Source organism: Anopheles nili, chromosome 3 (genome assembly GCF_943737925.1).
Source record: "Anopheles nili chromosome 3, idAnoNiliSN_F5_01, whole genome shotgun sequence".
In the NCBI taxonomy this organism is placed as follows: domain Eukaryota; kingdom Metazoa; phylum Arthropoda; class Insecta; order Diptera; family Culicidae; genus Anopheles; species Anopheles nili.
Genome location: NC_071292.1, coordinates 20,064,837 through 20,128,100, shown reverse-complemented (window position 1 = coordinate 20,128,100; position 63,264 = coordinate 20,064,837). Strand labels below are relative to the sequence as shown.

Below are 63,264 nucleotides of genomic sequence, written 5' to 3'. Positions count from 1 at the left end.
AGGGAGGCCGCATGGAAGATCAACGTGCCACCGTTCCGTTGAACAACAACTTGAACCGCAGCGCCGCCAGTGGTCAGCAGCCGAACCACGCCAGCAGCAATGGTAATGGGAACAGCCACAATGGCGCTAGTGGAGGAAACGGACCGAACAACAGCACTGCCAGCAATAGCAATGTGACGAATGGAAACAACCCGGCCCCGAGTGCCGGAACGGCCACCGGTGGTGGCGTTAATCCGAGCGTTGGGAAAGGCTTGAAATGATTTTACTCGTTCGATCGTTAGTGCCGTAACGGGCACTAGCGGTTGCGAATTCAACCCACCACCACCACCAGTCCGAACGTCGTCGTGGCCAGGACTTTCGTTCCGGGGGCATGTTTGTGTTACTGCTCGCTAGCATGAAGCCAGTCGGATAGCAAACTGCAGCTGCCGAAGGAGCGACGCGTTTTGTAGTGGATTAGGTTTAGTCGTGATTTATTTTTTTGACGTAGAGCAATTGTCCCTGGATTTCATATCATGCAATATTGGACGCGAGTTTCCCGATAAGGCTGAGACGCAGCGATTGACTATATTTTAACACAATGTTTATTGTACAGCTGTAGCGTAGATGTTCCGTATCGCTTCCCGATTGCTAACTTCGTTGAGATCTTGAACGTTTTTTGTTACTGAAAAGAGGGCTTTATTTAAATAGCGACTTCCCAGCGGCTGAATTTATCCCGTCCATGCACTCCCAAACATCTGCTTTCCTTTGCGAACAAACTCAACTAACTAACTGGTTGATTCATTTTTTTGGTGCGAAATGATGTATCACTTTCTTGTTTGTAGCTAGAATCGTATTCAACCTAACAAATGTAACGGTCGCTGGGATTTCACATTCCTTGCGTTGTAGAAGTGGAAGGGTTTTTTTTCTTGCATGTTTTTTAATTCATTCTGCGTGACCAATTTTAAGCAGGAGTTAGACATGATCGACACTAAAAAATAGCGAATAAAGCGTCATGCGTAAGCTGTGTCCCTCTGAAGACAACAGCAGGAAAGGTAACTCTCAACGAGGAGCGACCTTAGTTCTAGTGCAACTGCATTATCAAAGCCCTTCGGTCGTTCGGGACAAGCCGTACAAATACCAGCCGATAATAATGTGATCTTCCCTTTACTAACTAGTGTCTCGTCGGGCGAGAGGTTCATTCACTAAAACTGATATCAAGCAGAGGAGAAGAAGGAGGGTACTGTGTAAGTTTTGCATTCTTTCCACTCGGTAGTAGCTGCCGCATCATCGGGGATCTTGAAGCACATGTACACGTGGTAGTTTTTTTTTCTCGCACCGTTTCGTAATTCGCTCATCGATAGTTGTTGTCCCTTGGATGAGACCGCGCCTAGTAAAAGCGGTAGGATAAAAAACCGAATGCCATTGGTAGAAAGTAAGAGTTAACAGGTAGAGGCGTTTAGGAAGCTAAGTGAAGCAGCCGCACCTATTTTAATTGTAATGTTCGGCGCATAACCCTACTAGGTAGAAGGTTGGCTCCACGCGGGAAGCTTTTCCCTATTTTCGAATGCAGGGCGCAATGGCCGCAAAGGATCGAATATTGTACGTCGTATGTAGTGGGTTTGTGTGTGATGGAACGTTCTCGTCTAGCCCAAGCGTGTTGAGCCTTGCACGACACGGTGAAACCCTTACAAAAGCTTCCATCCCCGTTTCCTATTGGAAATTAAAGTAGAATCGCACACCCAACCTAGAGCCTCGTGGAAGCAGAGGAACCCTCCGGTATTGCTACCTCCGGTTCCGAATAGGTAGAATTAAATGATATATTATCATTCCGCTGACCATGGACCCCGCAGGATCAGTACGCAGGTGGACAGGGGGCGGTGATTTAGTGAGAGTGACTCTTCTAGTATAATGCGGTCATGGTACAGCTTCCAACGTAGCAGAACGAGTCGAGAAGGATAGGGGATCGGTTGAGCATTGCTATGAATCAGGTATTTCTTAAAGCAACATCTCTTAACGCATCTTTTTGAAAATCGACATCCCTCCCAATGCAGCGGAGTACGCGATGCATCTAATGATAATATATATATTTACATATACATATATTCGAGATTTATACATATAACGTACCATTTATACAACACTACCAATCCTGCGCGATATCTCATAGGCGGCTTAATGGCGTATCCTTCGCTTTAGGAGCCCTAGGGAAAGGAAAGTTAGGACAAAAAGCGTGACAGCAAGGTTGAAGGAAAGGATGCTGAAAAGAGGGTGCTTCGCGTCGTTCACACATTTGTCAAATTCCATTCGTGAGTCTGCGTTTTCTATTAAGTAGAATCGGAATTATGTGATAGTCGGCCATGTGTTTTGGATAGAGCATCGTTTTGTTTGTTTATTCTGCGGACGATCCTTGCAACGATCCTTGGCAAAAAACAAGGATACATGCACAGTGGCAAGCAAAATACGATCGCTCTCATATCATGCGAAGGCTGGAGGTTCCTTTTTCATCATTCTCGATCGAAACGAAACGACTGTTTTACACTTACTTCAACATCGAAACTGTTCCGTTGTAAACGTTCCGTGATTGTAAACTGACGTCGAAACAATCAAACGCTAAATTGATATTCAGTAACCTATTATTACTCTTGACGGCGGCGGGGTTTGTTGATTGTGTTTTTTTTTCTTCGCAAAGTCGAGACGGCGTTCACATGTTGGTTAATTGTGGTGCACCCGGGTAGCAGCGTTGGGAAATGCACTCCAGAGGGGGAGCGTGGGCGGTAGGCTAGAAAAGAGACATCCATTTGCTATGATAAGACGGTTTATAACTAAACTAAACGAATCTAATCGATACCAATCAGAGCCCTATTTCTATTATATCGACACACATTACACGAGCTGCTAATGGAATAACGATAATAAAGTATCTACAATTTTCCAAATCCGTAACACTGTGTTTTATTTATTGGAGTTTTTTTATACATCATCGTTCGTTTCTTTTTTTTACAGCATTTTGTAATTGATTCCGTCAATAAATGTGTAAATCAAAGCCATTGGTTTGAATTGTTGTTTCTTTCTAAAACTACATTTATTTGGAAGAATTATAATATCTTATCGAACTACGTTAATAAAGTGTCTACAAATATCTAAATTCGTAATCAAGTGTTTTATTTTTAATAGACTTTATTGTTCAAACATCGCTCGTTCGTCTTCTACAGCATTTACAGACGGTGGTTTCATCAATAAATATAAATATCAGACCGTAATCGATCGTTTTCAAGTGTTTTTCCTTTCTAAAAGTACGTATATTTTGTCACAAATTAAAATAAATATTCCTGAATTATCAATTTTAATCATTTTTAACAATATTCCTCCAAATTACTGTCCAAATATATAGGAAGAATTGTGCTCCCACATTGCTTCAACGCCGCGCAGTGGCCGCGAGAAGAAACAAATTGTTTTCGCGACGAATCGTCGAAAATCGTTTCCCGGCTTGAACGGGGTTTGCAGACCATACCAGCAGCGCTGGTAACAGGAGTACATGGTTTTGGGAGGTTGCTAGCGATCGTGCTTATTCACCCACAGGCACACGTTTCGAACCACACTAAGCCACCCAATTAACCCTTTGCGCTGGAGTGATGTCATTAAAGCCCCTGGCCAATACCACGCACTATCTGCTGCATCGTCCCAAAACGGGGCACAATCAGCTTTATGGTTTACTTTACCCCGGTGAAAATTTATCATATGCTAGTTTATGGCATATATTAGATGGATTATGACAGGTTTTGAAATATATTTTACATATTTTCCTAATTTAGCAGTGCTTATTTTGAGTTGGGGGTTCGTGCGAACGAAATTCTCTTCTAGCGCAAAGGGTTAATTACTCCCACATGTGTGGACATAGCGCACCGATGGTCTCTTTTTCGCATCCATAACCATCGCATGCCACTTACGCATGCCGGTGCGAGGCGTTTTCTCTCACTCTCGCCTTGCAACGAGCGGCCATCGATCTCGCTCGTTTACGTGGGCGACGGATTAATAGTGTGTCATTGCTCCTTCCCGCAACCGGCGATGAATGGCAATTAGAAGCACGTCAACAGGTGCGAGTGAGATCACTATGGCAACAAAACACCAGCATGCTACGAGTATCCTGCGACCCTGTTACTTATCCCCAAATACCGTTGCGTTTTCGAAGCGGATTTTTCTCCCAAAAAACGTCGTCGTCGTGTTCTGCTAATCCGCACGCGTTCGATTCGCTTCGCCTGGCAGCATATCATGCTGCTGCATGCCTTCTCCTTTTTTTTTGTTTGCAGGTGGGATGCAAACACCACCCCATATCATTCCCACCCAATGCCATCGCGCGCGCGCGCGCGCGAATAAATCTCACGCTGGTGAATGGGGAATTTTCCGCCTGATTTATGCGTCAATTACATTTCCAATCCCCGGGACCCGGGTGCGTGGTTTAAAAGCAAACAATAAACCGAACGCCACGCAGCTAAACGGCACGGGACCCTGAAGCGATCCTCTACGCGATCCACTACCTGCCAGCCGTGGTGGGAAACTGCACTCCGTGAGGTGTCCGCAAGATGAATGCAGACCGCCCCCGGGGCAGATCGGCCGGGTAGTTGGCTCTGCTCGCAGCAAAAAAAAAAAGGACACGCGGCCCTGAAAGGGTGCAGCGTTTGATGCATTGCGCTTATCACCTTCGCGAAGGTGGAAGGTGAAAATCAAAGTAAACCAACCGAGAATCGATACGTCACCGTGGTTGGCGGAGGATTCACAATATGTTTTCCCCCCACCCCCCCACTCGGACTGTTTCACATCCCCCAAACCCCTAACCGCCACCCCAACACCCTCACGGCGCTCGCGGGTTGGCGAAAGCGCCCGAATGGGATAAAACAATTTACACGTATTCGAGTGGTAATATCAATATATTATTCTAAAACACCCCCTGGAACGGAACGCACCCCCTTCGGGTATCCCCTTTTTCCATCTTCCTCGCCACCCACCACCCACCCTCTTATCCCTCTTTACCCTCATTCGTGTGCGTTGCGTTTTTTTTGTTGTACGTTGCAAAATCGGTTTCATTTCGAGCGCCAATGTGCCCACCCGTCGACGGTTGGTGGCGAGATGGGAAAGGTAAAATAAATAATAAAATCGAAACGAACCCACAGGGATCCCTCCTCCCTCTCTCTCTCTCTCTCTCCTTCCCATCCCACCACTAAGGTGTGTTTCCGCCTGGGGTTTGGCGAAAAGAAAGACGGCCCCCGCCGAATGTTTGGCCGCGCGCTGTCGACCGAACCCCGGGGCGGATCTGTCCGGTTGTGGATTATTTATCCATTTCAATTTTGTTCTCATAATCGAAGCGCTTCTCCGCTAGCGCTTTGGAGCGCGATCGGGCGAGGTGATATTTGCAGATCGCGTTACGTTTCCGGGCGCACGTGGAGCGGTGAGTTTGTTTAGCTTGTTTGTTCTGTGGCTGATTTGTGGTGTAAAATTGACGGCAAGAATTGGTTTCAAATGCAAATTTCGATGCTTAGAAAGTGTGTGCCGTGGGAAACAATTCCGTTCACATAGTTTACTACAGCAACTCAGCTTAATAAATTTTTTTACAATTTACTGTTTCGTGAATATGATCAACCGGCAAGAAACGATCCGATTTATTTAAAAAAAAGTTGTGTATTACCTTGGTTTAATGGGGCACATAAGAACAATCTCTTTGGTTTTATGGAATGCTCTATTTATCAAAAGCTCATAAAGGTATTTGGTTCAATAAATTCACGATAAATGGCATACCTTTCTAGAGAAAATAATACACAGGACTGCTTATCGATTAATAGATGCTGGTGTGGTGGAAAATTTGCCTTCCCAGCCCATGCACCCTCCCTCTAGGGGTGTAGAGAAATCGCAACGCAAAAGCGCCATTCACACATTTCCTCGTGCCACGCTGCAGGTTGCAGCAAACCGAAGGGGCAAAAAAAAAAACAAATTACAACCGCATCGATCCCGTTCGAGCATTCGATCGAGTGAACGGCCGCAAACGCACCAAGTGATCATAAATTTCCCTGGGTGAAATTCATTTCGCTCCAACACCACCTCCGGAAGGGTGCTGGCTGTGGCTTTTGGACACGATTTACGATCTGTTATCGATAAATAACACCTCAATTTTCAATAAACTAGCGGACGCACATCAGCGCCCTCGCGTGATGAATGTGTTTGCAAACATGCGACCCCCGGGGTGGTGGAATTTTTTTTATTTTTCGCTGTTTTCCATCGTCTTAGCCTCCCTTTCGGCGTTAGACGCCCTTTAGGCGTTGACCTTGCACGGGGGTCCTGTAGAGGGTCGCTGTCTAGGAGCGGCGGGAGATTCTCCACGCGTCCATTGGCCTCACGGATGCTGTGGTCGAGCGCTTCGTCACGGTGCTGTTTCATTGTCTTAATTTGTAGAATTATGCCCAACCCAACTGGGGGGTTCTGCTGGTGCCTCCTTCTTTTTTCGTGGCCCCGGAACCTATGGGGTAGAGAATTTTGGACACCTCGAAATTACTCGCGCGTGTGTGTGTGTGCTGTATTTTATTGTACGTTGCTAGTTTTTTTTATTCTTCCCTCTACTTCTCCAACATTCTATACTCTTCTAATTCTCGTCTCGTGCGTGTGTGTTTTTTTCTTCACCCTCTCAAACCCTCATCTCGTGAGCGCACCCACGACTAGCAGGCACTATAATTTTCTTATTGTGTAATTTCACTTGTCCGAGCGAGAAAAACCCTCTCCCCCTCCGGTGGGGGCGAATTAATTGAATAATCGACATAATAACGATGTGAAACAATGATTGGTTCGCGCGAGCGCGTTCCTTTTGCCAGAACGCTGACGCTAAACGCTGACTCAGCACCATGACGGTTTGGGTCTGTCTGGATATAGATTTTTTTCTGTTTCGTGGGCGGACCGAACCAAACGGAAGCCCTCGCTGATGGCCACCGTACTGGCATGCGGTTGCGGCCGTTCCTCAAGTCACCGAAGGAAGCAAAAAGTCCGAGCGACCGGAAGTACCCGCGTCCAGGGTAAATACTTCCTTGACCGCGGCCATTAATTACAGGGCTGCTGGGCGGAGGCACGCCGAAGGTCCGGCGGCGCCTCCTTGCGGCCAGGTTCCCACCGGTGGCGTGGATTTTCCCGCTAATTAGGATCCCGCGGGAGTTTGAACCTTTTTTTTGTTTGGCCGGGAATGTCGGTCCACGCAAAACCCCTCCCGAAAAAGGAAAAAAAACCTCACTCTCCATGCCATTTTTGCGGGACATTTTTGCGCGGTTCCAATTTCACGGAACTCCAGAAGGTTTGGGGATCCGCGTTGGTGTTCTTTTCTGGCCTTTTTGCTCGTGTGGGCCTCCGGAGATGCTTCGCTCAAGGTGCCGTGAGATAGGAATGTCCAGCAGCCCGTAGAGGAGGTTAAGCTATTTTCGGTAGCATCTTTAGGCGCAAGATAAGCATCTCGGAAATGATGTACGGGTCGTTTCCTCTTCAACCCGCAGCGTGTGTGTGAGAGTTTGTGGGGTTTTAGGCCGGTAGCGGTGCGGTGAGATATAAATTAAGAAATCGATTTCTACCTGACCCCCGGGTCCGGGTTCCCGATCCACACCAGATCCTGGAAGATGCTCGAGAGAGCGGGAAATGATAAACGACCTGTGTTTGCGACGACAAAACCAGAAGCGTTCGGCGTGTCATGAGCCACCGCGGGCGAGTCCGTGAGAAGGTTTCAGGTTCGATAACAGCAACCCGTTCGCTGCCTGGGGTTAGTCTAATTTGGGCTCTAGGTTTCTAGGATCTTCGTCGTTTTGTCGCACGGGAATGGCGAACGTATTGAGCTGTTGGCTTGTTCGTGTCGAGAGCGACGATTTATAGGAACCGGCTGCCGGTAGATTTATGGGCCATCGAAAGGCAAACAAACGGGCGGTTTATTAGAAATAAATAATATGTTTGTTTTTTTTTGTGTGTGGCGTGTTTTGTGCGTTAGAATGGAGCTTTTAGAAGGTACAAACAGGAACGAGTGGGTCTTTTGTATCGGCGATTAACGAGCAGATGATATTCATTAGCTTATGAGAATGAACGAGAGCAGATCAGACAGAGAAGTGATTTAAATTATATCTCCATAAACGGTACGATACATGGAATTTGTTTTCTTGTGTAATTTATATCGATAGTTTCACGTTGAGAGTAATACAGTTTGGTTTGAATTTATTTAAGATCATTCCATTGTGGATATTTTCGAGCATGAAAAAATGCTGATAACATAGAAAAATGGTAGATTTATCAATCTAGTTAAATGCTTAAATGAATATATTTTTACAGATTTCTAAGAATCTGATAAAAACAATAAATAAAAATTTAATAGAACTTAAATCCTTAGTGTGCCATGAGTTTTAAATCTACGATCATGGTAGCTTTGAACCAAGAGATCAAGCAACTTGCAGCTTTCCCTTTGCTTAATACATATTATTAAAATTAAGTAGATCAGCAGCCCCATTTTATACAATAATATATTCACGATTGTTCTATTATAAAGTAGCAAAAGAAGCGTGATACAAAAAGGGACTCTTTTTCCCCAGTCGGTTTGCATATTTGTTTCCTTTTCTAGTGGATAGGAAAATAAACCATCACATAACGGCTGAATCCTTGCCGCACCCAATTAACGAACACCAAAACTCTGCCACGCTTCGCGGCTAGCCACATCTTTTCCCGACCGACCGGTGCCACAAAAGGACAGGAACGATTTTTCCATCCCCGATGGATGCGATCGGCTTCCGGCCCTCTCGATCGATGGCGGCACCAAATAAGCCGGCATCATCGGTGCGCGTCGGCATGCACTTTGTGACGTCTGTGACGAGGCGAAAATCCTTCCCGTTCGATCCCGATCGTGATGCTTGTGGCCACGAGCCACCAGGGAAGGGAAAACACGTCCCACACGGTCTGGCGGGCTGGCACCGGAAAGTGGTGCGTGTATTAATTTTCCATCCCGCACGCGGTCACAATGAAAAATTGTCCACCATCGCACCACCTAAAAGGAAGTAATCAAATTTGTTCAATTTTAAATATTTCCACCGTACAACTTAATGTCCCCAACCCCAAAGGCCGTTCGTAAGCCCGTAAATGGAAACCCAAGCCGTGGTTTGAGCCAAATCGCGGACTTCGAGGCTTCCCGTGGCATTCGGTGGGCCACGGAATTTGTTTGGTTTCTTTCTGTTTTCCCGTTTCGTTTGTTCGCTTCTCTCGCTCGATCGCCGGTGCTATTGGTGCCTTAACGGGCTTCCCGGAATGCCTTAATTGCGTCAAATCAGGTCGCCATAATTTGTCATAATTTTGGGCTTCCGTTCGTCGCCGGGACAAGCGTCGGCCTCGGTGGCAGCGTGAGGGATGATATCCTGATTCCGGTCCGGCGGGAAGAGCGTGTTTGAGTGAACGCAGACACCGGCAGGGATCATCCAGGAGCCACACGATCGGTTGTGGGTTTTTTTCTAGTGCTTGTTTCTTTAAAAAAAAACGCTTCAGCTTCGTCCCGACCATGACATACCGGGGGCCAGGGTTCGATCAGAATTTATGTTCCCCCGGATGATTTAGCTCTATGGGAGCCACTGGTCAGGGCCGGGTTTTATGTTATGGTTCTGTTCCCCACGGTCGCGTTTTCGCTAGCCTTCACCACGCCGGGGTGAAACATTTACGTGAAATTGAATTATTCGGTATTTCGCTAATTGGTCTGGTTCTGCTTTGTTCGGTAGTGATTTTTTCGACAGATTTCATGCATGCATGTTCACCATTTGCTTTTGCCGAACGGTTGCCTACCGGTGTTGGGTTGATTGAAAAGCGCCGAGCATGTGAGGATCGAGTGATCGTGCGGTAGTACGAGTAAAATTATGTTTATACGTTTTGTTTTTTTATTAAAAGCTTTACTGGGATAATAAAGCTTGAAAAATCGAATGTCCATAGAATTTTCGGACATAACCACCATTTGTATCTTTTTCCTTCCATCTTCAGCTTTTTATTACATTGTTAGTCAAGAAGAATAACTTTTCACTGTGAACACCGGTTCGGATATCATGAATAAAGCATGCAAAATAAAAAATTTATAAAACTTAAGCTCCCTGAGATATGTGAATCCTTGTATCTGTAACTTGCTACCGAAATGAATACAATAGTAACCCATTTATTCGTTCTTGCTGCTCAAAACATAAACCGAGCATAACTTTTCTCACCACCCAACTGTTCCACCGTCGATTCGATCAACCGATCGACGAGTGAAACTCCATTTTGCACGTCCGCTTCCGCAGGCTCTCAATTCGCGCATCCTTGCCTTCCTCGCAGACTTGGCGTTCCCTTTTGGTTCGCTTTATATACCAGCGTCTAGATTGTTTTGGCAATTATGTAAATAGTCGAAAAATGCACATGGGAAGCGGAAAGGCGAATCCAAAAACCCGCGCGCGCATAGAAGCGCATGCAACACCGCACGCAAAAGCGCGAGGAACTGGGACGAGCAATAAACAACCGCAAAAGAGGACCGCAAAGAGAAGGTGAGCGAAACTAAACAAAAAATCAAAAAAAGAATACAAATAAAATAAGCTAAAACAAAAAAAAGGGGCTACCAGCAACCGAAAAGCGGTTTCCAAAACAAAAGCCAACGAGCGAACGTTGCAAATCGGACGTGAAACGGCAAAATGAAGATAAAAAAAAGCACAAACACACACACACACGAGCTTCTCTTCGTGAGGAAATGGCGTTGAGTTGCGGAACAGATCGGAACAGTGGAGGCCACAGAACGGCCACCGTATCCTGGGCGGACAATCCCGGGAATCCCGTGTGTAATCTTCATTTGTTCGGTTTCATATTTTTTGCGCTCCCGCGGTTTGGGCGTGCATTTTTCGCAACCGTTTCCGTTTAGGGGGCCCCGTTTTGTTTTCTGGCTTTTGTTTGCTCCTTCGCTTTCGCACGTCCTTTCGAGGTTCCATTCGTGCTCGTTCGTGCCCGGAGGAATGGTACCATAATCCGGTCGATTGGCTTTCCGCGTAGGTGGGTGCCCTTTGCTCGGTCGGGAGGGAAAATATTTCCTCTCGAACCTCAAAAGATCGTCCACGGACGTGCTTCTCACACGGAAGCGCTACTTCGGCGTGGTGGTGACCTCGCCATAATTCTCTATTGTTTCGCGTCCCGCCACCGGGCACGATCAACGCTGGCCTACCGGGAATCGAACCGCGAACACGAGCGGGAAAATAGACGGAAGCAAAGGGAAAAAGTATTCCTTAATTGGATGCAAATTCCATATTGAATTTTTACCAGCGATCGCGCGCGGATCGCCGGCTGCTTCGGGGCGTTGCATTAGGTCCTACCGAGAGGCGGTTCACGGATTTATGTAGCCCGATAACGGCGTTTCCCGGGGGGCGGGCGCGAAAGCATGCGCGAGTGGACGAAATTTCGGGCTTCGAAATATTTGTAATACACCTTCGGGTACCACACCTTTTTGCCTGGATTATCGTGCCCGGTGCATCTCGCGCCTCGTCCTTGTTTTTGTTATGCTTTGTGCGCGGAACTCGCTGCAAACACGGACAAGTTTTCTTCTCTCAAAAAATATAATACAATAAATAACACGCACCAACCAAGCGATTACATCGGACTGTCATCAGCAACAAGGCATCAGGGTACAACAAGGGTGAGTATTTTCGCAAAGCTTCTTAGATTTGCCTTTTCACAGGGATGTATATATTATTGGCTACCAAAATGTACAATTCTACACAGCTACTGGGGTGTGTGCGTTCGTCGGACGTACCGGCGTTTTCCACAGCTGAGGTGAAACGGAAAAATGCGCCATCGTCTGACTTTTGATTTCTTTTCGGCACCCCATTTTCCTACCAGCACGGTGTGCCTGTGTTTTCACGTTGCTACATACAATCACATAAATATTCACATTTAACACTACGCTAAGTAAATTTTGCACTACTGTTTTCTCTTACTTTTCTAGCCTCTCTTGGCCTTGTTCTCTCATTCTACTTCTGCATGCTATCTACAAATCAACGCTTAATGCTTGGTGGTTTTGTTTCACAGTTTTGTGTGATTTTTTCTTCTTTTTGGTTAGTTACGCGGCCCTCTAGCGGCCACCAGGTGCACTATGGGGTTTATCACGCGAAGCCTACTACGATGCCGAGGTTCCACTTCCATTTTGCATTTCCCGTTTTCCCCCATGAAGCAAAGTAACTATTCGCTCGACGTGTTAATGCCATCCATTCGCCCGTCTCGCAAAAGGCGCACAAATTCCAACCGAACGCGTGTCCCGGCTACCGCGGCTACCGGCCGATTAACGGTGACGGGCGCATGTCCTCGCGAGCCTCTCGATTATCCCCTTCACCACCGTATCCCACCCGAACCTGGCGCCCGGAATCCCAGGTACACGAATTAAACGGACGGCTGTGATGGCGAGCCTTTATCGTTTGGCGTGCCGCTACCGACGGTGGCATAAATGAGCCATTCCGGGTCGGAAAACTATTCGCAACAGGTCCCCCGGGAGCTTCTCGGGGTAGCCAATATCCTCGAAAGCCCAGCTGAATGGCACACGCGCGCGAATGGCTCCCTCGGTGGTGAATTTCCATTAACAAGCTTTAATTTGCGCGGTTTTATTCGAGAAATGTTAATGCAATGGGCTGCATTTGTTTGACACGAAAATCGGCTACCGAGCGGCAGTGGGACAGCAGCCAGGCAGGGGAGGAATTTACATGAAATTACATACAATCAGCGATAATTACCATCGTTATGGAAAATGATGACAGTGATGATGGTGGGTTTTTTAGTGGTCCACGCGAGGGATTAGCTTTTGCCGTCGGGATAGCTTTGCCGATTCAACTCTATGCCTGTAGCTTCTCGTTAACAACATCGTTAACATCGAAATAAATGCCAATTGACCATATATTTTTTCCTTTTTCCTTGAAAAAGATCACCAAATGATCAGTTGCTTCCTGGGTTTGCAATTGAATGCATCAACGTAATCAGGCAATGATCGTGATCACGCTGGTGTAAAAATGTGTTTATTTGCCCTATTGCCACTTAGTGTCGGTAAATCCGATCGTACCGGAGGACATACGTTTTGCCCTTCTAACTCGATCGTTAATCATGCTGTCTTGCTTTCCAGGGAAAGCGCACCAGCGAAAATTGTCCCCCCCACCCTTCTCAATCGTTTATAGCACCTGTCGGTGCTCGAGCTCCAGCACAACAATCCAACCCGAGACTCCGTCACTGTCAGCGAGATTTTGCATCTCAATCCCCAACCCAGAGACGACATTATTCACACCGTCACCATCCTGCGGCCAACGCGACCGTCGCTTGTCGCCGATAATTGGTCTTTAATTGGACAATCCGATCGGTATCTGGCCGCGGTGGCACCGGCAAAACGAAAACGAAACCCCGCGCGATCATGTCCAATCATGTACGGCTCAGTGGCACACGCCAACCGCGAAACCTAGCGTCTCGTCTCGGCCACGGCGTAATGAATATCATTAATACACATTTCAAATCTGTGTGCCACCGCAAACCGGCTGCCCCTTAACCATCAGATCCATCCGGATCCGGAGGCCTGCCGGCTTCAGCCGTGTAGCAATTCATTAATGCTGCTGCGGCACCGTCGAGTCCTGCTGCGATCGTAGCACCACTGGAAGCAGGAGCGAGTGCATCGGTGCAAAATAATTAACCCCACTACCGTGGCCGAAGCCCCGGCGGTAGCTCTGTCCCGGGGTTTCCAAGCCACACACCGGTACCGAATGCGCATTGTAATTGGCGCAAGAAGGCCTGCGCGACGACCACCATCGGTGCTGCGGTGGAAGGATACCGTTAACGAACCGTTTTGTGCGCAGTCGGTTAAGCAAATATTGTTTACTTAAACCCCTCCACGTTCTGCTCGATCGCAAAAGGTCGATCGAACGTTTCAGAGAGCGCCGTTTGGTTTGGCGCGTTTTTTGCCCTCCGTTCGGTCGTAAATTAATTTGTACCACCAATTTGTACCACCGGGCTGAGGTGCTTTCCAAGGGCCTCTACGGGAGGGCATTTGTCACTGGCGCGCGACCTGGGGCCCTATTTGAGCCCAGAGATCGATTAAACGATCAGCCAAGGGGAGAATCATCGGAGAGAGGGAGGCGCAAAGGGCACTCTCGATCGTAAAATTGTAGGTCGTTCGGAAGGTTCGTCGCTTGCGCACCATCGTTGAAGTCTTTTGTTCCGTGTCACTAGACGCGGTGATGTGGCTCCCGAAAATTAGCCAAAATTATGCTTTTTTATGTCGCTGGTGTGTGTGTGTTTGATTCCTCACGCCCGTTACAACCTTTTCCTGGCCAGCTTCTTCCCTCGGTCGCTCTTGATGGTGCCACAAAATAGCAGTTTTGCACCCAATTAATTCACTCTCTCTCTTTCTCTCTCTCTCTCTCCACCGGATGGCACCCTACACTGCGTCTATGTGTGCTGCCAATTAGCGATAAACGAAAGCGCGTTCGATGTTTTGCGCACCCGCTTTGCCTTTCACCCTTCATGGGCTCGACATCAAAATTGACCTTCACGGAGTGCATCATCGAGGTGTGGCGCTGTTTTGGCGCTCCAAGTACACGTGTTTGTTCTACGTGCTGTGCGCCACCAAAAAGCCTACCATTAAATCAATTACCGCCGCAACGGCAACGTTGTTTGCACGTTTGCTTCCTTTCGTTTGCCCATGCCACCATCACATCGTCAGTTTTGCTGCTTCGCTTCCTCGGTGCGCAATTTTTAATTCACCGCACCACACTCGAATTCACACTTTCGCTACTAATCGCTTGTTTGTTTGTTTATCGCATTAATTAATTATGGGCTGCAGCTCGCGAAAAGGCAGCACAGAGGGGTGGTATTGTGCAGCCATCTCGTCGATCGCAAGGTCCGTTCCATCCCGAAGAGGGGTGCGATATAAAACCATCGCTTTTTTTTTGTCCATGCACTGCAGCGTTTTTCCGCCACTCCGGTACACGTTTGCGTTCCGTTGCGGCCGTTCCGTTTAATCGGCTGGGTGGCTCGGGATCACAACTGAACAAGCCCGAAAATTGGCCCACTTTAAGCAACAGCTGCCCGTACGCAAACGCGTCCCAGTGTTTTGCAATTTTAGCCCCCATCATCGTTTAACCCCACCATGGCATGTTGCAATATTTTTTTTAACGATCGGCGTGTGAAATGGTGCTGATAATGATGATGATAGTGATGATGATGATGGTGACGATCGCTGGGTGTCGCACAGACCAACCAATTAACACACGAGGTTGTATGAAACGTTTTCTCTAAAACGGTAAACCACTTAGCTCGAGGCGCGTGCGGCTGCAAATTGCTGGCCTTTGTGGCCCATTTCGTAAAATGCTAACGAGGCGCCAGGTTGGATCACGGGGCCAGAGATCGCGCATATCCTGTCCCCATCCTAGCGCACGCGTTTACGCTAATTACAGCCCTACGCCTCGTCGTGGCAACTCGCAGTGCTATCCAGACAGGCACCGAGCGATGTCCAACCACCTTCAGAGCTGGTTTCGAGTGCAGCCAACTCATCCAACAGCGGTAGTGACGGTGGTTGCTCGTTTGATCCTGCCAGCGTCCGGTGACAGCCGGCTGGATCGATGGTGGCGCCCTCGGGCGGTGGTGAACGAAAGTCGACCGGATCGTCTAGGGGTGCGTGGTTCCGCGACAGCTTTATCACATTCGACAGGATCATGTTCTTGATCATCAGATTGTGTCAGTACAGCTCGGCGAACGTCATGTTGTGCATCTCCTCGAGGACCTGCGTTGACGAGAGGTCACCGAGGCTACCGGGGTCGTTTGGACCGGTCGGACCGTTGGCACTGTGGTGGTGGAGCGCGATGGCCCCGATCGATGGTAGGCCGCCCATCGTTTGGCCCGGATTTCCCATGCCAACGTCCTGCCGCATCACGTTCCGGCGCCACTTGGCGCGTGCGTTCTGAAACCAAACCTGAAAGGAAGGGATGCGTGGCGTTAGAAAACTGCGGTTGATGTCTGAGAAAATTTGTCTGAAATCTAGGTCGAACAATCACAATGAAATAATACACTAAATAGCTAATTTAGCAGGAAATTACGTAAAAAATGAGTAAGTCTTAGCTAGAAAAGAATAGATTTAATTTAGTGGTAAGATTATACATAAAAATGAATGGACTAGCAACGATCAAAAACTATTACAAATTTAGCTCTATTTAAACTTATTACTTTGATTTAGAATTTGATAAGAATATTTTGATGAGTTCAGATCAATTACGTTAAGGCTTGATTTCAATTTTAATTAACATGGTTACTAGCAACTTAAAATGTGTCTGTGACAAAAACATTGAACAATTTGTTTTTCCTTATCATAAATATCAGAAGCGAGCCTATTTTAATTGCATATCATGCCGGAAAATCAATGGATTTTCGCGGACCAACTAACGATAAATAAGATACCCATGTTTACCTGCAGCACGCGCTTCGACAGGCCGGTCTTCTGGGCCAGCTGCTTGAGGTCCTTCGCGTCCGGGTTCTGATTGATGGCGAAGTACGACTTCATCGTGCGCAGCTGGTGGTGCTTGAACGAGGTCCTCATGCGCTTCGTGCGGCAGTTTGGTGTGAGAGCACCACCGGACCCGGGCGATTGGCTGCCGTCGTACGTGCACAGATCCAAACTGTTAACGCTCAGCTCCTTGTGCAGTAGGTCTGTTTGATTGTGGGCGTGGGAGTGAGCGAAAGAAAAAGCGCACGGGTGAAATAGGTGAAAATTATGATCGCGAACGTGAGATGGCGAAAACCCGCACGGCGAACCGAGCTGCGACTAATTTTCCACCCCGGGGTTTCATTTTCTCTACGATGCGATGCGATGGATGCTGCCTGCGAGACGAACAAAACGATTTATTTCTGCTACCTTTGGGGGGAGGGGAGGGAGGGCTTCTGGTGCTCTCTCCCACGCCCACCCGAGCATGTGTTTAACATATTTTGCAACAACCCTTGCATCCCATCACCGTCACCCACCGAAGCCGCCTAAATAATTGCTGATTTGCGCGGAAAATGCAAAAATTTACGACCGCATTGACAGCGCCCCGGCGCTTTTTTTTATGAGCTTCCCGATGGGTGGGTGGGTTGAGGGGTGGTTTGCAAAACATTAAGGTGAACAAACAGCCCACCCATCTACTGTCCCTCATGCGCCCGAGTCCGTCAGCCCTGCAAAGCGGGGAAAAGTTTCACCATTGCTCCACGGCGCTTAATTGTGGGTGCGCGCTTTTCTTCGCTCGCGTTGACGAACGAAGCCCACCCTCATTGGCATATCTATTGTTTCGTTTCTTTTTTCTTCACCCCATTCCTCTTTTTCTTCCCCATCTTCTTCTTCTTCTACTTCGTCAAGCGGTTATACACAGTTTTACATGCAAACACGGTTGCAAACGCCGCATCAGAAAACACCCAGCACTGCCCAGGTCGGGTGCATGTGCAAGCGATGCAATTCTTTCCGTTTGCCGGCGATTCTCGGAAGCGAGCCCCATGCTTTTGTCTGCTGAGGGCAATGGAAGGGCGCACACGGTCGAACCGGAATCGGCGGCGTGTTAACGGGGGCGGCAACACCGCACCTCGTAGATTTGCATTGATTGGTTCGAGCTGAAGGGCGTGTTTCGGTTTGGTCAGGCGTGTTTTTTTTTGCTTCGCTTCGCTCTCTGAGGAGTTTTGGAGTTGGGGGTTGTTTTTTTGTTTTGTTGTTTCGCCTCCCTCAGTGGCCACCGTTGTGTTTATCGAAAATTGGCCTCGTTATGTTGGAGCTTTCGAGGGCGGGAGGCAAGCGATGCAACGTGCGATTGCATCTGCACCGTCCGTTCGAGGACGAGCCGTTTTTTTTTTGCTAAAAAAACCAAACGAACCCACGGGATGGACGTGGATTCCTGGAAAAATCTCCGAACACCGGGAAGATGATAGTTTTCCTTAAGCTGGCATTTTATTCTCTCTCTCTCTCTCTCTCTCTCTCTCTCTCTCAGTGGCTTTTCGACCGCCAGAAGACCCTGAGAACCGGTGGTTTGGTCTTATCTTCCGGCTCGCAGGCTCGAAGTGATTAGGCGAACTCCATGTAACGTGTCCCGACTCTCTCTCTCTCTTCATCGTTCTCTCTCACTCTCTCTCTCTTTTGGACCTTCAGCCGACATGCAAATCGGGGGGATGGGCGTAGCGTTTTTCTTAGTGGCTTATTATGGGGCTTCTTGGGGGGTGTTCGGTAAACCCTTTTTGCTCGATGCATGCGAGTGCAGCACAGAAAATAATGATGTGTGCAAGTGTGCATTTGTGTATGCACCTTCGCCCAGCTTGTTAGATAATCTTCCATCACCACGCCACCAGCCCCGTTCGCCGGGCAGCGTAATGAGCTCGGGGTGTCGATTTTATGATGAGTTGTGTTCTCTTTACGATCGCCTTTTTTTTTTTTGGTTTGTTCTTTTGTTGCACAGCAAATGACATGATTTTTGTTGCCGTTGCGCTCGAGCATTTAAAGGGCAGTTATTTTGTTTTTCTCTCTCCTTTTTTTGCATATTTTAACCGTTTCTTAACATGCGAATGGGTTTGGTTGTTAAAGCGTCCATGGTGAAGCTGAAGCAAACCGGACGCACCAATTGATGGAAAACGATATAAAATATGCGTTATTAATGCGGCGCTAGTACCATTTAAGTTTATGCACAATTATGCCAGCTCATTTTGAGGGAAATATTTACAGTAAGTATGCATGTAAATTCAGCCGGCTTTGCGCTAGTTTAAGCACACGTGGTAGATCGCTTTATGGTGTCTTTCTTAAAGCATAGCTAACAAATGGTTGCAATCTGGGGGCTTTCCTGATAATGGTTTCGCCAAGAAAGCTTCCATTGTTTTCAGCGTTTGCTTACCAAGCCCGGAAGCTATGCTGAAAAGACCCCCCAGCACCCGACGGGACCTTTGCAGAGCTTTCCTCCCCACGGCCCACCAACTCGGCAGATCCTCGACGCCTCCACGCGGATGCTCATATTTATTTATTTCCCTTTAATGAAGTTGTAGCCCGGCGATGCCCGAGCGGCCATAATTTTAGCACGATCTCCCCATTTACGCTGATGATGATGATTTCACGATCGCCGACCAACGTCGAGGATCGTGCCCGAGCCGCCCACCCATCGATGGGGTTCATTTTTCCCGGGAAAAAGCAACCCGCTTGATTTTTTGCCATTATACCATGTCGATCTTTCAGCACCGTGCCACCGTGGGTTTTGTTATGTTTTGCTTCCGTGCGATACAAAACGAAAAGCGGCTGTCGTTTTTTTTCCTCCTGTTGAATTTAACTAGGGCTCTATCACCGTGAAAGAGAGAGAGAGAGAGAGAGAGAGCGAAAGAAAACGCGGACATGGAAAAACAAAAGCACCCATTTTCTTATCACCAATTCGACATGTGTTTGTTTGTGTGCCAAAAAATTGTGTGCCCCAATTCCCGTGGGGGGCTGTTTTGTCTTTTGCATAGCGCGCAACCCCCCTGAAGCACTTCCAGGCCGTGGCTAATTATGTGGCCACGGGCTGCGAGAGAGAGAGAGAGAGAGAGAGACGCGATACACGTGAATCATTAGCATAATAGGAAGTATGAGTGATTTATTTAAATTTAATGACGAACCCGCGTGCCCTTTTCCCGCTTCGGGTGTAGTTTGTTTTTCTCCGTTCTCGTAAGGGTCGTCTTTTGGCCGTTCGAAGGCCACGCGAACAAACGCCACCACCGGCGCCGCCGGGAAATGGGTGCGCTTTGAGACGAACCACAGCTAACGATCGCTGCTCGAGATGCACTCTGGTGGCGGTGGAAAAAAAAATCCCCCCGGAAGGCAGGCCACTCGTTTGGATCATGACCCAGAGGGTTGGCCGTAATTGGGGCTTCGGTTTGCTGCCCGAAACACGTCGCACCCCTTGGTCGGGGGTGAGAAGCCGATATTAAATCAATTACTCAACACCACCGGCTGAACTTGTGATGCCCGAAACGCTAATTAGTTGTGAAAATCATACAGCCATTCTTGGGACGAACTGGCCGTGGGGGGGAGATCACACTGCACTTATTATGCTTCCTTGGCAGAGGTCTAATTAATTGAAACATGAAAACATGTACGACGATCGTTGAATGATAACCGTTTCACTGGGCCTTCTAAAGGGTTATGATCGTAGAGCAATTGCATCATACAGCCGCTCGATTGTGTATTTTTGAGCCCTTTCTATTTAATTATTATGCTGCATTTAATGTCTATTTAATTATTGATATCATGTTAGATAAATATAGATTGTTTTTCACAAAACCTTTTGTCGGTTAGGTTTATTTAGGAATGATATTAAAAACACCTGGTAATCGATGTCCTTTTTTGGTCATCTTTGGAACTAAAAGTTGTCTGTATTTTTGGCCAAATAAATGCCAAATTCTCTTCCATTTCGTGGCCCCTTCTTCTTTCTATCCCCCCTTTCCGATGCATTCCTTTGAGGTCTCTGCACCCAATCCAAAGCCAATTGTGGCACGTCCAATCCGACCATCAAACGCATGGAACCGCTCGGTGCGCTCGCAGCGTTACCTTACAACTTAACTTGCCGGGTTGCTTCCCGAGGGTCCGATCTCATCTCCCCCACCCTTCTAGGGCTCCCCCACCCCTTGAAGGATGCCTCATCAAGCCCCACGAGGGCTGTCCCAGGGCTGCAGGGAGCGAAGCGAGTGAACTATTCCGTCGTCAACGCGGCACTGATTGCCGGAAACCAGATCGCCCCGAGGTGCATGTTTGGCGTTTCCGAACCGCTCGGAGGGAAATTGTCTTCCCCCTTGGGTCCCCTCTGCCCCCCCCCCATCGAGCCCTCCCCACTCATCTACCGACAACGCTCCATCGGTGGTTTGTGCGTTTCGCTTCTCTTTCGCCTGGTTTGTCTCGTCTAATTGCTCACCCGTCAAATAGTCCCGCTGCATGCAACATCCGGTGTGTCGGGTCCCTTTGGGTCCGTTGTTTGTGGTCCCCAATGGTGGTGAATCCCCAAGCCATCGGTCGATTGACACGTGATTGAAATGGCAAAGGAGGCACACACACGAAAAAAAAACCCCGACTCACACAAACCGGGCAATAAAGCCGTGCGTTGATTGCCTCCCGGGGGGATTGGCGCCACCTCACGCGGGTGGCTCAGCGAGACGATGGATCCCGCCGGGAGTTTCGACCCAAACCCCGGTGGTGGCCCACCCTAGAAGGCCTGCAGACATTTAGCAACAAGCAAAAAAAAACAGGATAGCGAAGAAGCCAGCCTCTCTAGAGAAGGGCGCTCGTGCGAAAGTGACTCATCGTGACAACAACAAGCAACAACAGTTGCAAGGAAAAGCACGTCCCCACTTGAGGTTCCACTCCTTCCGTGGAACCCCGCACGGAGAACGTCACGAACGCCAACGGCCAAGGACCCGTGTCCTTATCGGGCGTGCGATATCTTTCTGGTCACGTATGTGTGCCACGATCGGGCGCCTACACCAACCGAATGGAATCCTTTTTGTCGCACTGAAACCCGATCCCCGTGGGATGTGGCGAAGGACGTGGCGTGAGTGGCCTTTGCGGAACGTACCTAGACGCAGGGGCGTATCGAGCGCCTCGAGCGGTTGCGGTGGCGTTGTCTGCTGCTGCTGTTGTTGCGGTTGTAGCTGCGATGGCTGGGTTTGACCGGCACAGGCAGGATGCTGAACGCTGGGGTCAAGCAGGCCAGGAGGACCCGGTACTGGCTGGGGAGTGGCCAGTTTGCGCTTCCGAGGGCGTCCCTTCTGGGAGGTGGGTTGGCCCGGGGCGAGTCCACCCGCCGATGTTACGGGGAAAAACTGCGGTGAAATGGTTTCGGGTTCACTGGTTGCGCGCGCACGGTCGTTGGGTTTTCCCGGGGCAAGAAAAAGGGGTTTTGGATTCGTTGTGCATTGATTGAATTGAGGAAGGAAAAAAAAGCAGACCGTAGGTTGGGAAAACAGGTCACCCCAAAACAAGCCGGGAAGAAAGCGAGAGAGAGAGAGAGAGAGAAGGAAGAAAGAAGGTGAGATTTCGGCAGTCTGAAGGATGCCATTAGCAGCAGATGCCCGAACCGAACGGTTCTAAAGAGGGCTCACCTCAACACCTCGGATTCGTAGTGGTCACCGCAGAAAACGCGCCCATCTCGGATGCCGGCGGTGTCGCCACCGCGTAGAAGCTGGCCACAGATGAGGCAGGAGAAGCAGTTCACGTGGAAGATGAGGTCCTTCGCTCGCATCACGAGATCGGACGCGCTGATGCCGGTTCCGCATCGGGCGCACCGCCGGACGGAGAAGTGCCTGGAAGAAATCGAAAAGAAGGGAAAATTCAGTTCAAATTGGTGTAGTAGGCTGGTATTTTGGTGTTAAATGTCGTTTGATGGGGGAAGGTCAAAGTAGGCACTTTTAAGACCTTAGCACCATAAGGAACACATTTGATTCTTTGTTTTATTTAGTGGTAGCAATTTGTATTCAAAAAAGCCGTTGCAATAGGGTGCTTTCGTCTCGCAACTCTTCGATTTATGGCGTTAATTTTTGCTTTATTCTCAGCTACTCTCAGCTTCTTCTAGATTCTCTTGACTGCTAGCATATGAATAATTTATTTTATTACCATACTGATCCATAGTAAGATGCTTATTCAGAGTGATTTGTGTAGTAACAATAGTTTTGGCACATTGACATAAAATACACATTCAGTTTGCATGAACATTTATGAAGCAAAATTGCAGCAGAGCCTCTTGAAAGAAAGACTCTTCATTCGGTGATTTTCCAAGGCATCAGTGATTCACACGATTCCGCTGACTAATTCGAGCGCTTTGGGAAAAAAAACCATTGCTCACTTCCGGCAAAACATTGTCACACTGGTTTTCAGCCAGCTCAGCTCTATCCATTCCAACGGTTTGAATCACTCACCCGCGTGCAACTGCAACGCATTGGAAATCGATTGCACCGTTACACGTAGCGGTCACACTGACGCAGCTTCAAATCCCCCAAAAAAGGAGTGCTCGTGCTGAAGTGCTGCAAAATTTATGACCACGACCACCGACAAGCGCACCGCTACCGACCACTTCCGGACCGGGCCGACATTCCACCGGCAGACCCAACTGCCATCGCTCTCGAAAACCCCCCAAAAAAGGATACCATGCAGTGGAAATGGGTGCGCCGGCACGTACCAGAAATGAAGAAGAAAACCAAAAGAAGAAAAAAAAAACACCACCACCGAATGATTCATGAAACGATTCACTGCGAGAAGAGCTGCAAATGCTCAGCAGGCTCGGTTCGGGATGGTCCGAAAACTTAAACGTGACCTCCGCCATGTTGAACGTGTGCGGGGCGGGTTTTCCACCCCCTCCCCACCGGGGGCGTGCAGGGCAAAATTCCCGATAAATCATGCCCGTGTCCATTCAAACCGATTCGTGGGGCGAAAAATGCACGATCTGCTGCTGCTGCTGCCGTTGCGAATCATCGAACCGCAAGGACCCGGTTTTCCAGCTGATGCGATGCACCGTGAGTCCAGGAGTCAAAAGCGACCTGGTGGGGGGGGATGAGGTTGATACGATTTCCGCGAAAATATCGCCATTGTGTTCGTGTACCTCGTGTCCCGGCCACGGGCGCTCTTGTCCGGCTACACAACGAGACATTCCGTGTCGTTTGGAGGATGAGGCAAAAAGCGAGTGGAAGGTGTCCTTCACCTAGCCCTCCCTTCTTCGCTTTCCGATTCCGATTCTTGTTTTGCAAACAATGGCGTTCCGGCGGGGATTCGGAAGCCGGTCCTGCCCCCGGTTCAACCGCTGGGCGTACCCTTTTTTGGGCACGAACGATCGGCTCCGGTGGCGAGTTTTACTGCGTCGTCGACGATGCAACTGGCGTGCCGAAGGTGTGTGGAGGGGGAGTGAAAATAAAGACAAAAGCACATCTCACCCCGGGGGGAAAAGGGAATGTTCGAAAAAAAAGGCGACCAGAGGCAGCCGGAAAGGACGCCCGTTCGATGCGTTTCGGTTCAAACCTCGGTTCGCGTTCAAACCTCACCCGTCAAGGCACGGGCAATGAAAACGTTTTGTCGCGATAGCGATCCGCGCAGGACGAACCGAAACCCCTTTTTGGGGGAGCTCCAAAGAGCAGAAGCACGTGAAGAAGCGAGCGAAGCAGCAGCAAGCACTTCTTTTGCTTCCCTTTCTACAGGAGCTCTCGACCAAACCGACGTATCGGATTGAATGGAATTGTGGCCGGGTTGGGCCTTTGGCTGACATCCTCACTCTCCACCCCGTGGCATGGTAGCATGAATTTTTAAACAATTTTATTTTATTGTTTCCCAAATTTATTCCCACCCCACCCAATCTGTGTCCGGGCTTTACGATCCGGGCTGCTTCCTTTGGCGATTGTTCATCGGGAGAAGATTTGGGGTCACAAAGGTGGGTGACAGGGGTGTAAAATCGATCGTGAAACATGGCCGCTCTGCTGGTCGACGATGCAACACGATGGGACAGGACGTGAAAAACAAAACAAAAACGACGGGATAAAAAAAATGCTCAAAAATTCGTTCCCGTTGCAATTCCGTTCTGTTTCAGCGTGCGTTTGTGTGTGTGTTTTTTTTGTTTTATGCGGGACATTTTCTTTCCGATCGATTCGGTTGCCGCTCTGGTCAACGGGAAGTTACACCGAAAGGGTGTTTTGCTTGATTTGTTTTCAAAAGACGTTTGCCTTTGAAAGTAAGTGTGTTGTACCCGTTTGGGGGCTGGTTTTAAATCGATTCGCCGTTTCAAAGAGATGGGTTTTCTTACTAAGAATCATTGAAAAACCTTTCTTCAACCTCGTGGTTTAGTTTGAGGCTGGGTGAAAAATGATAACTTTGTAGATTGCTGAAGTTTCAGAGGTTAATGTTTAAAACATCCCCAACAACATATTGACCTCTAAAATGATACATTTCATTGAAATTATTTTTCTGTTTCAGATTTTCATCATATTCGAGTCATTTTACATCACATTCGAGTACCTTTATTCTCCCAAACTGCTTCAAAATCATACGTTAACAATCATAGCGTACAATTAAGTCCACAACATAACGCAAACAATGAGCTTAGCTACTGCTAGCTATTCGCATATTCCATCGTCAGCAACGCTGCTCACAGCCACCGGGACGTGCCAGCTAATTCGAAACCACTGAAACGCAAGCATTCGGCTAGCGGCTCGTTCTACTCACCAGGGAGCAACCCAACCTCAAGATCCATCCATCCCCGTGGCTTCCTTGCGTGAGTAACGGCAACTATTCGGGGCGAATGATTTAAACGGACACGGTTGCGTTCGCGGAACAAGGAACACGCACCAGCACCGGATCGAGCGTACGTGATTCGCACCACCGGCGGACCGGTCCCGGAATGTCCCGTGCGATGGTGCCACCCGGACGGGCGCGTTCGAGTGCAATTTTATGGTAATCCGGACACTTTCCGCGAACGGGCAGAAAACCGGTAGCACGGCACGTGCACCGATGCACTCACGATGCAAGCGATGCAGTTTTTCTCGATGCACTCGCAGCCTGGGTGGCTTAGCCGTTCGCGAGCCAGAGCTTCCGAGAGCCGTCGCTGTCGCCGATAATCGTCAGAGTCCATCCGGTACCGCGGCGGATTAATATTCAACCCAGGCGGGAACGGCGGTGTATCGCTGGTGGCTCATCTCGGCTGGTGGTGTCTTCTGGCCGTCCAAGGGCTTCGGTTGCAGCATGCAATGCCAGCTCGACCACCATCGCGCTCCGTTGGCTGCGTTTCCATTTGGATGGAGGTTTGATTGTTTTTTTTTCTTTCTTTTTTTGCCTTTCTGTTCGTTCTCTCTCGCTCTCATTTGTCACGTACCACCCGCGTATCTAGGTCACACATCTTTTGCGCGCCACGTCGTCCTGCTGCGCGGGCCCACGAGGCTTTCCTTTCGCTTCGTAACAGACGGGAGTGAAGGAAAAAAGCACACACACGCACACGCACACCCACACACCGTACCGGATGCGGTGATGATGAAGCCTCGGCCAACGAACACAGCCCATTCGTTTTTGCGTTTGTGAAGGTCTGATGAAAGATTGGAACGCTGAATGGGCTTTCGCAGCACCTCGCTTGCATGCTGAGGCGGTGCAAATCGGTGCATTCTCGGGACAACCGCCCCCGCGACATCCTGCACGCGATGCCACCCGTATGTGTGTGTGTGTGTGTGTGTGACTGCAAATTACACGCCAAACGCAAAAGGTCCAAGCGACGGGCGGGCTTCCTGTGTGGTATTTGACGCTAGGACCACCAGGCGTCTCCATGTGGGGGTTCGTTCATTGGGATTGAGAGAAAAAAAACAACAACTGGCGAGTGTGTCAACGCCCACTGTGATGGGATGCTTTGGAACGTGTGCCAGTGAACCCACGGTGGTAAACTCATGCGGCAAGGAAATACTATCTGTCAAGTGGATAAATGTCAAAGTTGTGTCGTAGTGATGGCTTCCCGCAAGGGCCGTTTTTTAACATGAAATAAATTCTATCCAAGCTTCAAAGCACCAGCAAACATGCTGTTCGGTTAGCGAAACGTCTCCGGAGCAGGTCTAGAAAGCCTTTTTCTTGCATGCCTCTGTTCGTAAAATAGCGATTCGTTGTCAGAACCACCAAACCCAACCAGTCCAATATGGCTTCCTTCCCCAAATAAATCCCCTTTTCTTCGGTAAGCTTCGCTTCATCGAGCGGAAAACGAGACAGTCTTAGTATCGTCCCATCCAGCGACATTATGGTCGAAGGATGGGCTGGCTTCTTCATTCAAACAGCGGCAGCCAGCATCATCATCATCATCATCCTCGTCAGTCAACCCAGAACGACGACCTCACCGAATGCGAACGTCGCCTGGCGTGGAAAGGGCACAGAAATTGTTTGCCCTCCCCGTAAGGACAACCGGGAGAATGTAGAGGATCTCGGTGTGTTTTTTTTTCTCTCGCTTCCTTTTCGTCGTTTGATAAACTTAACTCCACAGTCAGTCGTTTTTGGGGGCAGATTTCATCCCAGCGCCCCGGACGAGCAAAGACATTCATAAAGGAAGCGAATTCACTCGGGCGCTGTCGCGACAAGCCGAACAACAAATAAGATATGCACATAATATATTTCCCTGCGTCCTTTGGCACCGTGCGGAGAGAGAGGTGCAGTGAATTGAAGGAAGCAGGAGGAAAAAATACACTCACACAAAATCTGCAGAGAGCTGCTCTTGACACAAAAGCGACGACGGCGGTGGTTTCCATTTTCTTTTTCCTGCGGGTGTATTTTTTTTTCGCTCCTTCGCTCATTCGTTCCGTGGAGCCTTTGCAGAAAGGGGGACGTTAGGCGACTATGGTTAGGGTTTTCCTTCCCACCTTTTACGCAAACGACTATTTGCTTTCTATAAATTCGCGTTCGTTTGCTGGCCGGTGAGTGGTTTGCGTTTCGGTTGGGTGCAGAAAACTGATTGATTGAGTGCCCTGGTGACTGTGTGTGTGTGTGTGTTCTCGCACCAGAAGGAAACAGGAGTTGGAAAAAGCTTGACGCGGAAGCGCAGGAAGGGCTTTATTTTGCTTTCATTATTGTAACGGTTCTGTTTCTTGCCTTTGCCGGCGTGCAAAAAAAAATGCAGAAAAAATGTCTCTTATTATGCCGTTGCGGGACATCGAAAGGAAGGACACCGTGGAGGGCCCTCGGATGCGGTGCGGGTTTATTTTTCTTTACAAACTCTTTCCGAAACGGTGTGCTCTGCGAGGTGTGCTGCTGCAAAAATCCCCGTCGCTACTGGTGCCGAGGTATTGTCAATTTAACTTTACGAGCGATGTATCGTTCGGTTCGGTGCCGTTCCTAATTTGAGCGCTTCGGGATGGTATTGACTATGTCGAGTTAGTTTTTACGCTGGGGTTTATTTCATTCTATGCACCCTTTTGTGTAACGAACTTGAGCGGATATTTTCGAGAAATTTATGAAGAGATTTCGCGGACGAGTTCTTGAGACAGCAGGCAAAGCGATAGATAAGTCATTCTTTCTTTTATCACTAAGGAATGGGGTCTTATTGGCATTTGAAGGAATCATTTGAAGGTAATATTTATCAAAGAAAGAAAAACGCTATAAATTAGGTAGCCGGTCTCTTCAAACACCATTGCAATTTTGTATTAAAACGTGGGTTAAGTTGTTAAAGATGTGTATCGCTATTTGGAATTTAACAAAACAGTATGATCTTTCAGCACGAGATTTTCAAGCACGCCTTTTTCGATAGCTATGCAAAAAAACCTCCACTCATCCCAAAACAATCCCTGGAGCTTTGGAATCCCGTTCGCTAATACGACTCCAGGCAATACGGCAACCGCAATGAAACGAGACCTTTAAATTCCGGTACGGCATGATGCACGCATAAACGCACCATTTTGTCGTTACTTGTCTTGTGCCAAATTAAGCTCGACCCTATTATCATTAACAGTGTTTCGTGTTGGTGGTTCTTTTTACTTTTTTTTCTCCACCAATCTAAAAGGAAATGGCCCGCACGCGAGGGGGTCCAGAAAAAATGCAACAAAAATTCCACCAGAGAAAGAGTGAGCAAACAAGTGAGGAGCGATAAAAACTCCCATTATTTTAAATGTTTGATAAAAATTCGCCCCACTCGCAGACGAACGACAGTAATTACCGCTAATTGCAAGACGCGTGCAAATGGCGCAAGAAAATGCGTGTGCGATAAACAAAAAAACCCCACTCACAGCCATTTGGCGTTGGTAAAATAAACGAAAAAGGCTCCAATAAAAAAAAAGATAAAGTCCGTTACAAATGCTTCTCCCTCGAAATAATGAAGTGCCTCGGCGGGTCAGCGGCCTCACCTGTAGTAATCGTCCTTGCAGTAGATGTTTCCGTCGCGCGCGTAACAGCTCAGTTCCGCTTCGAGGTTGTGCAGACATTTGCAGCACCGCAGGCACTGGTTGTGCCAGGCTCGGTCCGCCACAAGGAGGTAGTATCTGGGTAGTATCCCGGAGCCGCAGCAATGTAACGAGAAACGAAACAATGACACCACAAATGGCAGGCTACGGAACCGCGCAAATGCCACCTACCGGTCTCTGATGGGAGCGCCACATCCGGCACACTTTTCCGGTGCCACCGTGTCCGTTGCGATGAGGTCCTTCAGCATGGTGCTCAGCCGGACACGGGCACTTCCGGTTTCAGAAGGGGCTCAGAAGGGGTGGAAACGCTTTTCCGTTTTTGTTCTCACCGCAGCCGCACACTGTTGCGTTTTTCGTCACCCCAAATTTGCACTTACACCGGGCTTTAATTAATCATCGCGAATGCACCGGAATGTAGGTCGATCGGTGTTTACTTTCCGTGCCGTGGCGTTGTTGCACATCTGCACACACGAGCTATTTGTGGCGTAGGTAAATGGACTGGAATTGTAACGCTCATTAGGAAGCTTGATCATCTTTTTTGAGTGGTTTTGTTTTTGCCTTTTGCTGACGCACCGGAACGATCAAAGTAGCCCGGTGTTTGTCCCGTTTCAAATTAATTGCGGCTACTCAATTGACCTGCGCACAGGAGTTGATCTAGGCAAGCCGTTTGTAGGTATATTTATGTATTCTTTTTCTTTCTCTTCTTCGTCAGCTTAATGGCTAACTAATGCCTCCCTGTGAAGAGCTTGAATGGATCAGCGAAGCCGCAAGTCAGTGAAATTCACCCCGATTTACCGACATACCGAATCGTTCAATGAAAGTCTGTTGATATTGATGTTCATTGGGCATCAATTTGATAATTCCTGCCTCCCCAAAGCACACCAACCCACCGTACGGCTTCAGCCCGGTGAATGTTTTCAATTCAAACGTCACCAACGTTGATCGTTTCCTTCTGCTGCCTTCTCGCCGTCTTTCATTTCTGCATCCACCAGAAATGCGTACGTCAGCGGCAGCAGAGCGAGTTTTCAGCGTCCCTTTTTCCTCACCCACGGAAAACCCCGAGTGGGTGGGGGAAAATGGAAAATAGATAAATCATTCACCCGGGCGGCATCCGCGCGCAAAAGCACGCCGCATTCACGATCCATCCCGCCAGGTGACGGCTCAAAATGGGAGGAAAACGCAGAGCGCAAGCAGCAAAAGCGAAGGGTTGGCAGCGATCGATTGATCGATCGCACAATCCCGATCCGCTCAGTGAGACCGCGAGCATTCTGCACTTCCGACAAAATGGCCGAGCGCTGACATCGATTGAGATGATAATTGGCATGGCAAAAAGGAGGGGGAAAAGAAACCAGCGAAAAAGAAAAGAAAACCTCGTTCCCGGGCCCCTTATCCAAGGTAGGTCGTAGGTTCGGGTAAGGGATCAAGTTGGAACGTGGGCCACTTATCCGCGACTTTGCGTGCCGACGGAAGGTTAGCATCGAGGGCATGTTTCTCGTGCACGCTCCTTGGCTTTGCCGCAGTTCGAGCGCTTTATCGCACCCCAACCCCTTAAGCTAAACGCCCTTCTCGAGGCATCCTGGCCAGCATCGTCGTTTGTCAACGTGGTTGGTGGGTCGGAGCTTTTTATTAAATTATAACGTTTAACCGCGCGTACACCCGCAACGGTTACGGGATCTTCATCGTTGTCGTCGTCGGGGTGTCGGGTAATTGAATTATCTTTCGCTCCTTCCTCCGAGTGTCACCACCCCCAAACACGAAACGCCCACCAAACGAAGGGAGCAAAGCGTTTATGCTAATTTAATGCAAATTTTCCCAGCCTCCGTGGTGGCGCGATCCGTGCGCGGGCATTAATGAATGAACGCGCGTTTTGCGAACTGGCGACGACGAAAGCGAGCTAAAACGTGCTGGGAAGGAACGAACGAGCGCAAAAAAAAAACTGTACGGTACAAACTTAAGCAATCTTACAAACAGGCACACGGTTGGTCGGAAAAACCGGCCCCAGGGCGCCATCGAACGGGAACCGGAGTGTCAACCTTCTGGCGCCAAAGCCCCACTCACCCGGTGGTGGAGAGTGGGGTTTGTGGAGCGCTATCTGCACCGGTCAGATTAAATCAATTAAGATTGCGCGCCACCGGTCCGGGAACCGTATGGGTTCCCGGCTTTCGTATGCGTTCCGACCTGTTCCCACACGGGCTGCCTCACCAGGTGGCGCCAGCAGCAGCCGCGGGGTTTGACACTTGTAAATTGTCCCTCACTTCTCTCCGGTGGGGGGGTAAAGAGGGTGGGTGGGAGTGGGGACAAATGAACACGGGAGGGCTTTTGCACTTAGGGCCCTTCCAGCGATCGAAATGCCAACCCGAAACCCGTTTTCGGGAGGATCGCGTGTGTGAGTGCGGTGGGACCAATTAAAACAAAAAAATCATTCCCCCCCGGCACAGGTCTCCCACGGTCTTCAGCTTCCCACCTGATCCACAGCACGGTAGTGTACGTGTTCAATTAAAAATCATAAATTATTTGCCCATCGCACATGGAGCCACTGATTGTGGTTTTTTGTGTGCGAGCTTCTGCTGGCATCGGTTGGGTTGGCATCTTCTCTTTTTTTTATTTTTGAGCCGCACCTTTACGGGGTTTTTTGAGGTTGGTGCCGGGTGTGACCGGGTGGTCGAAGGGATTCGTTAATCCCGCCGGAATGTATCGCTTGTAATTATGATACATTACGAGCACATGCAAAATGGCAGTGCCCGTTAGCATCATGCTCGTTTGATCCTGGCTTTTTTTTTGCGAATCAATAACACACTTTATACTCGCATATGACACGGCCAAAATGCTGATCCAACTGATGCACCGGATGCTGAGCTTTCCACCAGCGAGGTTTTGTAGAAAATTTTCATCCCAAAAAGGGGGTTGAAAACGGTTCCCATGGGTCTTACGGGCAAAGCATGAGCAAAAAAAAACCAAACACACGCAAAAACCGTCGTCCCGTTCGATCCACTGGCTCGATTCGATTCGTGTCGTGTCTTGCGGGAAGGAAAATGGCCACCTTCACCTCACCCACCTGGTCACCCGTGATGGTTGGCTTTCCCGATGGGTGGATGCTGCCGCCAGGTGACGGGATCGAGACGTTCGAAACATTGCCACACGGCTGTACGGTAAAGGCAACATAGCGACGCGCGTGATGACGGTCACCACCGCGCGTGTGTGTGTGTGTGGGGAACTTGGCGTCCCATCTTCGACAGGAGGCCCCAAGCCTTTGGTAAGCGAAGTACGGCAAGTGAGAAGAAAAACCCCGGCAGCAAGTCACCGCAACACCGAAACGCCTCACACATGTTGGGGCTGAAAGAGACGAGCGAGAGAGACAGAAAGAGATAACGAGCAAACGAAAGACAGAGAGAGAGAGAGAGAGAGCGAAAAAAGAAAAAAAAACGCGCCAAGCCTAGAGGTCTGCATTAAAAATTCAGCATCATGAAACGTACAATTATGAAAATTAAACCATCCATTTGCGGACATTAATTAATTGATATCGTATCATTATGGAATTATAAATAAATTAAGACCCGCTGCTATCAATCGGGCGGATCGGGGAGAGAGAGAGAGAGAGGGGGGATCAAACGGCAGGTTAATGTAATTCCGTTTCCGGGAATGGGGCGCGGTGGGCTCCATCCTGCCCGCCGGGAAAGCGCAAGGAGACGATCTGCTGCTGGTGTGAACGGTGATCAATCGGGGAGAGATTAATTGCGTTTGTGGAAATTCACCCGACGCCGCTGGAAGGCAGGAAAAGAAAAGAGGTTTTTGCTGGGGATTTTTGAGGTGCCAGAAGGTGGTCTGGAAGAGATTGAAGCCTTTAAGGATCAGAGAATGGATTTCACTGAGCCGATGAAGCCGATGAAAGATTGGGCACAAAATAAACTCAGCTGTTTCTACTGGCCTTTTTTGATGAGCTTTTTGCGGAAATTGTGCAAGAGAAAAATTCACTAGTGAACTTGCTATCGTTCGATAAGAAGTTGTTGAATTTTAATTTTACTCAAACAAACGTTGTCCTGTCTCACGAATTTATAGAAGGAGTGCTTTTAAAGCTTCTCTTTTAGCAATTTAAATTTTATGTTTAAATTTGATTCTTCAAACATCAACATTAATATAATAAATCAAATGGGCCCACTATGAATAAGGGAAATGTTAGGATAAGGCAACCAATCGAATGAATTATCCGTAGGTAAAAAACTTGCTCAGTTTATATGAAGTTTTAACTGAAATATCTACTTCAGAAATGCGCCAGAGTTGGTCAGTAACACGCATTTCCAAAAGAACCTAAACCAAATCCATAACACAACGTCACGTCCCCAGTTTTCCAATCCACCGATCTTGCGAAAATGCCTTGCAAAAGCTTCCCGACGGCAAATCGATACCGCCGTGCCCGACGGCTCTGGAAAATGGTCAGTCCTTCGAGCTGAGATCCTTTTTACCATCCTCGTGGAATGAAAAGGCTAAGCGGATCCGGAATTCGCTCCATCCACTTCCGTTGCGGCCAAATATTGGGGTCAATCGTACTAAACCGCCGTACCAGCAACCCCACACAAACACACGCACTCTCTGGTGAGAAGGACGCGCCTCGAGCCGATCCACGAGAAGTCGTTGGTGAATTAATTAAAACCGCGCAAAGGCTCCCTCATTAATGTGCGTGTGCTTCAGTTTTTGATTGATACGAAAGTGGCAAGGAAAAGAAAATGAAACAGAGAGAGAGAGAGAGAGAGGGAGAGTCCGAACGAGAGATTGAGAAATGGAATGTGGAAAAGCACTAATGAAAAGAAAAATCGCGAACACAGCACACACACACACACACACGCACAACACAAACACCAACACACCGACGAAACTGGACGAAAACAACACTGGGCACTGGGGGGGTTGGGAAGGATAATTAGAATCGTTTTCCACCAACACTTCGCAGCAGCTTCCAGCATCCCTTGCGATGGCACGCGGGTCCGGTGCGTTTGTTTTGTTGTGTGTAAATATCGGGCACTGGCACTGGCAAGTGTGGGTGGGATTAGATGGAGCCCGTGCCCGTGTAATCACTGGTGGTAGTGGTGTTGCGACGAGGACACGCGTTAATTAGTATCCTGGTGGCTGTTTGGAAGCTGTCACCACCGGCGTTTGGTTCACTCGCGAGGCTACCAAGCGACGAGTTGGCTGCCGTTTGTTCCCGATTCGAAGGCCCACCCCGTGGAGGTATTATCCTTCGACTGTGCCACAGCCCGCGTTGCGAATTCCAGCGTGCGCGCGTGGATGCAAAAGAAAGCAAAGCAAAAAGAAAGTAAAGAAAAAGGGAACCCATCACCTTTCGGTGGCTGATGTGGGGGTTGTTTTTGCGCGCGCGTTCCACCACGAGTTCTGGCACTACTGCAGGCTACGAGCTACAGAGCACGGGCTCGGTTAGCCACCGGTCGCGGGCGAAAGGTTCGCGCGCGCGTTCTCATCTCCATACGCTGGCAACCGGGAAAACAATGGGCAACCAGTGAACAGGGGCACCAGGTTTTCCACCGGCGCAGCTCGAACAGGAGCGCGCGCGAGCACAGTTTTCCCGGCCTCGTACGGTGGTGGTGGGCCTCGTATGGGTGTGTGGGTGTGTGCCGTGGAACCTCTTCAATCGACACGCAACCCCCGCCAGGTTCGGGTGGCTTCGATAAAACCCATCCCCCACCCCACCACCCACTTAGGAGGGGCTCACTTTTCCGGGTTTCCGGTTTGCCTAAAAAAGAACACCTTCGGAGTGTTTGTGGGGGGGTTTCGCGCTCCAGGTGTGGGAGGTAGCAAGCGTACACAGCAGGGAACAAAAAGCACACACTCACTCTCACACAGACACACACACACTGACGTGCCGGGAAAAGCGCCTGCTTCGATGCTTCGAAAAGACAGCAAAGCCAGCGCACAATAAAACGGCAAAAATGCACCCAAACCGAGGGCGAAAACGGAACTATTCCCGACAACCCGCGCCAAACTGCGTGCCGGGGCGGGCCAGGTTTTTTTTTTGTTTGCTCCCGTTCTCTCCCGTTCTCCCCGCATCGTACAGCGCGTTTTTTTTTGCTTCTTCCACATCGTTGCTGTTTGGTTCCGCCACGCGGGTGTGCAGTGTCTTTTCTTTCGCTCATTTTTTATCGCCCTCAACCAGTCATATTCAAAACCATAACCGTATGCATACGTCCACTGGTACGCTGCTGGAAAGCCCTCGTGGGTGCGTTGAGAGGTTTGCCGGGGTGGTTGCGAGGGAAAAAAGGCGTGCGGGCGTTGTGGGTGGTGCTTTCCAGCGCACGAGGCACGCATTCGCATTCTCCTGCCGCCCTTGCGTTCTGGCTGCGTGTTTGCGTGAGTGTCGTGCGAGGGGGTGGTTTACAGGGTTGATCGAGTGCGTGTGCGTGTTTGTATGTGTGTACAAGAGAAAGAGATAGCGCGAGAGTGAGCGAGAGGAATAGAGGGAGAAAAGAAAAAGATGCACGTAAGAACGGCAGTGAGTGCGAATGCGCGAATGCGAGAATTTCCACGCGAATGTGAGCGAAAGGGACCCCTGCCAAGGGTGGGTGGTGTTGTGGAAAACAGTTCGGTGGGAAAGAGACGCAACGCGCTCGTGAGCGACAACTCCGCACCGCCGTGAACCGCTAGGGTGGTTCGTTTTTCCCGGTTCGGTTTTTGCGAGAGAAAGAGATCCTGCGGACCTGCGCACAAGCGCATCCTTGCGTGGAAACGGGGTGGGTTGGAAAATCGGGAGTAAAACGATGGCACCGCTGTCCTGCGTCAACGGAAGGATCCTGCGGGGAATCCATTCGGAAGGGGGTTGCTGGAAAGATGCTCGAACGAAATGATAAGAGTCTTGCCAAGGAGCTCGCAAAAGTCACCACTACTGCAAAGACACCACCACCATCAACGACGGTGCCACCATAAAACCAACCCACTGATAAAGAGAACTGGGCTTAGGGGGGGGGGGGGGGGTGATAAGAAACCCATCGGAAAAGTGTCTCGTTTTCTCTCTTTCTTTCGCTCGTCATCGCACACAATAATGCACCAACACACAGAGAAACGGCTTCTTCAAGCGCCATGAAACGACCCCATGTAGGGGTGAAAATTTCCACACTTTCCCCCACCCCCCCCCCCCCCAACCCACCGACGGCGCATCCTCAACACCGTACGCCCACATTGGCGGCCATTGTTTGGAGGAAAAATCTTTCCACACCTTTCGCGAGCGCAGCGTGTTTGACATTGTGTCACTCAGCTAAGGGGAAAAACTCACCCATCTGGGCGGGCTGGTGGTTTGTTTCCGTGGAAATGATTCCCAGCCACCTTCGATGGAAGCGCAGGAACGCATTTGTTCTGTTCTTGGCGGGTGTTTCTCGTTCGCTCCTACGCAAAGGGATCTTTTAGGTGGCTTTTGAGGAGCATGAAAAAAAATAAGAAGAAGCTGAACAAGAAAACACACACACACACCCACCTGAATCGATAGCGGGCAGGTAGTGTTGGGTGGTTTGGTGGGGAAATTAATTTTTGCCTTTCTAACGAACGCGCTAGTGCGAGAAAATGTGAAGCACCTTGCTTGCAACAACATAATTGGCCATTTACATCCTTCAAACACTCACGCACACACACACACAGGGTGGGTGAAATTGGAGCGTACAATTTCAACATTAAATTCGATAGTTCTCGCTTCGTGAAAAGCCATCCTTTCCCAGCCGGGGCTAAAATAGGCACTATGATTGAAGCCGCATCCCGCTGGTTCGCTTTGGACGCTCGGTTCGCTCGGTACCTCCTGGTGGGACATTTTCCCAACACTCATATCACGCATATGCAGCGGGCCCGTTTATGGGCTCGTCACGATACAAATTGTCACTCACGCGGCCATACAACTCCTTACCGAGCGCAAAAACCCCCAACTCCGGCACGGCCGACATGTCCTAAGGGCTCCCGGGCATGCCAATGGAATGGAAGCACACAGACGAAAGAAAAAAAAAGCCAACCCAGCGGCCTTAAACGACTTTGCGGTCGTCTATCGGTGGGATTGTTGCTTCATTTTTTTTTCCTTCTTTTTTTCTGAGACGTCTCGTTTTGCAGCTTCATCTGTGCTGCCTTTACTCACCTGTAAGGGATGGCGCAGGAAAAAAAGGGAGCACGCACCGAGGTTTAGATGACTGCGCGCGGTCGGTTTTTGGTTCGTTTGGGATGAATTTGTGTTGTGTTGTGAGACAATTAATTAAGATTCCTCGTTCGCCAGCGTTCGCGTCCCCTTTCGTGTCTTCGCGGGGCGCACAAAAATCCCAACCACTCATAGCTGTGCGCTACAAAATTGCGCTCCCAAGTTCCGTGTCCGTTTCGACGGGTTGTATTCTTGTCTGCTTCTCGTTTTCTTTTTTAACTTGCTTGCTTGCATGTTTCTCACCAGAATGACACCATTTAACGCGGTCCGTTCGACCGACGGAAAAGCACCTGATCATCGCTTTGAATTGCTATATTTTGTCCCCTTCCCGGGAGCTTTACTCGTTGTTGGTTTGTTTGTTTTTTTTTGTCTCCCTCTCCTCGCGATTTGTGACTCCCGCATCCGTTTATTATTTAATAGTTTTGCCCCGTGTTTTGCTCGCTCGAATTCTCCCCGCACGGAAATATGTCATTACGCCATATCGGACACCACGCAGCTATGCGTACGATGTGGCAGCCTCGGAAAGCAGCGTTTTAATGCGCGTGTGAGCTTGTTGTTGCTTTTTTTTTTTCTGCTCTCAATTCATCACCCGTAATTGTTCAACAAATCACACCCCCCCGTCAGAGGGAACAATTAGATCAATCAACTTGCGAGGGCTTTCGGAGGCATCCTGCGATTGACAGGCTGTCCGACGGAGTCTGATCCTTGTTTGGATCGCCCGGTGTTGGTGGGCGAAATTTCGACTTGGGTTGGTGGGCGAGAATTTTCCTCCCGCCGATTAGAGTGCCCACTTTCTGGGTGGAAAATTCCACCCAGTTGTAAGAATGCAGCAACCGCTCGGTGGCTCGTGGGGGAGGGAGGTCGATTTCAACACAACTGCTGCTAATTGTTTCGCGAAACGCCATAATTAGCTGCGGGTGTTTTGCGATTGAGGCAATTTGCGTTCGCGTGTGATTAGACGCGCGGGTTGTAGTGTTTTTTTTTCGTTCGTGCGTGCTGCAGTGAGGCCGTCGGTTGCTGTTAATTTGTAGTGTCATTTACGTAGATTGTAACCGGCTAGGAAGCAGGGCCAGCAACAACTTGAAAATGCCGGTAAAAAAGGGACAACAATCGCAATGGCACGATTACTGTCTGATAAGCGCTTTCCAAACCCCCGTGGGGGCTTGTTAGTCAACCGGCGTGTGCTCGTTCTTATGATGCTGTGCACGAATGGCAATAACATCTGTTTTTTGTGTGTTTGTAACACAAACACTCTAACGTGAAGATCGAAAAGGGAATAAAAACCCGCGGTTCGGTTTATTATTCATCGGTCGAAACCATATTTAGCATAACTACCCATCAAGCTAATTGAAACAGCCCGCCCAAATGTACGAAGCATCATTAATTATTACCCACTCAGTGGGGTGGGGTGGCTGATGTGTTTGTGTGTGTGTGTGTGTATGTGAGCCGCGGGGAGTGATTCGTTATTCAAATAGAACGGTCCATCGACAGCTGGCGCAGTTCGCCATCGTTACAAATGAATAAAGGATAAGGCTGGCGAGCGACGGACGGGCTCCGATTCGCTTGAAACTATTTCCAAATGCCCCTTGCTCTTGCTTCAAACCCTGCCTCTGACCCTCACCCACCCACAGCCAGAAAACCGAAACTCCCCCGGGCCCCTCATTTCGGTTGCATTGTTTCGCCAGCCGATTTCGAGTGTATTTAACGTCTTGTTCAGCGGTTCTCCTAATGGTAATCAAACAAAATGGTTCGCGGGTCGCCGAAGCTTAACCGGTGGGGCGAACGGGGTGGTGGCTGGTGGTGGATGCGGGAAAACAATCACCACGATTCCACGAATAAGCTCAACACACAACCAAATAAAAGAAGAAAAACAACTCACATCGGAAAACGGTGCACACACACACACGCGCGCGCGAGAGAGGCCGCTAAATGGCAAAACTTTACACCGTGCGGATTAGCCACCCCTCTGTCACCACCTCAGCCTCCTCCTCCCCACCCTTCTACTGACCACCACAGGGGGGGTTGATTTAATTCAATTACCAATTATCGCCCCGAAAACGACCCCATCGCGGGGGATGCATTATTTATCAGCCATTCTAAAAATCGTCAATCGTTTCTAATAGGTTGTTCGCTTGTTATCAAGGTCTGTTGGGTGGGTGGTATCGTAAGGGGGTGGAGGGGGGAGTAGTGTGATTCGAACAAAACCGTGCCAGAACCAAAAACGGGGTGGGTTGGTGAATATGTATGGCAAAATTCCGTGAAAAATTCCGTGTTCCTGCCCCCGGAGTAGCCGCTTCCACGACCGTGACTTTAGCAGCTTGTGGTAATGATTTTTCCTGCCAAGGAGGGATGGCACATTTTTCTTCTTCTTCTTCTTATGTTGCTTTTGCCACCCTGAAGGCGTACGATCGTCTAGCCCTTGGCCGGTCCACTGGCACGCAGTGCGAAACGTTCCAATGGGGCTTAGAATGCTTCCTTCGTTTACTGTATTTTTTGTTGTTGTTGCTTGGCTTGGAAAGCGAAAATTAATGAATGAAATTCGAACCGCCCGAGCCCTCGAGCGGCTCGAAGGCAGCTGAGACCGCTGCGATCCACCGGGCGATGAGACGATTAACATGATGAAAACGCCATTTTGGCGGCGATTAATGAATGAGCCTATTCCCGCGGCTCTCGAAAACCCAAACTCGAGGTGATGTGGTTAGCAAGATTAGAGCGCGGCCGGTGCCGATCGGTGCGTGTTCCGATCGTTTCTTCGCACAGGGATGACACCTTGTGATGTGATTAACCCCGCACGGGGCGAACGAAAGCACAAAGGTAAAACCAAAGAACAAGAGAGAGAGAGAGAGAGAGAGAGAAGCAAGAAAAAGGGCACCAGGGAAGCGACACGGCCGCGATCGCTCGAAAGGAAAGGGCCACTTCATCAAAGTCGTGTTTGGCGGGATAATTGATTTAATTCCAACCGAGGGGTGTGTTTTGCTCTTTTATGTGTATTCTTTCTTTTCTTCTTTAGTTTGTGTGTTTTAACGGCCAGCTTTCGATCCGACCACACGGCATAAGCACTCCCTTGCCGGGTTTTAAGCGCCCCTTGCGTCAACACGCGGCCGCGCACCATAAATTGGCAGTAAATTTGAAATTAACGGACGCGCTCCCTCGAGAATCGAAAGCAAGCGTAAATGAACACGAGAAAAGGCTCCCGGAAGGGAAACATCCCATTCCGCGTAATCGCAGAAGCGCAAAACGGTAGCATTCAGCGGTCTGGCCCATCACGGCGTTTATAGGCGTCGAAATTAGCTCCAGCAAGGTCGGCTCGATAGCCGACGCGATCGAACCTAAAAATGATCATCAAATAAAGAGGAATGCTCGTGTTGTTTTTTTAAATGCACCCGTTGCACACACCATTTGCCAGTTTCGCTGGCTGCGCTCGTAAGTGTTACTAAATGGGTGCATTCTCTCTCTCCCTTTCACACACTATATCTTTCTCTCTTGCTTACTATCCCACATGTTCGCTCGCTTGACCTGGGACGCTTTCTATGGCCTCCTGCTTTAGTTTCGGCGTGTTTTCGATAGTACAAATGGGCGCCTCTGTCGCCGATGGGTAAATCGCGTGTTACTTAGATATTAACCGCGCTGGAAACCAACCCCCAGTGTGTGTGTGTGTGGTGCTAATTAATGCTGCACAAAATGCGCGAGATAAGATAATGCCCGGATCGGGTAAGTGAACAAAACTGCGCTGCTCGTCAGCTCCGCTGGGTGTCGTGCCAAATCGTGTGCATCGAGTGAGTGAGTGATGGATTTGGTTGCGAACCTCTGGAAATGATCCTTTGCTTGCGATGCGGTGGGTCGTTTCTTCATAGTCCTTCAATTTTGAAAAAAGGGTCAAAAAATTGTCACCCTTTTTTATTTGTGGTTTGGAAAAAACGTGCTCTAAAATTCATAGAATTTTAAAGTTTTTATTCTTTTATGATGAGATTTTATGCTAAAAAATGATAATAGCTTCAGTGTTTTAGAAAATTAGTTAAAAACTGCTTAATTGCTTTCAATATCAATGAATTCTTTTTTTAGTTACAACATATATATATTATATATATTTCGAGTATATATATATACATAATTCATTCATTCTTATTCTATAATTTCGCGCCATCAAAAAGTTGTAGTAATTTATAAAAAATTTACAATTTAAACATAAAAGTAAAAAATCGCAACACGTATATTCATGGAGAATCTATGCATGCTCATAAAAAATAAAGATTTAATAGTGCACAAGGCAAATGAGGAAGAATAAAGTTTAATCAAAACTGCCCGAGCACTGCTTGAACAGACGACGCTCGTCGCTAAGCGGTTCGATTCGGCGTCGTTTTTTGAACGCTAAAATCGACAAATTTGACTTCGCTAGTAACGAGAGATCATGCGTCGAAGAGGATACATGTACCAGCTGGTTTATCGCACTAAATTTAATGGATTTCCCCTCCAAATGTTATCAGTACATATCGTCGATCTTTCCGGCGCATGATAATCAGCATCCCGTCTCATTTGCTCTCGTTTGCTATCGATTGCCTTGTTCTAAGCACACTGTAGGATCTCATTGAGTGTCGTATCTTGCCGGTCATAATTCGGTCGCAATATCTCGCGCGTCATAATAAATTGGGTGGCTGCGTACATTAAATCTTTTTATGATAGAAAACAAAGCAGCAAACGGTGTGCGATACATTTATGTTACTTAAACCACTGTTCTCCATATCATTGCACATCTTTTTATCACAAAACTATATGAAAATAGCTGGATAATCAAACACGGTGTCCAACTAGCACGCATCACTCCATAGTGCAGGCAATGGTCACCTCCGCAGCTCGCCTGGTACAAAATATAGTAGTTTGTCCTTGTTGCGCTCACGTGCTGCTCCTGTTATCCGAAATAGTAATCTTTAAGCCCATGGCGTAATCTTTAAGCTCCTTTTGCTATCAATACATATCGCCGATCTTTTCGGCGCATGATAATCAGCATTCCATCTCGTTTGCTCTCGTTTGCTATCGATCGCATTGCTCTACGCACACTGTAGAATCTTCTTGAGCGTCTTATCTTGCCGGTCATAATTCGATTATCCCGCTATTTCCATACAGTTTTGTGATAAAAACATGCTCAATGATATGGGGAGCGGTTGTTTAAATAACAGAAATTTATCACACACCGTTTGCTGCCTTGTTTTGTATTAAAAATGGATTTAATGTACGCCGTCACACAATTTATTATGACCGGCAAAAAACTGCGACAGAATTATGACCGGCAAGGTACAACGCTCAGTAAATTCTTACAGTGTGCATAGAACAAGGCGATCGATAGCAAACGAAAACAAAAGAGATGGGATGCTGATTATCATGCGCCGAAAAGATCGGCGATATGTACTGATAATATTTGGAGGGGAAATCCATTAAATTTAGCGTGATAATCCAGCTGGTACATGCAACCTCTTCGACGCATGATCTCTCGTTACTAGCGAATTGAAATGTGGCGATTTTGGCGTTCAAAATCCGTCCTCGAAATCCTCCCGATTTGCAGCGTGCGTTCAAATCGATCCGATATTGGTAGCTAATCGAAATTATTTTTGTGATATCCACGTGCGCGAAAAACACGCGCAACGACGCATGATTTGGGACTGCTGATAAAAAGTGTGTGCCATGGACTTAAAGATTACTGTTTCGGATAACGGAAGCAGCACGTGAGCGCAACAAGGACAAACTACTATATTTTGTACCAGGCGAGCTGCGGAGGTGACCATTGCCTGCACTATGGAGTGATACGTGCTAGTTGGACACCGTGTTTGATTATCCCGCTATTATCATATAGTTTTGTGATAAATAGATGTGCAATGATATGGAGAACAGTGGTTTAAGTAACATAAATGTATCGCACACCGTTTGCTGCTTTGTTTTCTATCATAAAAAGATTTAATGTACGCAGCCACCCAATTTATTATTACCGGCAAAAAACTGCGACCGAATTATGACCAGCAAGATACGACACTCAATGAGATCCTACAGTGTGCTTAGAACAAGGCAATCGATAGCAAATGAGAGCAAATGAGATGGGATGCTGATTATCATGCGCCGGAAAGATCGACGATATGTACTGATAGCATTAGGAGGGGAAATCCATTAAATTTAGTGCGATATACCAGCTGGTACATGCAACCTCCTCGACGCATGATCTCTCGTTACTAGCAAATTCAAATTTGTCGATTTTAGCGTTCAAAAAACGACGCCGAATCGAACCGCTTAGCGACGAGCGTCGTCTGTGCAAGCAGTGCTCGGGCAGTTTTGATTAAACTTTATTCTTCCTCATTTGCCTTGTGCACTATTAAATCTTTATTTTTATGAGCATGCATAGATTCTCCATGAATATACGTGTTGCGATTTTTTACTTTTATGTTTAAATTGTAAATTTTTTATAAATTACTACAATTTTTTGATGGAAGGAAATGTCCACCAGGCATGGACTATGCGAAATTATTGAATTAGGACGAATGAATTGTGTATTTATGAACTAGAAATTTAGTTTCGCGAACAATACGGCCAGGTCACCATTAAAGCATAAAAAAATTGAACTTTTTGACACAAGTCACGAGAGTGGAAAGTTTGTTTCGTGCAGAAGTAAGTGCGGTTAAAAGTCACGCAAAGAAACTAAATATTATTATAAGACTCTGAATAGAATTCCTTGCTCCAGGCAAAAGAAAACAAATTATGTTATAACTACAAAAAGAATTCATTGCTATTGAAAGCAATTAAGCAGTTTTGAACTAATTTTCTGGAACACTGAGGCAAATATCATTTTTAGCATAAAATCTCAACAAAAAAGGATAACAAATTTTATTTTTATGAATTTTAGAGCACGTTTTTTCCAAACCACAAATAAAAAAGGGTGTCAATTTTTCGACCCTTTTTATCAAAATAGAAGGACTGTAAAAGACTTTATCCAAATTACCTGAGCACTGCTCGGGCAAAACTGTGAAGTGGTTAATTAGTGTTTTATATTCAGAGCATGTTCTACTAATAATAGGGAACAGTAGCTTTTTAGCTCGCACCATGAAATGTACTTTCCTCAACAGGCATGCAAGCATCAAGTGATCGTTCACGTCGATCATTGTACAGGATCGTTCAAGACGTCTGGGCTGCAGCTAATAACTCGCGTAATGTAACGAAACCCACAAAGCGCGCAAAGGAAAGCCTTAAACAAGCGTCGGCACCGCTTAGCATGGTTCTAAAACACGCGCTTTAAATTTATGAACCATCTAAAAAGGAGGTTCATAAATTTAAAGTCTATTTCCGAAAGCGCCACATTGCGCACAATTCGATACCGGGATGGAACCGGCCTTGAACAATATCCGTGTTGTTCCAAGGCCCGTGGAATGGGGCACCCAAACCTGAAGGTAAAAAGCTGATTTATTCAACCACAACGGTGAAAAACCCTCCGAGCCATCGTCGCGCAGAGCGAATGAGCGGTAGGGATAACTAAGGAAAATTAAAGCCGGAAAATACCCGCCCAAGATAATGCCTTTCAGCTCACCCACCCACCAGTGCCCGGTGGTGGGTCGGGTTGTTCCTGTTCCGTTTCTGCCGTTCCATCCGCCGCTTGCCCTTTTTCGTAGAAAACCGAATCCACTCGTGCGCGCTTAGAAGTCGATGGGTTTCGTTCGATTGGGTGGTTTAAGGATCGGCTTTAGGCTCGGCTGCGAGCATGGGCGAGGGCAATGGACATGACACGAGATGAATCTTACTAATGTGAACCGCAAATGCGAAACAGCGAGCGCAAAGGCTGCTGTGGCTGGCCATCCTTCAAAACACCTGGGCGTGTTTCGCCTCGCCGTACGCCAAAACGGCAGCATGAATAATTATGGTACATAAATGATCCATGTAACGACTTAATCGGGCCGCTTCCTGTCTCCAGCGCTCTTGGGAGAAGTGCGACTGAAAGGGATGGGAAGTCGAAGAAGAAAAACCCCGGATGAGTCAACGCACGTAAGCGCAGTGACTCATTGCAACGATTCGTGTTGGCGTGGTGTGGTAATTTGTGGAGATTATGTTTTGGGAACCCTTTTGCTTCGGGTGTAATAGATATTTAATGTTATTGGAAGCAATCGGGTGCGAGCTTTTTGTCAAAAGTAATACCACCGTGCCACATTAAATCCCGATCTGTTGGCAATTCTATTCGTATTCGTGAAGCGTAAGAAAATTAGTGAACAAATGGTTCAGCCTCCGTTAGGTGCTTTGGAATTCATTTTACGGGTTTCATGGCATAAAAATCGACGCTTTCAGCAATTCGTAAGGGAGATTTAACGGATCCTATCCCAACAGCGAGCTCAAACATAAGTAAAACTATATTAATTTATCGGCAAGTGCGTGATATTAAATGTCCCATGGAAAAACCAGCACTCGCATGTTTCCCTCACCCTCTCGAACTTGTTTTTCCAATTTTCTAACCCGTAATTCAAACGAACGCGATCGCAACCGATCACCAACTGGTGCGTTTTTGTGCATCCGTTTCCGCAATAAACTCACGTCTTGAGGCACCGGCAAACGTGCCGTTTCGCTGGCGGGCATCGATTCCGACACCCAGCCGTCGTGGGTACCGTGAAATTGAACAATTAGCCCGTAATGCCGCCACCGGGAGGGAAAGCGCACAAAAGGGGGCCACCCAAAGGGGGTGGGTAATTTGTTTTTAATTGTAACCAGTGTCGGGTCGGGTGATTTTCACGTCACGGCGACATATTTGTGCTCCCGTGCGTCTAGAAACCCGCGCCGGGGGTGGTGTTCGATGATTTGGTGCCCCTCTTCAGGTCTTCAGGGAGACGTTCGATCGATCGAACGGAACGAGCCTTGGGCGGTCGGTGGCCCCATTTCATACCACCCGCTTTCCTGGAGGAACGAAAGAAGGTTGAACGGGGGGTTTTCTCATCATTCCAGGCTCGTGACAGTTTTGCGCGTTGCGGTTGCGCTTGGCTTTGATTCGATTACGAGCACCAGAACCTGCCATGCGAGCGGGAAGGGCGGCCATTATTTCCCCCTCCTTTTGAAGTCCGGCCCTTTTCAGGGGTGGAAATATTTGAAAAATGTTTCATTTTTAATTCGCTCGCCGATCCGTGGTGCCGCTCGGGCGTACGTACACGGGCGTAAAAACAGCACCGCTAAGGAACGCATTTTCCCGCGAGGGGTTTTTCTTAACATCTCGACCGAACTGGGGGCCTTCTTTCAATCCCGAACCGGACACCGGCAGAAGACGGTAGAATGGGGACCTGGGCAGCTGTGAGAAGGGGCCCGTTTTTAGTTTGCCCCCGTGCTTCGGCTCGAAACACGTTTTCTGTTCCGGCGAGCGGATCCGGGTGTGCGAGAAGGAAGCGAGGACGTTTTCGAGACCGAACGTCTCGGGCGCGTGGTGTTCTCTCGAGATGGAGCTGGAATAAATTCATCGATGGTGAACGAGCTGAATGCACACCGCACCGGTTGGGATGGAAGCGCAAATGCCGTCGAATGGTGGTAGAAATGGGAAGAACGGCCAAGGCAAGGTCGTCGAAAGGGTTTCAGCTCAAAAGGGTTCACATTCTTCGGGCGCGAACAAGCGGTTCTTGCTTAAAATACATCCTGAAAGCGTTTGAAAAACGTTGAAGTTGAAATAGGAATGATATTGGATGGGAAATGTGACTTTACCCTCATATTTTTCAGCAAATTTAATTCCTAATCCTATTGCAATGTTTTTCAAACACGCATTTAAACAGTTCTTGAATGTGAATGAACACTTTAACTGCACCGTTGATGTTTGATGCTTTGTCTTAGAACGAAACGTTACGCAATAACCATTGCAAGTATTTTATTTATGTTTGATATTGTGTTTATTAAACCTTTTATGATATTCATTCTAAAAGCAGAAGTACTCGAACAGGAGCAAAGTGAAAAACCGCGCGCAACACTGCCCGTGTCGCACGCGTTACCCCTGCGCTACAAACCCGACGCCATTTTGCGTCACACGCGCATGTTGCACACCACCACACCTGAAAACCGTTCATCAGCGCTCACTTTGCTTTTCACTCATTTTCTTCTCACCGTGCCCGGACGCGGCGCGCGGCTCATGCGGGCTCACTTTCTCACTTTCGCTTTATTTCTCACGCAATCGCGCAGGTTTTCCGTTGATTTGCGTTGCTCCCGGGCACTGGGATGCGATTTTGTCTTTAAAAAACCGTTTTGATGAGTCATGATTTCGACAACGGACATAGATTCATTTATTTTTTAATTAGTAAAGTAAAAACTATGTATTCCTCGCAAGGGTTTTCCACAGGTTTCTACGGATACCACATCATAGCATAATGAAATCTTCATACCCTCAACATTGCACCATTGCACGCCGAAAAAATAGAGCCACCAATAAGATGTAAGCGCATGGAGATAAATATATCCCCTTCCGTGTTCTCGAAGCTTCGTGCCATTCGTGCGCTACAGGGACATGAAATCCTGCCAACCGAAGGGGACGTGCATAAAGCAGAATAACCTCCCTCCAACAGAACGCGCGCCCTTGTCGAACCTCGAATCCTCGTCCGAGAAGCGCAACCCCCAATGGAGACAACAAAACAATTGAGCCCGGTCGTTGGCGAGAACGTCGTTTTTCGAGCGGTGCGTTTCAATGGCGAAGAGAACAGTAGTGTCGAGGGGGTTTTTTGTGTCGTGTTTTATGCTTCTTGCTCTTCTACCTGCCTTTATTTTATCGCTCGTGCACCAGAAAAGCTGGGGACGATCCTCTCCCCACATCCACCCCCACTAACAACCGCCCACGTCATGAGGAGGCGGGAAAAAGTTCGTTTCATTCCGACCCGTCGGTGTGGCTTTATGCTGCCGCGGGGAGGCATTGTTTATGTTTCACTTTTGCCTGTGCGCGTGTATGTGTGTGTCTCGTTGGTGTGTTCACCTCCCGCACCGAATGCGAGAATGATGATCCGTATTCCTTTCTTTCCATTCCATATGCTCGCTCGCCTACCGTTCATGAGGTGGTGTGCTTTTTTTTTGTTGTTGTTGAGTTGTTGTTTTTTTTTTACATCCCATTCGGTTCCTTTTTCCTTCTCCTCCTCCTTCACCATGCGCTCGGAATCGAATGGGCGACCGAGGGTGGTGCTTACCCCAAACACCCCCACGGTAAGTGGAGCGACTTTAAATAACGCTGACAGGTTGCGAATGATGGGCAACTTTTATTAAAGCCTCACTAAACGATGCACACGGCGTGAGGGCACTTCCGACGGCATCGAGCAGGGTGGGTGGGTGGGTGGTGTTGCGCACCCCCTAGCCCACCCTTAACCCACAAGGATGACGTTTAATGATGCTCGTTGCCGTATTTTGTTGGTGTCTCTTATTTTTACGCGATGTTTCGTTGTTTGACCCTGTGCTCATCTCCACATCCCACCACCCTCGTGCACCTCCCACACACTTAAACGCTGGCGCGTACTATTTCGGTGTTATAATTTATTTATCCGCCCCACCGGGTAGGAAGCTCACGGGCTTAGGGCGCCCGCTATTTGGTTACCAATTAAAGCTAGGCGACAGCCCAACACGAATGTAAATGTCGGCCTTTAAAGTGCGGTGGTTCTATGTTTTTTGTTTGTTTGCCTGTTGAGATTTTATCACGTTTACGGGTTACGTGCGATGTCTTCCGCGCAGGAAGTACTTAAAGTTAGATTCGTCGTCCAAAATGGAGCTAGTGTTCAAGCGACATTTCCTCTTTCGTTCGCTCACCACGTGCACTGTGCATTGTTACCCTGGTTACGCAGGTACAGGTGACTTTGATGGTGCAGGAAACGGCTCACTTGTACTTGTGGGGCTCATTTGAAAGAAAGAAAAAATCGAACCATAAACCGAGCAAAACATTTCGTAAAATTCCGCTTATGTTACTCACACGGCCATGGAACTACAGGGTTTTCATATTTTATTCGCTTTTCGAATTTTTATGGAACCTCAAATGATTCCGCAGCTAATTCGTTTGAGCGAGCGACTCGTAAAGATTCGAAAAATTGATATCGGCAGCACACACACACACAAGCTACGGTTATGCCCGCGGCTTCACTTCTCACGGCAGGCTTAATTTGGGGGCGTTCTCCCAAAAGGGAGCACGACTTTTCCGCCCTTATTCCGCAACGCGTGCACATTAAAACAAAAATGCAACACAAAATGGAGCAAAACTGCAGTGCGTACGGTGGCGAATGCTCTTTTTTTTACAAATTACTGCCCGATAAGCGGTACGCGGGTTTTTTTGAGCGCTAATAAAACAAAAAATGGCCTCATAAACTGAGCGGCGCCAGCTGCCGGCTCCCCAAAGAACGGAAGCACCCACAAATGACCGGCTCCCGTGGGGGTGGTGAAGAAAAAAAACGTGCTTTTCTTTCATTCCCCCACCAACCGGTCGGGCTCATTATTAAAGAGCACTAACGCGTTGCTACCGTCGAGGTTTGGTGCCGTCGAAATATATTTCGTACAATTATTGCAATCGTTCCGGTCATTTTCTGCAACATTTGCGGCGGCCGTTTTTTTTTGTGTGTGTTTCAACCCTTTTTTCCCGCAATGCAGCTGCACTTGCGGGTGGTTGCACCGATGCGCTGAAGTCATATTGAAATGGAATATTTTGATCATTTTATTGCTCGCCGCATCTTATCGAATGGGAATTATATTAATAAGCAATTCCATGCAACAGCTCGATATAGGTTGAGCAAAAAAGCACCATACGCAACGCGCTCCTCGCAAGCGCGAAACCAAAACAAATAAGAGCGCTGAAAATGCCCCGGATGCGCATCAGGTAGCAGCAAATTTATTTAGTGACCACCAGAAGTGACCACCGGTTATCTGGTTTTTGGAAGAGGAGCAACAACAACAACAAAAGAAGAGAAAAGAGAAAATAAAAAGCAAATGCACATCTTTCAACGCCACGATGCACCGCGTCTGCGTATTGCGCATTGTTGTGCATTTTTGTTTTTTTTTTGCACTCTTTCCCAAGCCCCCAAACCGGTGGGTTTCGAACGGGGCTGCCAGAAGCACCGGATGGTGAGGTTTCTCATCGAAAATAAATTGGCCATTGGCCGGCTGAACCGGGCCAGATAGTGGGCAATTGCGCGAATCACCGTGCGAGGGGTTTTTCTTTTCATTATTCCGTTTTTTTCCCTTCCCAACGACACCTACACGCTGCTGATAGTGCATTAGGGAGCAAGCTCTCAGCCCTCCCGGTGGGTGGGAACGCGTTTTCCGAGTGCAATTAGTGCAAACTGCAGTAGCCTTTTGGGCCACTCGGTGCGCTTCATCTTGATCTAGTTTCGCCTAATGATGAATGCAAAATACGAATGGAAAAAAGCACGAGCACACATAGACGCACCAAATTAATAGGCGTCTCGCGATCGCGATATCAGCGTTCGTTTTTAGTGGTGCAATAAAATGCGTCCCCCATGGGGTCGCAAAACTTCGATCGATGCAACAAGTTTGCATCATCCACCGCTTTTGGCATGTGTGTTGGGGTGGATTTTTATCATCATTATACGCGCACTCGGGAGCCGCACATAAAATGAGAAGCACGGAAGGCTTCACGGTTAAAAGAAGAAAAGGAAACCAACCCAAGCCGTGCCCTGTTGCTCATCCATCCGGCATCGACATGCTCCAAATTTGCGCGGCTGCACGTTTTGTTTTATTGCACTTTGGTGCATTTTTTTTCTTCTTCGCATTTGTGGGCCTTTCCTGGCCGGTCAGCTTTTGCTGCCCATTCTCGATCGTTATCGGCAGATTCAACTCCCCCCCCCCTGGGAGTCCGGAAAAGCAAAACCCCCGGCCGTGGTGCAACATTCTGCGCGGGGCGTTTTTAAGTTTTTGGTACAATCATTATATTTTTATAGCCACCGACGCCAAAACCCACCGTTGGCGGTTTTTTTTTTCTCCATCCGCAAGCGATAAGCACTGGTTTTGGAGGATCTGATAACGCGAGGGAAAACCCCCATTGGGATAATAAAGTTTGATTAACGCGCACCAGCTGCAGAGGCGCTGGTTTTTTGGGGCCAAATTGACTCAAAAATGGCAACCTCCCTGTCCGTGCGAGAAAGATGGGAAGTGCGACCCCCAATCAGAACCCCAACCGGGCTGGGAAGCGAACGAACGAACGCAAAAGATCACGCCCCGAGATACATTTTAATTGTTGCGCCCGTTGCATTCGGGATGCACCGGACGCGTGGTTTCGAGCGAATGCACCCCAAACGGGCCGGGAAAAAGGCTTTTTCGTCGCAACGCGGGATACGCGCGGAAGCCAAAGTGATCAATTTTTAATAGAGCTTAGCGTTGCGCCAGTTGTTCAACTATGCTGGCCGCCAGCGAGAACACGCGATCGGTTGCGCTTTTGGTGGGGTTTGCGAAAGCCTGACGCCGGGGTGTTTACAAAATTGAAAGTTAACCCTTAAGCGTTAAACAAACCGATCATCGTCGCACGGGAGGCGGGAAAAACGTAATCGCACCGAACATAGCTTCTCAATTAATTTCCATTTGCCCCGCGATTACGCGCCGCCCGGTTCGCGAAAAGCCACCCCAGATCGGTGGGGTGGACTTGTAGCTGGGGTTTTAAGGTGCACACACGCGCGTACGCAGGGAGCCAAACATCAAGGCCGAACGGATTGCGACCGGCCATCGATAGCGGTGGCAATAAATACTTACGAACCAGCGCGAACGATGCGCTTCGACGCTTCGCGCAGAAGTCGTCCTCTTCTCGTCGTCGTCCTGATGCAGTTCCTGAGCTCGGTGGGGAGAGTCGCAAATGGGGGTGGGTTGCGACGGTGACACGATTTCGATCCCATTTCGATGGAACATCAAAGTTAGTGTCGTTGTAAGGAAGAAAAAAAGCAAAAAAAAAACAGAAGACCCCACTATACGACACAGAAACAAACAAACGGACCGCGCCAATGATAAAGAGTCGTTTTGCTCCGTCGATTCCGCCGGTGGGATGGGAAATCGAGAAACGATAAAATACATCCGAAAAAGCACTCGCCATCGAAATGCGAGCTGAACGGAGGGTGAACCAGCGGTGATGGGAAGGTGATGGTTTGGCATTCGGGAGGAGATTGCGTTCGGTTGTACGGTGGTGCAGTGGTGGATCCTTGGCCGGTGAGTGCGGCCAGATGATGAAGATGAATTGTGGTCGTGTTTTGCGATGATTTGCGGGCTGATTTATGGCCTGGCTGCCGGGGCTTTGGATGCCTGGTTTTCACGAGTCGGTCGGAGTGGACGGTTTGGAACCGCAAAGTTGGGCTTCTGTGTTGAGCACCGTTTTACGGCCGTACACGGAGCGGTGTGCCCGTGGAAAGCGTTACTTAAATGTTTTTCGATCGAAACCGCGTAGCGGATCTTGGAATCGAAGATGCAACCGTGCAGCGGTTGTTGTTTCGCTTTGCATTAAAAGTTAAGAAACTAGGCTGTCGGATAATAAATGAGTGCTAGAAGGGGGTTCTCCTGCACGCTTCTGTAACGAAACAAGTCGTTGCGTTGTCGAAATGAATCAAAGATAGTAAACTAAATAAATCTCGTATGAACATATCACAGTAGGCTGCTGGGTTTATATGCTGCTGTCAAAATATGAAAAATTGAACTAACATTGAATTTACAGTTAGGCAGTTGCAGCTGCCATTCAAATACTTTGTCAATTTACGACGAATGAATCAATTTAATAGTATATTTTATATTTGTTTGAAGGATAAATTATCGTCGTTTGATCGTTTCTGCTATATGGGCTGAAAATTAAACCACACAAAAGAGCTTATCTCATAATTTTGTTTTAACATGGCAGGAAAACTGTGATAATACAAAACGCCATCGGCGTATCAGGAAACACGCATGAGAGCTCCCAAAAAACCTTAACACAAAATGTCTGCAACGGTTTGAACGAAAGCCATCATTCGCAAAAGGTTTTTAAAAAAAATCCTCAACAATACCACACCCTAGCGAAAGACAACCGCGAACAAAACCAAATAAAAAGCAAAACTGTCACTCGAAATAATACACCTTGGCACTACAATTTTGAACCGGTTTTCGTTCCTCCCAAAAACCATCCCAAGCGTCCTGACCTAATGAGGAACCACGTTCCACACGTTCGCGTACCCAAAAGCCCAACGAAACTGGTTAAAGTTCGCCGTGACGGAGGGCCTTCTCGTTCCGATCGTTTGACAGTGGCTTCTTTCGTATCCTTTTTCAACCCCCTCGTGCCCGTTCGATAGTTCATCATGCGCGCGAAATGCAACCGCTCAACATGCACATTTGTTGATGCATTTTTATTGACCCGTTGCGTTCGCAACCGGCGATTACAGCTGCCCGGGCCCGTTTTCCATCGCCAAAGGGAACGCGGCGGGCAGGTTTCCGTTCATTCACGGCGCGAAATTTTCGTCGCCATCTCAGTAAAGCATCCGTCGCGAACCAACAGCCGATTCGCGATCAATCCCTCGGGAGAGATGCATCTTGCTGTGTTTTTTTTCACTCTCTCTCTCTCTCTCTCTCTCTCTCTCTTACCCGTGTTTTATGTTCCACCCTAAAGGGGTTCAACCCTTAGAACGCGTCGCCAGTTTCGAGCGTGGCTTTCTGCGTCGCCTTAGGGCGCTGTTAAGAAACCCTAGTCTTTATATGTTTTTTTTTTATCTTAGCTCACTTGGAATGGCGCTTCGAGTGCAGTTCGATGCGGCACTGGCACCGCGTAATTATGGGTGCTAATGATTATTTATGACATCATTTCCCCGGGGCTGCCGTTTGCGCGGAGCTGATAGAGCTGGCTGGCTGACGAAGAGAAAGGCTGATCGTGGACTCGTGTGATCATGTCGTTATTTCATCAATGAATCGTGACGCATTTTGTTTCACTGGGTTTCGCGGAATTTATGACGGGGCTGTGTGATCGACTGACGCCAGCGGGAAAATGTAACGCTTCTCGGTGTAAATGAGCCCATTTCCAAGCTGCTAGAAGACGAGAAATGTGCGCTCATTTGATTGTCGTCGAATGATGGTTTCGTGGTTGGTGAGTTTGCTCGTTATTTTCCCAACATAACAAGCGCAAAGCAAGTGACAACTCTTTCAACACATCCGACCCGGGTTTGGGGCTTTGGTGCATCAATCATCCTACGGTTCATTCCCTGGGCTGGAAGTTCAGCCTACCGTAACATTTCCTTTTCATACCTGAACCCGTTCCTCACCGGTTCGGGTGATCGATATCGCAATCGACGAGAGGGGAAAAAGCTTAAAAAAACAACCTTCCACACGAGATTTATCGGCAGAAGCTACGGCCCGGCGAGGCGACGACAGTTTAATGCAAATGAAGCTAAAACTAGCCTCCCCACTCCCTCGGGGGAAACTCATTCTTATTCTAATGAGGTAATTTATTACAGCGTGTTTTTTCAACAAGCAGCACTACGGTTAATTGCGGTTTTCGGGAAGCTGTCCTCACCACCACCGGTATTGTTCTCGAAATTAGCAGACCGCGTTCGGTTATTTATCTGCTCATGAAAAACTAATGTGAAGTGTTTTTTTCTCTCTCCCAAAATGCCATTGTTGCACCTCAATTTGAATGTGTGCTGAATCGCGTGCATTATCTCACGTGCTCATAAATCGTAAAAGGCTTCTCCGGTTTTTTTTGCTCTGCTTTTGCATAAATAAAACTATCGCAAGCCCATGCGGGAAAATTTATAGTCCCCATGGAGCCCACTAGCCCACGGGAAGGAAAACGGATTCATTTGCGCGCGCTGAGAAAAGCGAATTGAAAAAGCCTCACCGCGACTGATCTGCCTAAAAATCCCATTCCCGCCGCTGGTATCGCATAACATCGCCTCATGGCTTATTAATTGCCGTAATCCTCAACCCCGTCGGGTGTCGGAGGGAGAAAATAAAAGGGACATTCACCGGGCAGGACACCCGGAACGGTACGGCAAATGGAAACAATACCCGGAACCCGGAACCAATCCACCCGGACAGCGCGCACGATGTCTTCTTTATTCTCTTCAGACCCCCGGAAAACTAGCAACCAGTGCGAGATGAACCGGATCCGTTAGTCCGTGCACTGCTCCGGGATCTCATCCGCCCTTGGCAACCCCCTGATTGGGCATTAGACCGAGCGTGTCGAATTGCGGGACCCTGCGAGAGAGACGTTTTCCCCTGCTTAAGGAGCGAACGCGATCGCCGGGCGTGCAATTTGATTTTCCGATTCCGAGACATACGAAAAATCCGAAGTAACCGGAGCTGGGTGCGGAGGTGGATGAGAGGCTTTGGTGCGCAAAAAGGGACACGACGGATGATTTCATACAAGGCCGGGTGGGACATCAAAAAACGCCCTCGATTGACGCGCTTTTCCGGGACACTCGGGGGACGTACGTGTTCCGGTGGCGCGCCGATGTGAGGATTAAATTTTACGCCCAAACGGAACCGGCCGCACTCGAGCGTAAAGTGGCCGGTCGGGGGTTGGAAAACGAGCGAGAAAGGCGTAGAAGGACACACGCACGCACACCTGCAGCGTTGGGTGGTTGTTTCGTAGAGGGATGGTTTTTCATCAGGTGTCACCTGAGCTCGTGCTGTTCTTTTTTTATTTTGGGTGGGTCAAAGAGCCCATGCTTTGTCGAACGAACGGGCTAATTTATTCGCATGAGCTGCGTCATTACATGGGAAGCTGGGCATTAACTTTAATCTCTGTGAATATTGCACGCTTTAATGTTAAGCTCAGGAAGCAGCTCCCACGTGAAGCGTGGAACGAACGTCGATTTGCAGCCATTTTGTACTCTGATTCTGATTTTTTTTCATACCGATCGAACATCACTCTAATCTATTGAACGTTCGCATTCATTAATGTGCATGTAACGAACGTTTAATTACAAACAAAAAAACACATTATTCCCCTATAATAGCGCCAACCACTTTGTGGTTTAACACATTTCGATTGGAACGGAAGTCATTTGCCCGCGGAGAAAGAGAGAGATAGAGAGAGTGAGAGCACAGGAAAAAGGTGCAAATGGTACGATTCTCGTTGAAAAATGTTAAAACGATTATAGTTTTTTTTAATGAATAATTTTCCTCTTCCCTCCCGCATTGAAGCATTCAACTGAAGGGTGCAAACGCATTCGTGCGAGCGTTCGAAAAGCCACAAAAACGCGATCGTTCTTCCCTGTGCGGGCCTAATGGTTGTTTAAACACCGGCCAGATCGCACCACAAACAGCAGCAGGCCATGAGAGTTGCCTCCTGTCAGCGTGTATCGGTTTTAGTTATTTATTTTCATCTCACTTTTTGTAGTGTCTTTTTTTTTCATTTCTGCTCGCCCTTCTTCGATTCGCCTGGCTCCCGGGGATCGGTTTTGTGCTAATTTTCCGCCCATAAGCACTCGGCCGGGCAGGGTAGCTTTTTTGCATCCCCTTATCGCTTGGTAAACACACACACACACACGCAGTGGAAAGAAAAACGCAGACAGATGAGCAGATATTTTTCTTACGCTTCTCTCATTCCACGAGAGGGCCGCTTTTCTCGTCAATCATGCTAAGATAACAATTTTTCATACCGGCTTATGTTTCGCAACAACGGCACAATGAGCTCGCTTGGTTGGCTAGCTTTGTGGCTGTGTGTGTGTGTGTTTTTGTTTTATTTTCTTTTTACGTTTTTGCTACCGGCAAAATTCTGTTCCATTCCACACGCGCGCACGCGCGCGGTGTTGAATCGGCAATCCATCACCCGCCGGTGAGGAAAACTTTGACGCCATGCTCCAGGTGCACAATTTATGGCAAAATATTATCCGCTCGTGTGGATAAGCGGCAGACGCCGTGAAGTAGCTAAATCGATGTGAAAGAAAAAATATACACGAATCCCTCCGAAGCACCATTTTGTCTCGCAACCCGCCAAGATGGTGCAAATGCGCCGATCGTCCACCGCGGGATGGCTCCAATTTATGCCACCACAAACCGGCGTTCGAGCAAATTTTGTAGCTCCGTGTCTGGGGGGAGAAAAAAAGCAGTTTACTTTTTTTTCGCTTTCGATTTGTTTTTCCACACAACTCGCCAGGTGGATTACGGATTCGGTCCCTTTCTGCACACTGCAACGTGGTGGTGCAATGCGGCCATTTTCGGGCGATCGTAGCCTCAGACGTGGTGAAACAAAAAAAAAACAGGCAACGCACATGTGACCGAGTGTGCGTTTTCCACGCAAGCCTTATTATCACTCGCCGACCGAGGCATAAACCGACATAGACGACATGGCCATGTGCAGCTGCCGATCGGGCCATCTACGATCGCGGTTGATCGTAATTCGCCTCGCTCAATTCGGTTGCGATCGCGCGGTCTTGGGGCGGGACATTTTCGGTTCGCGCCGCGGACCAGTTTCCAGCTTTCGAGATGCACACGATCGCGAAGCTAGATCGCCCCGTTAATGGAAAGCTGCCGATCCGTATGCCGATCCGGTGTCGTGTCCGGTCGCGCTGGAAAACGGTCCGATCCGTCGGTGGTCCAAAGATGGATTCACGTATTGCACAATCAAAAACCCCTGCTGGAAAGGAGCTCACCGCCGGTGAAGACAGGCTCCCGACAGGCTGACAGTCTAATGACGGATGCGCGATCGATTGAAGCTTATAATCCAATCAATCCCGACCGATGCTGAAGGCGGATGCGTTCGGATGGATTACCGGCCAGGTTTTGCTCGCTGCCGGTCGCCGGTCAATCGCAAATTGCTGACATATGGGTGGCCTGGGTGTGTGTGTGTGTGTGCCAAGCGGCCACTAACCGGTACAACCTGCTTCGGGTTGCCCTAACCTTCGATGCTATCGCCGTCCATCCGCATTTTGCTACCCTTTTCTTTGTGTTTTCCCTCCCAGCAAGGGTGGAGTGGAAATCCACAGTGCAGGAAAATTGTAACCAAACACACTCGAGATGCTTATCACGTTCAGCCGTTTCATGTGAATGTAAATCACAATTACTGGGGTGTTCGAACGGCACCACGGGCGACATTTGGTGCTGATTGGGCGCGCTTCGGAAAGTGCGATTTGTTTGATTAGCCGGTGTTGGTGCGTTCTGTTCGACGTTCTGGTCATCGGGTGATCCCTAAGGAGAGTGGAGTGGTCTTATCGTGATGAGGAGTCAATCATTTATTTTTGAGCGCGATATTTCACTCACCGAGGCTATGCTGGTGCGGATGAAGAGAAGCTAGTTAGTTAGTTAGCCGTTCCGTTCGATTGATTAGCTCGTTCGGAATTGATTTTGATTGTAAGATTGAGCTCTGTTCTCTTCGCAAATAACGTTTTCTTGTTTGTTCTATAGCACCCCTGATTTTTTATCCTATAAAATAGGGAAACGCCCTTAGCTTTTTTTACTTTTCAAGTGCCTTAACGACGTGTTGAATGAAGGAAAACTTCTAAATGTTTATTTCATCCTTTTGAAAAAAAACGGAAGAATTATATAGCCGTTCTATTGTACATTTAATTATAATTTTGAATAGAATATATTGTACAAGTTTCCAAACGTAAATTATTATCGAAAACCCTACATTTCAACTTCTCAGAATACCTCTACTATTCATATTGAAATTGATTCAATCAGATGACGCAAAATTAAAACAAAACCAATATAAATATCCATCGCGCTCCATTTGCATATCAGGTGCCTTACAGCTCAATGTATCTCTCATCATTTCTATTCCTTTTCCATCCGCTTCCGGTCGCGATTGTTTCAAAGTGAAAATTCCACCCAAAAAATGTAAACCAACAAGCACAATAAATAACACCCTACCAGGACGTTTCCCAGCCATCGAAACACCGAACAAGAACCAGCGTTTGTGTTCCGCCGCTCGAGTAAAACAAACGCAATCCCGCACGGCACCATAATGATACACTCCGCTTCCCAGCTTCCTTTCGAGCGTACGTGACGAAAGCTGACGCAAAGTTGACGTGCGTGCGATGCGTGAGAAAAAAAAACCTCCCCATACACAAGCCATACGGAGAAAGCGAAACAGGAAGAACCGAGGATCGATGGCGTGACGTTGACGCCTTTGCAAACCGCAACGAGATCCTCTATCACGCACGCCCGCGAAAATCCCATCCCCTACACACCGATCGTGCCGGGGCGATGAAATTCGATGCCTTTTCCGAACACCCGAACGAACGTTCGAAGGCCTCTAGCGCCATGTGCCCGTTCCTTGCCGTGGTAGTGTTGCCACTCGACCGAAAACAAACCAAACAGCTTAAACACCCGTCGTCCGCCGTTGGTTCGTCGGGCGGGTCGTTTGAGCATCATATTTCACGCAAATGGTAATATTTCATAGTTTTATGATCTGTGCCCCCGGGTGCCGTGGTTTGGTGATCGTGCTGCCGGTGCTCTTGGCACGGAAACCCGACAGCACCGTTTTGGCAGATGAGCGCCGGGATTCGTTCGGGGTTGAAATTGGAACACGGGCTTTTGCTCGGTGATCGCAGATGGATGGAACAAATTTCACTCGGCATTTTCGAACTCCAGAGCGGTGGTGGCATTTTCCCAAAACGGTGTATTAAAATATCGTAAACGAAATGCAAATGATGGGAGCCGTGTTTTCTGGTTTTTACCGTGCTTTTAGAGGTTGTAGAAAACCAGCGTGCTTTGTGCAGCACGACTTTTGTGATTGATTTGGATTTTTGCACCAATAAATGCTAAATAGGGAAACAAATCCAACGGAATCGTTTACTGTCTGCGGTTCGAAACTTTGAATATATTTTGCGCATTTCACAATAAAAAAAAATGGGCCAGTTCGGGTCACGCAACACTCTAATAAGGCAGCTCACTCATTCAGCGGACCGGATAAAAATATCAAAAAAAAAAAACGGTGAAACAAACTCTCCCCCAGTCTCACGGCACATGCCAGAACCTTGAACATGCCTGACAGATTTCCACACGTCTGCACTTTGATCTCGCGCACTCACTGCGTGCGCTCCAAACGAACGGCTCAACCGATGGTGCGAAATGGGGGATTCTCGAGCCGACCCAAGCGAACGGTTCCGGATCGTTTGTCACAGTTCAACGCCTGCGGTGACATTCACCGTACGCGTGTGTGTGGGAGAGAGAAGCAGAACGAAATGGGGGTGGCCGGGGACTTTTCCCGGACAGCGGCTTTCCCGGATCTCGGGCCTGCGGCGTGTCACAGGAAAATTTGACTCCCGACAGCACACACATCCCGCCTGCCTGACAGGTTTTGTTCGGGCGTGGGCGAGCTCAGGCGGCAAGCCGGAAGATAAATAACTTTCTAATCGAACGGGCGTGTGCGATGGGGGGGCAAAATTTGTTCCCATTTATTGAATGCACGCGCGCGCGCCCGAGGATGGTTGGATGGATCGTGAAAATGCACCGATTGGGCAGCGATTTCAGTTTCAGGATCGTGCGGTGGAAATGATAAATTATTCACGCCAGCTCGACTGGCTCCCCTTGATGGGGCGGGAGGAGATTATTAAAGTTCCTTCACAACTCCGGGAGGCTCGAAAACCTGTCGCGAATGTGGCCCAGGGCGGGTGATAAAAAAAAACACAGAAATACAAGCCCAGACACCAGGCCCCCGGGAGTTCGCGCTCTTCCGGTTGAGAAATTATCATCGGAATTCAAGCGCACCCAGCGATAATGAACTCGCCTCGTGCTCTCGAGCTCAAGGGAAAAACCTAGCAGAAGCGAGAAAAGACACTTTCGGGCGGGGGGTGAGGAAATGGAACATAAAATCAATAACATTTCATAATCAAAACCCGCTTGGCGAGCTGGTGGCGCCTTGCAATCGGTTTCGCGTCATAACTGGCTCGCTCTTGAGGGTTTTTTTCTATATAAGACTCGACAACAATTAAGCGAACAAGTGCGGGAGTTCGATCTCTCTCTCTCTCTCTCTGTTAGAGTCATCAATTTCATCATCCTATCGTCCATCGTCCCTGACATGGTACGGCCCACGTGTTCGCTCGGAGACAGGATCGACCATAAAACAATAAATAATAATCGCCGATGATCGATCTACGTCCAGTCCGCGATTCCTTGCGATGTCCGATGTCCGGCAGTTGTCCACCAACCCTTCCCACTTCACCCCCCTCACGGTAACCGATACCATTCCGATCGACACGGAGCGACCAGAACGACGGTGCAAAGGCAAACGTCACGAGAAGCTCACGAGGCGCGATGAAGATGCGAGAAGAAGGAGCAAAACGGCAACCACGAGCCGGACGGTGGATGCTGCTGATCGATCCGATCGTACGATCTGTGGCCACGGGACGCGAGAATGAACTTGTCCTAACGGCGATAGCGGAAAGTGATTGCTTCTGGAAAAAAAAATAAAGCGGGCAGTAAAAGGAAGAAGAAAAAGCTCTCCACCCACCCAACCGGTTATGAAATGTGAGCCGGCGGTTATTTATGATTTTTAGATTGATTCGAATTGATTGGTGATGATTGTGGAGCGTCAGGTACGATTAGGACGACCGTGGGTTGTGAGTGACACACACAAGCACACAGACACACACACATACATCAGGTCTTTTTGGGTTCTTGAGGGCTTTTCCACAGCGCTGCATCCCACGAACAGCCGTGTTTAGTGAGCTGTCAGCCGATTGTCAGTGTCCGTTCGAGGCGAACATGTTAATATTTTGATAGATTCGGCTTCGAACAAGATCCCTCATTGCCGGTTCCGCTTTCGTTTTCGTGTTCGCTTGTTGTTGGGCGATGACATGAACAAAAAAAACCCCCACCCCGGTAACTGCAGGTGAGAAGAAACCGAGGGACAAAACGGGCGTGTGCGATAAGAAAATGGGACCGGTTCGCGTGTGTTTCGTGTGGTCATAATTGTAATACATGATAAGGATTAGCATAGTTTGGTGGGGTTGTTGTTTTTTTCTTCTTTATACTCGCGGCACCCGTGTGTGGGGAAAGCCAAACGCGGGAAAGCCGTTCAAGAGCGACCGGCCCTCGTGAAAAAAACCCTTCAGAAGGCGCGCTCAAATATTACCGCAAGTACACGCTCGGGTCCCAATTTGTTAGGTCACGGCAGAAGGAGGCCCTTTGCCTGTGAGAGGATTCTGCGCCTTCCTCCCATCCTTTCGAGCATCCTTTTCAGGGGCATTTCAATCGAACGGGGCCCCTTCACGGGGCTTCGCTCGGTGCGCTATTCAAATGCGCCCTTTTCTTTCTTTCGAATTTTCTATTTACGCGAAACCAGCCACGCTCGGGGAAACGTGTCGCTACTTGAGTCTTTCAGTAAGCATTTCGAATTTTTTGTTCCCATCCTAGCAGGCCGCTGGCTGCTGTCAACCCTTCTGCACCAGGGCCTACTTCGTGCGCAGAGGCGAGCAAAAAGACAAAGGGGATCCGTTGTATGGGATTTGCGTACGTACGTGGTTGCGTGCTTGATGTGAATCATATGTTTTTTAACTAGACGATTTTTTTTGTCTTCTTCCCGATTTTTCCTTCTTTTTTTGCATGGTAATAAATCGGATTTTGAATTCCTCGCTTCCGGTTTGCTATTGGGTTAAGAGAGAAAACGAACAAGTTCACGAGAGAGCGAGAGAGAGAAAATATGCTCACCACACAACACGCATTGATGGCAACCGCTCGAAAAACGGGGTGGAAAACCCTCACAAAACCCGTGCCCCTTTTTGTGAGGGTTTTCCACCGCGCGAGGGTGCACACCAAGGGCTACGGAAGCTCGTGCCCTCGGTGTTTTCCCAAACCCAAAAAAGGGTCCCGGTGGCTGCACGTTCGGCGGGGATTTATTTGCGGAACTTTTTGATCCTCTGCTCAAACATGACTGCTGTCAGATTAGGGTCCAGATTTGGCTGAATGATTGCTATCTTTTTGGCGTACGCGCGCGCGCGCGATGTTTCGTTGCTTGCAATCGCAATCTGTTCGAGATTCGGACCTAATTGGAGCATATGCTGGGCCTAAACGGCTTTCTAAACAATGAAAGGTGGCCCTATCTCTCCTCGGCCCAAAGAGGTGCATCAAATATTGGCTTAAGGGAATTAATATCAATAATCAAGCTAAAGGGCAGGGCGATAAAAAAAAACCTGCACCATTGCCTTTGATGCCTTCGGAGCCACACACGCATTCAAAGGCAAATATGAGCGTGATGTAATGCTTTTTTTTATTTCGTTTTTTTCCCCCACATAATGACATACCCCAAAAGTGCAACGCACCCACCCCAAAAGGATGGTCTG

At 48.4% G+C, this 63,264-nt stretch overlaps 2 protein-coding genes across 2 annotated transcripts in view; one reads left to right on the top strand and one right to left on the bottom strand.

Annotated features, from left to right (window-relative positions):
- LOC128725699 (G-protein-signaling modulator 2) overlaps positions 1-260 on the top strand; it is a 3,689-nt gene extending 3,429 nt beyond the window's left edge. The window contains exon 7 of the mRNA XM_053819464.1: positions 1-260. This exon is cut by the window's left edge and continues 160 nt beyond it. Coding sequence (XP_053675439.1) covers positions 1-260 — 260 coding nt within the window.
- A 15,470-nt stretch (positions 261-15,730) lies between these two features.
- Positions 15,731-29,150, bottom strand: LOC128723255 (LIM/homeobox protein Lhx9-like). Its single transcript, XM_053816975.1, has 6 exons — positions 29,074-29,150; positions 28,846-28,980; positions 22,111-22,311; positions 21,585-21,856; positions 16,457-16,695; positions 15,731-15,964 (listed from the first exon to the last, which is right to left on the bottom strand). The coding sequence occupies exons 1-6, from the start codon at positions 29,148-29,150 to the stop codon at positions 15,731-15,733; spliced, it is 1,158 nt and encodes a 385-aa protein (XP_053672950.1).
- Between the last annotated feature and the right edge of the window lie 34,114 nt (positions 29,151-63,264).

What these genes read in the sequence shown, in the direction of transcription:
- LOC128723255 (XM_053816975.1), bottom strand. Translation starts at nt 29,150, where the DNA reads ATGCTGAAGGACCTCATCGCAACGGACACGGTGGCACCGGAAAAGTGT. An exon ending in GGCGCTCCCATCAGAGACCG is followed by an intron (nt 28,981 to 29,073) that starts GTAGGTGGCATT and finishes GATACTACCCAG; the next exon opens with ATACTACCTCCTTGTGGCGG. An exon ending in TGTCGAAGCGCGTGCTGCAG is followed by an intron (nt 15,965 to 16,456) that starts GTAAACATGGGT and finishes CCTTCCTTTCAG; the next exon opens with GTTTGGTTTCAGAACGCACG.